We start from the raw sequence: 71,457 nt of genomic DNA, 5'->3' as shown, positions 1-71,457 counted from the left end.
AGACTGAATGTAGCAAGTGATGAAGGGAGGGGAGCCTTTTCCTGGCCTTTTTCTGGGGGTCTTGCAGCCTGTCCTGAAACAGAAGGGAACAGAAATCCAAGGGCTTTATCCGTCACAATAAATGCCGATGGAGTGCAAAGTGCTGTATTCCTCGGGGGATCTAAGATGACATGTTCCTTCCCTTGATTCCCAGCTAGGTCTCGCCCTCCAGGCCCCCTTTGAGGCGGGGCACGCCGAGGTCAGCGCAGGGTTCAGGCTCTGTTATGGGTGCTGGGGCTGCAGGCTGGCCTTGGGGAGGGGACAGGGGAGAGGACAGGTCAAAGTTTGGCAGCTTCGGCACCCTACAGCACCCTTTCCCTTTGGCCTCCCACACCTCCAAACTCCCCTCCAGCAAATACATTTGGATCTTCCCCTGGAAAAGAAAGAAATAACATGAATATAAAAAAGCCTGTGCCCGGCATTGCTGCGAGGCAGGTACAGGCATCGCTGGGGAGTATTATGCTCTCTCTCACAGTGTTACCCCTGCATCGGCCAGGGGTAACTGGATCTGTGATAGAGTCTGATCCTCCCAAGCCTTTAATTGGATGCGTGAAAGGTCCAAAACGCAGCTCACGCTTCCCCTAGCCATGAGATGCACCGTCTCCTTGTCACACAAGGGTGCTTCCCCATGAACCCAGCCTCCTTTCTAACCTCTGCTGCCAGCCAGCTCCCAGGCCGGCAAGCCAAAGCAGACCCTTTGTAAGGGAGCCCTCCCGGCCAAGCGGGGTGCTGGTGGTGGCAAAATATTCAGTAGTTTTTCCAGACACCCACCCTTTTTCTGTTCAGCAAAGAAAATGCTGTAGTTAGATGAGGGGCAAAAGGCCATGGCAGAACAATTAGGGAACAGTCGCTCCCTCCTGTAGGATCGGGCTGCGGGATGAGGCCGGGATGAGCGCTCCGCAAGGCTCGTGCAAACTGGAGCGCGAAGATCGGCGTGCGGGGAGCACCCGCCTGTGCCAGGCAGCAGCTGGGGCAGCGCTTCCAGCCTGGAAAGGCCGGTGTGGCTTTTCCAAGGCTCCTGCATCCCCCAGCTCTCCCTCCACACCGGTTTCTGCTGCAAACAGCAGCAGCCCTCCTCTGCAGCACCAGGGCTGGGACAATGCGCCCCGGATAAGTGGGCCTTCTGTCCCCAGCTGCACCAGGGCCAGGCTCTCCCCAATCTGCAAGCCTTTTGCTTTCCCTTTTTTTTTTTTTTTTTGCTCTTGCAAAATCAATTTGCGGACAGCTCACTCATTTTTTCCCCTTGCAAACTTATTAGCTATTCAGCCCAGGCGAGCACTGGTAAGCATCCTTTGTCCCAGGGAGGGCTGGAGACCCCTTCATTAGCAGTGATTACTCTGAGCAGTTTGACAGCCTCCCAGCCCGCTTACAAGACTTTCCCATTCAGCCCTGCCCGGGGCTGCCCCGCTTCTCAAAAGAAACGGAAATATTCAAACATTTCTCCCCCCCCCCCCCCCCAGCTGAATAGAGGAAAAGCTGTTTCTCTTCTCCGCCCTCCCCATTCACTTCACTTTTGATACAATATTTTCCTTCTTTGTCAAATCGGAGAGAGAGAGGTCAAGGCAGACTTTTTAGCGAGCCTTTTCTGAGCGTTTTGTTTAATGTAAATACAAGCTCCCTCCCCCGATTATTATTATTATTATTATTGTTATTGTTATTATTATTATTATTATTATTATTATTATTATTATTATTATTATTATTATTATTATTATTATTATTATTATTATTATTATTATTAAAACAGCCGAAGGCTCAGGAGGGCGACGGCTTGGGCTGATCTTTAGAAAAAAAAAATGCTGAAAATGCCAGGTGAAGGGCATTCCTTTTCAATGCGGGAAGGGAAAGGGTAGAAGGGGAAAAAAAGGGGGGGGAGGGGGGAGCGCGTTTCTTCTCCCGTGGCTCTTGCCGGTACAGCCAAAGGCGGCCCCGGCCCCGGCCCCTGCGGAGCTCCGGCCGTGAAGAAGCGGGGCTGGGAGACGCCGGGCTCTCCTCACCCTCCCACACCGAGCAAGCCCGGGGACCGGGGCTGCGCTCCTCGGGGTGGCTCCGTGCTCCGCTCCCGCCCCGGCCGCTGTTTCGGCAGGGGCTGATTTGTGCCCTCGCTGCTGCTGGGGGCACGGAGCACCCGCGGGAGGGTCGCTCCATAGCCCACTCGGGAGAGCCAGCATCCTTTATACCACTTCAACCTTTTGTCGAAATACATAATATTCACGCCGCTGCCTATTGGCCAAATTCAATTTTTTTTTTCAGTTAGAAAGAAATTCCTCGTTATCAGAGGCTGAGCCTATTGTGTTCACCTAATTCTCCACCTCTCTATATGTCTTTTCGAAAGGTTTAATGCCCACAGCCAGCGCTGGCTCCTCTGCCCGCAGAAGCCAACGGAGAAATCGCAACCCGCTTCACCGATTCCCGGGGAAGGAACGAAAAAAGACGGTGTGTTTGAGCCGATTCCGTTTTGAGGGCGAAAACGGCTTTTCCTCGCCCCAAAAAACCTCGTGGGTGGGAAGCGCCAGCGAACCCACGGGCCCCAAACCCGAGGCAAAAGCCCACCTCGCTGCCTTGCTTCGGGCGGCAGAGCCCGGCTCTCTCGGGGACGAAGCCGGCGGGGCTGAAGAGGCAACAAACCTGGCGCAGGGTTGGGGTGCAAGGGGGTCTCCGGCCCCTCCCGCAGGTGGGTGACCCCCAAAGGGCGCTGGAAACCCCCCACCCGCCCCTGCCATCCGCTGCTCCCGCGCTCCCGAACAGCCTCTGCCTCTCCCGACGCCCCGAATGACACGCGGCCGGGGACATAGCTGCTTGCAAAGGGACTTCAAAACCGGCCGATAAATACCTGCTCCCTGCCCCGTCCCGGTGACGGTGTAGGGAAAACCAAGGCACACGCACGGGGCGGGGAAGCGCAGATTTAGGCATCGGCGGTGCCGACGATTTTCCAAGCTTTAAAGGCAAAGTTAGGCAGAGTGAGGGGAAGCGGCTGCCGAGACGGGAATCGGCCTCCCGATAAAAGGCAGCACGATTGAATTAATATATCACGGAGCTGAAATGGCCCCTGTACCCCCCCGGCCCCCCCGGGCCTTTGCGGGGGTGCAGGAGCCGGGGCATTTCCCGCAGCCGCTGCGGGTTCGCGCTGCCCGGCTTCCCCCGGCGCGGGGCTTCGGCTGCTAAATAAAACGAGCCGAGCAATCAGCTTACCGGGGAGGCAGCCCTCTGAGGACAGGGAGGGAAACGCGATGAGACCGAGCAGACAAAAAAAGCACAGCTCAGGCGATTTAAAGATCAGTGTCAAATTGTATAATATAAAATCCTTCTGCTGGGGGAAAAAGCTTAGCGCGCTCCTTGGACCTGGCGTTTGGTCTCCGCCGGCAAAACGGCCGCAAAACAAAGCGAGGGAGGCGGATGGTGGGGACAGCCCCCGGCACATCGCGGGGGCCGGGATTTGGGGCTATTTCGGCCCCGATCCGGCCCTTCCCGGCCGTGGAGGGCTGTCAATTCCCCATTTTCTCCTTGCATTTGCCAGGTGAGGGAGGAAGCTTGGTTTCCCCGGCTGGGCTGTCCCCAGCCATTTCTCTCCCCCCCACCCCCCATTTCCCCGCCCCCCCCCCCGCTTCCTTTTTCCTCATCCCTGTCCGAAAATTCGCCGCCGATAATCCCAAAAGCCTCAACCCTTGGGAGAGGCGAAGCCGCGGCGATGCCTTCTCCTTCCCTTCCCCGGGCACCCGCGTCCTCCGCCAGCCCCGGCCCCGCTCCCCTCGCGTCCCCCGGCTCCCTCGGCTCCCCCGGCTCCCCCCGGCTCCCCCGGCTCCCCGCCTTGCAAAGCCATCACCCCCGGTCCCGGGGACCCGGCTATTTCGCTTCTTGGCGAGCTGATGCTGAAATACCCGTGGCCTCGGAGATCTGCTCTGCGTAAACTGGCGGGCTTGAGACCGACACCGTCATTTCAAAGCAGATGCGAGGGTCGTTCACCAAATATTTTATTATGGTTTTAGGCTGCTTCATACAGTTTCGTCCTGCACATGCTCTACAAGTCACCTGTGCACATAGAGAACAAGCCAGAAATAATAATAATTAATAATAATAATAGAAAAAATCTACCATAGCAATCCCTTAAATAAGTAAATAAACATATTTTATATATATATAAAAACCCTTTAAAGTAAAGCAAAACCCAACCAAAAGAACAGCGTCTTTTCAACATGAAACACCCCCGCGGGATAAGGGCAGGCGCTCAGACATTTTGCAACTTGGCATTCGGTTTTTTTGTTGTGTTTTTTTTTTTTTTAACGTTTTGTGGGCTTTTTTTTTTTTTTTTTAGGCATCAATGCTGCAAATCCTTCGAAAAAAAGGCGACAACGATTTTAATCACGTTTTTTAATGCAGTCTGCTGCGGGGCTGGGAGGGAGGCGCGGGGCGGGCGGCGTGTGGCGGGGGAGCGCCCGGTCGCCCGGGTTTGGCGACGGCGGCCGGGCGATTGCAAGCCCAGCTGCTCCGGCCGCGTCGGCAGGCAGGCGGGCACCGGTTAGCTGGACCTCCCGCTCCCCCCGGTTTGTCACGGCGGTGGCGTCAGATGTCACATTCACTGTCGCTGGATGTGATGGAGATGGCGGAGGTGGCCGCTTTGCTGGAGAGGCTGGCGGCGGGGCTGGAGGGGGCCCCCACCGCCTCCCCGCCGCTCTCCTCCTCCGCTTGCAGCGAGCGCACCGAGCCCTGCGTTAGGACCTGCTGCTGTAGCCTGCAAGGAACCGGCACACACAGCATCACCGCTCGGCCCTCCGCCCCCCGGGGACCCGCCGACGGCCCCCCCTTCCCCCCCAGGGGCTCCCCCGGCCGGCACCCCCGCGCTGCTGCCCCCACCTCCAGCTCACACCAGTTAGCCCAGTCTGGCGGCTCTGCCTGACCGACTGGCTGCCCGCCCCGGGGCCAGCCCTGCTCCTCGGCCGGCACAGCCGCGGGGGGCGGCTTCCCCCCCCCACCCCGCACCCCCCCGCAGCCTGTCCCCAAACCGGGGCTCATCCGAGGGGTCGGGCATTCCCTGCAGCATCGCCGGGCGGCCGTTCCCCTCCCGCAGGCCTTACACCTTCCCTCTCAGCCGACGGAAAAGGCGCTGCGGGTGGCAGCAGCCATTTCCCCGACGTGCGGCCGCCCGCTGCCCGCAGTGGCCGGCGGGGTGACGAGTGGGACACCCCCCCCCCCCCCGGGCTCCGGGACAGGAGGTAACGGGGGGACTCTGCTCCCTTCCCCGCTTCCCGGGGCGTCTGCTTGTGCCACTAGTGTCGGGGTAACACCGCGCATTTAGAGCCGCGATTTTGTTCTTTAAGATTTAAAAAAAAAAAAAAGGGGGGGGAGAAGAGAAATTAGAAAAATATCCCGAGAAACGTCCGTGGCTGGCGCCGGCGGAGCTGCAGGGCAAGGCGGCTCCCTGCAAACCAGCCGGGCCCGCGGAGGGGCATGGCCGGCTCTGCTCCAGACGGCCATACATGAAATCGGTTTTCTATACGTCCGGGCGAAACTTTGAAGGCGGGTTTCTCTCCGCTGAGCCGCCGAATTGGGCCCCTCCTGCCGCCAGGTCCTGCCGGGGTCACGGCAGCGTCGGCGGCCGCGCTGCCCGGGCGGTCTCTGCCTCCCCCCCCCCGCAGAGCGGCCAAGGGGCAGCCCGGGCGGGGACCCTCCCCTATCAAACCCAAATAAATACGTGCATAAAAAGCCCTAGGGTTTTCCCGCTGCTCCTACGTTATCTCGCTGCATTTCCCGGGGAGAAACTTCCCGGGCTCATTTCCCGTCCCCCGGGGCCGCGCTGGCCGGGCAGGCGGGGCCGGGGCGTCCCGGGGAGGGGGGGGGGGGCTGAGCCCCGACGGGACGGGCAGCACCTTACCTGTTCTTAGCGGCTGCTGCCCTGTCCCTTTGCCTGCGGTTTTTGAACCAGTTGCCCACTTGCGTGGGGGTAAGTCCCGTGGCCTGAGCCAGTTCCCGCTTTTTGCTGGGGTTGGGGTAAGGGTCCTGCAGGTACCACTCCCGCAGCAAATGCCTCGTCCGCTCCTTGAAGCAATGTGTCTTCTGCTCGCCGTCCCAGATGGTGCGGGGCAGCGGGAACTTCTTCCTCACCCGGTACTTGTCCACCGGTCCCAGGGGTCGGCCCCGCAGCTTCTCCGCCTCCTGGTAATGCGCTTCCAGCCAGAGGGCTTGCAGTTTGGCGTGGGACTCCTTGGTGAACTTGTGGTTCTCCAGGATGTGGTAGAGCTCCCGGTAGTTCCCCGTGTGGAAGGCCACGATGGCCCGGGCTCTCAGCACCGACTCGTTCTTGTTCAGGGCCTCGCAGGCGGCGGGGGCCACGGGCAGGGACCAGAGGAAGCGCCCCAGGCGCTCGACGTCCCCGCTCTCCTCCAGGGTCTCGCATACCCCGGCCACCTGCTGCGGGCTGAAATTGAGGATGGGCAGCTGGAACATGGAGGCGGCGCCGGGCTCCGCTCCGCGCTCCGCGCACCCCCGGCGATGCCTGCCGCCGCCGCGCACACCCCCGCGGCGGGGAAGCGGGCAGCGGCCCCGGCGCCCGCCCCTCGCCCCGCTTCTGCCTCCTCCGGCGCCGGCGGAGCTGCCGCGGGAGGGACGGAGGAGGGCGGAGAGGCGATGGGGAGCGCTCGGCGGCTCCGGCGACTGGGGGCGGCGGGCAGGGGCGAGGCGGAGGAGGATGGAGCGGGGAGGGGAGGGCGGGCGAGGGGGGAGGGAGGGAAGGGAAAAAACGGCAAAAAAAAAAAAAAAAAAAAAAAAGGAGGGGGTGAAAAAAAAAGGGAAGGGGAAAAAAAAAAAAAAAAAAGACAAGGCAGAAGGCCAGCTCCGCGCCGCCGCCGCGCCGCTGCGGGAGCGGCTGATTTGCTGGCGGGCTCGGCAGATTGGCTCCCGGGTTTCCATGGCGGGGCTGCCACTCACTGCCGGCCGCTGCCAATCACGGCGGAAGGCCCCGCGCCGCCACCTCCCCGCCCCGCTCCCCGCGGCGCCCCGGCCCCGCCCGGCCCCTCCCGGCCCCTCCCGCCGGCCCCTCCCGCTCCCCGGGGGGCCGCGACCCCCGCCGCCCTGCCCCTCGCTCCGGGCAGGGGCCGAGCAGCTCCCCCGCCCCGGGAGCGGCCGGCTGCGAGGCGGAGAAGCGGGGGGCACCCGCTGCGGGTTGCCGCCGGCAAGTTGGAGGGAGCGGCCCCCGCGGGGGGATGCCCGGGACCCCCCTACGCCCTCCGCGGTACGGCTGCGGGGTCCGGCCCGGTGCTGCACGCACAGAGCTCGGCGCACCCGCGGTGGGAGAGGGACCACGGCAGGGCTGAGAAATCGGATAAAAACCGGCTGCAAGCAGCGACGGTGATGCCGGGAGTGTCGGTGAAAATGGATGCAGCGGGAGGACGGCAAGGAGAGCCGAGATTTAGGGGAAAAAACTCTCCCCCTTCCCCCTATAGGTCGCTTCCCATCTCTGTTAAGACGAGGAATTCTCTGCAAAGAGCCCAGCGCCTTTCTCCCTTCAACCAAAGCTTTATAATTTTTTTTTTTAACATTTAAAACCTTATTGTTTTCGGCTGAATGGCCCTGAATAGACGCCGAGAATAGTCGCGGGGAGTGAGAAGTCATTTGCAGGTCAGGACAGCGACTTAAAGCAGATTTCAGGAATCTTTTTGAAATATTGATCACCTAGTAGTAATCATTCCCCGCGGGATTTTTGCCCCCCCCCCCCCCCCCCCCCCACGCCCCGAGCGAGCGACCGCGGGGCGGGGGGCGAGGTGGGCGCCCGGCCGCCCCTTCGGAGGAGCGGGGCCACCTCCAGCCGTCTTGGGGCGGGAATGAAATCCCTTTCGGAGCTGTGAGGGTACGATTTGTTTTCTGGAGAGAAGGGAAAAACAAACAAACAAACAAAAATGTCAAGAAACCGCTCTTTATTCTACACAGAGCTGCTCAGTGGCAATTTCTTCCCGGGAACATTAGGGATCATGCTCGGAAGGGCAGCATATATTTTGAATTAAGCTCAATATGTTCTCTCCTCTGCTCTTGCAATAATCTTTTTTTCTAGAACGCTTGTCAAAGAAATGCCTTCTTAATTTGATATCTTATTGTTTTCTCCTTCCCCCGTCTTTTCTCTTCGGGTAGGGTTTTTTTTTTTTTCTTATTGTTTTTTGTGTTCCCGTCTTCCCTGCTTTAAGAAAGCTCCTTTGCTAGTTGCCCGTAGACCGAAATTAAACAGATTTACATTTTTTCCAATCATTTCTCCGCAGAAATGGAGCTGGGCTGGGGCTCGCCGTCTTTTCTTTAGTATCAAGTACAATTTGTCTTTTGCTTGTGAAGATTTGGTAAATCAGAAGGCAGATAGATAGCGCAGATGGTCGGAGGTGTCGGGTCAGATTATGGTACGCCTCAGTACAGTGCTAAGCTCATTCTGACGGAAAACCCTGATATTATTTTCACAGATCTACACAGTTCACTTGAAAAAAACCCTTCGAGCCATTTACATCATTTATGTGAGGCTCACAGCTAGCGGGATGGAAAAGCTTTCAATACTGCTCATTTTCATAAAACCCGACAGAGCTGGGGAGACATAAAGGCACACACAAAACTCACGAGTTCAGAGACGCTCCACAGAAACTTAAAAAATAACAGGGGAGACTCTTCGGCTTTACTTTTCAGACCCATGTTTGATTTGCCGATCCGCCTAAGGGGCGGGGGGGGGGGGGGGTGGAAGGGAAGACAAAAAATCAGAGAAGAGGAAAATACCATATATAAATATTGCTGAGGGAGAGTCCCCTTCCACCCCATCCCTGTCCTCTCCTCCAGGGAAAAGCGGTCATTTGAGCAGTTCAATGAAAGATCCCAAATGACTTTTTGGGACAGGGATACAAAAAGCCCCAAACCTGCTGGGTGCGAGCACCGGGCTTGCCTGGCGAGCGGGAGAGGCGGCGGCGAGGGCCGGGCGCGTCCCCGCGGGCAGGGAGCTCTGCCCGGCCGCCCCCAGCCCGGCCCCCGGAGCCCCGCTCGGGGCCGGGACACCCCCCGAAAGCAGCCCGGGACAGGGGTGATGGAGCAAAACCTCTGCCTGGGGAGAGGTGGAAGGGCGGGTGGAAAGCCTGTGTGAATGGGGAGCTAATTTAGACCGGCCAGATGACGGTGATGATGATTGCTAATATTACTGTAGGTCTGTCTTTTTCTTTTTTTTTTTTTTTTTTTTTAAAGCATGCACATGATCTGGCGAGGGAGTTTACTGGGCTGCAGCCTAATGACCACGAACAGAGCGAGACAGGCTCCATAATGAAAGCCAGGACTGTAGGCGAAAGAAATGAATCCTCATTAAGAGGAGCGAGAGCAGCTCGCAGGGGCGAGGGGCTGTCCCCCAGGTCCCCAGCCTTTGTTCCCCAGAAACCGGCCCGGATGGGGAGATGCTGGCAGCTCTGCTGGGAGGGGAGAGGAAGAGAAAGAAAAGGCGACACCGAAATGGCCCCAGAAACCCTGTGTTAACCATTTAAAGGGTGACCCCAGGGGGAAAATGAGCCCAGCCCCAGCAGCTCTGCGCCCTCTCCAGCTGTGAAGGCTGGGCTCTGAGTTGGGGAAGTGGCACAGCCCGGGGGCAACCGGCTTGTCCCTGGCTGGGGAAGGACCTGGGAGCTCCTTGCTCTGTGCCACCAGCGCCGAGAGAGAGAGCTCAGCTCCGGGAGGGGGGCCCCTCCGTCCCTTTCGCACCCCCTCAGGGGTTTTACCCGCGGCCGGGACCCCGGCAGGTTTCCCCCCGCCCCGCCGGAGCTCTCCCGCCGGGCCGGGCCGGGCTTGGCCTCCGCGGCGCGCCCGGGGCGCCCGGCTCGGCCCCCGCCCCCGTGGGACCCGGTGCCGCGGCCCGGAGACCCCCCCCCCGGGAAAGCACAGGGTGCTGGGGTGCTCCTGGCCCAGCCCCGGGTCTCACCGGAGCTGCTGCGAGCCCGGGTGTGCGCTCGGGCGAGTCCGCTTCGTTTCTGTTTTTTTCCCCCTTTTTCACCCCCCTGCCCCGTATAAAAGGGGCACTACTCGTGGCGTTAACAGCCGGCAATGACAGCTACCTTAATTTAGGTCACGGCTCTCAGCCTTGCTACAGGTAGAGTGAGGAGTTCTCCCTGCAGAGATGAACCCACTGGAGAACGAGGAATAAAACAGCACATTCAAAAAAAGATTCATCAAAAACACTGCCAGCCAGCCATATCGGCCCGACGGCCTGCATCGACACGGTGTGCTCCCTGGCATCCCCCCCCCCCCCCAGGGCCTTAAAATAAAAATATGCTGAGCAACATGTCCGTACACCTTCATGTCAGCAGTTACCAGCTATCCTGGGTCCCAGAAACGCAGTCCCTGGGGATTATTTATCTAGACGGAGTTTCCAAACGCAGCAGAGGTGCGAATACTTTTTTTAAACCTTTGATTTGCGTTAAGTATTGCATTAAAAATATACCCCCGGGAAGGAGAAGCCCCATTTTAAAGGTCTCGGTAGGATTGCCGGAGATGCGGGAGTTCATTAAGTGATGCTAACCGAGTCTGCAGCGCCGGCTGAGAGAGCCGGAGTGCGGGCAGTCGCTCGGGCGGGTACCTGGGAAATCAGTCGGGATTTTTTGGCCTGGGATCGGTACCGGCAGGACCCGGCCTGGTGCCGGGGAGGCCTCCGGGTCGGGCAGGGTCGGTGCGGGCACCGGGGAGGCAGGAGGGGTGCTCAGCCGGGGGACGGTGCCCGCTGTCTCTTAGAAGAAGAGGTTACGGAAAATGTCAGCCCCTCCGGGGACCGGGTCCGGGGTTTTCGGGAGCGTTTCCCACTGAGCCACCCGGGAGCTTTGGTGGAGGGAGGACCGCAAGCTCAGGTTAATTGGAGGGGTGATGCTGCTAGGGAAAAGACCCGTGTTTCGATGAGTTTCGCGTGCTTGCCTTTTTATTTTTAAGCGTGCCATAATTGTTGAAAGAACAGCTATCGATAGCTCCATTTCTTCCTTAAAAGAGTTATGTTTAAAGCTGTAATCTGCTTAATATTAGGGAGAGCGTGCAGGTGGGGTCCCCACTTAAATCACTGATAACCATCGAAAGCACCGAAGGGTCCCTAAAATGCTGTCGGACCGATAGAGATGTTCACCCACTTTCCGCTCTCAGACCGCGTATTTATTAAATATTTGTCCTTCGCCGTATTATTTAGGTTACCTGTAATACGAAGTATCAGACCGCGGCTGGTATATTTGATGTTAGACTAAAGAAGCACGGAAAACTCCCAAAACTGAATTATTTTGAGACTGGTAAAGAAAGAAGTTCCTTGTACAGGGTCCTGGTCAAGGCCAGGGCTGCAGGCAGAAAGGATCTACCGCCCAAGATTTATCTTCAGTTTTCTTTAGGGTGTAGCTATGGGCCTGGTTTTAAAGTCCCCGATCCATGGGGATTTGTTTGGCTGCTGCCTTTACCTGCAGGTAAGCGCACACAGCACCAAATCTCCTTTCTAACCGAGGTGTGTCCACATAAAACCTTCACTCTGCTTAAAATCCCTGGTTTCCATCAGAGTTTTCACTGAAAATTCCAACAAAAGCAATCAAACAAAACCCCGAAGTATTCAAATAAATCTAGACAGTTTTGACCATTCAGGTGGGGTTTTTTCCCCCCAATGAGTCCTTCTTCTTTTTTTTTTTAATCTTTTTTTACCTCCCCTCCCCCCCCCCATAGGAAGTGGTCCTTTGGGAAAAGAAAGCGTTCTTGCAGCTCCCTTCCCGTGGGAGAGGGGGAACTGAGAGCGGGAGTCGTATGGAAAACCATTTCGTATCTATGGAAATGCAAAAAAAAAAAAAACGGTCCTTCAAATATTACATCTTCTCCCGGGATGGGGACGAGGGCTGTCACCAAACCACTTATTTAGCAGAAAGCAGGAATGGGGACAATTCTCGTGTTTGGGGGAGGATGAAGAACCAGGATTAGAATCCCTGAGACAGGGCAGTGTCTAATGCTTCTGGGGCTGGACTCTCTGAGTCCGGGAGAAATCCTGGGGCAGGGCTGGGCTGGGCGCTGCCCTGCAATGGGCTCCAGCCCTGCCCGGAGGCTGCTCGCAGCGGGTGAAGGCTGCTCGGAAATTGGGGTCCCTGGTTTCTGGCGAGGGAGCTCCTCCGCAGCTTTGGGTGCCCCGTGGGAGTCAGCAGCCTCACGCCCAGGCCAGCCCAGCTCCTGGTCCAGCTCCCTGACACCTCCCCGGCCTTGGAAACGGGATTGGGGCCACGCTGAGGGCGGGCATCTGCCCGGGCTCCGGCGTCCGCGGTGCTGCTGCAAGGAGCAAGCTCATCCCAGAGCAGCCGCGTGAAGACGGGAATCGTCCGAGAAATTGCCATACCTGGGGTTTTTTTTGTTGTCTTTTGGGTTTGGTTGGGTTTTTTGGTTTTTTTTTCGCCGAAGGATAACAGCTAGGAGGTCCCTGAACCTTGCCGAGTTTTAAGGGCCGGGACTTCAGCCTCTCCGCGTTACCTGCTCATCGCCTTTCTGAGCTAGTTATTCAGGTTTGGAGAGGCACTTCTTTGGGACACGTTTGTCCTGTCCCTGTCGCTCTCCAGCTGCGATCCCTCCCCCCCCAACCCCGTGTCTCCAAAACACTCAGGGACCCCGTTAGCCGCCGGTCGTTACCCCCCTGTGCGAGTTTAGGCACCGGCCACTCTCCCTCTGCGGGAGGCCGGCCTGGGGAGGCTCAAGGAGCACCAGGCGTGGACGCTTCCCTGCTTTCTCAGGGGGGATTCGGCGGGGGTGTCCCCGGAGATCTTCCCAAACTCGACCATAGGTGCTGCTGGGGGCCCCGGGGGGCACAGGGTGCCCGCTCCTCTCTGCGGGGAAGGTCCTGGGTTTCCTCGTCCTCTCCATCAGCTGGAGGCGGCGGCGAGCGAGCTGAGGGGGGCTCGCCAAAACCAGAGGAGAGGGGCATGGAGAGAGCGGAGCCCACCGAGAGGCAGGGTCGGGGCTCTCCGCTAACCGAGTGCCGGCCTGGGGGTCTGCCAGCACGGGGTGGGGGAGCGTGTTTTGGAGCCCTTTCTGAGCCCTGAATTGACCATATCTCTTTTCAGAGGAATGCAACTCATTCATCATTGATTAGAGATGATACTATGAAGGAGTCCTTCCTGCTTGCCGGCTGGTAATAAAAGTAGTTGTTCATGGCTTTGGGGTTGCTTTTTTGAGAGGAAAGCTATTGGGAAGCAAGGCAACCGAGGCGGGACCAGCGGGACACAAAGCCCTCCTTTCTGCAGCTGCAGAAACCGTTTTTTGGTGGGTGCCACAGCGACAACCTCGGGTCGGGAGCCCTTGTAATAAATAGATGGGCTAAAGGAGCTCCCGGGCCCTGAAAAGCCCCCGTGGGGACCAGCTCTTGACAGTCCTGAGAGGGATTTAACCGGGAAGTCCCCGCTGCTTTATCCAAAGCCTGTTGAAATGACCGACAACCTTCCGGGTGAGCTGGGGTGCCTGGTTCTGCGGGAACCCCAGCCTCCCTTGACATCGCTGCTTAAATTACGGGGACAGCGGGAGGTGTTAATGAGCATCATTGAACTTATCTGCTTCCTCTGCTGTTAAATTCCAATTTCTAGACGTTTGGGGGGGGGGGGCGAGTAGTGTCCTTTAACAGAATTGCTTAAGGTAGGACAAAGCTTTGAAGCGACTTCTCCTTGGGTTTTATTTAATGATTTGGGAAGAGGGGTTGCAAAGCTGCAATTGCGGAGGCTCTAGGGGCATCTAGGAACCAAAGCATCCCTGGGGAGCCGGGACAGGCAGGGAAAGAAGGGGGGTGCTGGGAGCAGCACGGGGCTGCTTTTGGAAAGGACGGAGCCTCCCTGCCAGCGGGGTGCACCGGGCAGGGGCCCGCAGGCATGTGGCTTCCAAAAGAACATGCCGTTTCCACTTGTCTCCCTCTCTTTTCTTTCCCCTCCTTTATCTCTGACCTGAAGCCAGGTAGGTCAGCTATTTCTCTTTGAAGCCGCGTTTCTTGTTGGCTGAATTGACTCTTCTGAAAGCAGCATCGCACCTCACCGACACCCGTGCTGCGGGGGGCAGAAACAGTTTTCTGTTCGTCTCTTCCGTCCTGTTTCTATTCTCCCTGTCCTTTCTTCTTTCATCAGCCGTGCTGATGTCCTTTTTTCCCCCTCCACCCTGTGCCCCCATCTCCACCCCCCCCCCCCCCCCCATTTATTTTCCTTTGCTTAAGGAAATCTGAAACCCATCCTCTGCCTCGATAATCTCAATAGGGAAGAAAAACCAACCCCGTTGCTACCGCAGTTTGGAGGGAAGCACCACGTTCTGGTTTCTTCCGTGCCCGGGCTGTGCATTTTTGCCTTGTAATGCTGCACATCCATAAATAAATAAACGCGCACAATGTTGTTAGCGCAACTTGTGCCGAGGCGAGCGGCGAGGCTGCCGTGCGCACCGGGGCTGCTGACACCCCCAGCGTCTCCCACGTAAAGCACTGCTCCAGGATGCGCACTGTGACACTTTAATGCGTTTTTAAACTGTCAGAGGGCTGGCCCGCACCTTCAGACGTGAGGTATGGAGGGAAGAAGGCTTTATGCAATCCGTACACCTGAGACACCCCCCCCCCCCCCAAGCTGGGTCAGCAACACGCGTGGGACCCGGAGGGTGGATAAAGCAAGTTACAGGCTGCAGCCTCGTCTTTTTGTGTTGCATCCCGGGAGGGGGGAGTGGGTGTGGGGTGGGTATGGGTGTGGGTTTTCTTTTTTTCCAGGAGACTCCCCGTTCCCGCGGCGCTGCCTCCGCTCCCGGCGGCCGCCCGGCTCCCGCCCGCTCTCCCCGGTAGATGGAGCATCCTCATCGCTTTTCACCCGCGGCTGGCTCGGCCCTCTGCCCTAAAGCCTTCGGAAAGGCTCATCTTTCCCTCGTAACTCTCACTGTTAAGGCACACGGGTGGGTTTTTGGGGAACACGCACCCCGCTGTGTGCTCCCGAGGGAGGGCTGCGGCCGCTGGCGATGGGCGGCGGGCCCCGCCGGGCGCTGCTTGTGGCTCTGCTCGCAAAATGGCCTCGGCCCCTTCTGCCCGGCAGGTGAAGCCGCTCCAGGTTTCCCAGCGGAAAGCCCGACCGCCGGCAGCTGCCACCCTCGCCCCCAGCCACCCCGGCGAGGCGGCGGCGGGGAGGTGACACCCGCCGCCCTCTCCGCGCCATCTGACGGGGCCGCGCTGCCCGTTCCGCCGCGCCCGAGGCCGCGGCTGCCGCCGGGCTCCGCCGGCTCCCGCCGCCTCTCCCCTCCGCCCGTCCAGGGGCGCGGGGGCTGCCCCGCCATTTTCCCGCCTCCCGGCGGCGAGGGCCGCGGGCAGCTCTGAGGCAGAGCGACGAGGCCGCCGCGGGGGCTGCAGCGGGGCCCTCGCCGGCCTGCGGGGCTCCTCCCGGGGTAGGGGGGCGGTGTCTCTGGGCCGCCCATGTTACCCTCCGGGAGGGCGGGGTCGAAGCTGAGGGAGCGGGTCGGTGGGCATGCTCCGGCCCTCTCCGGCTGGCGGCCCTCGGTGAGGCCCTGGACGGCTGTCATGGCTCTCCTCGCCCTTCTTCTGGCAGCGCTTCAGACGGCGCAGAGCCAGCACGTCCCGGTCACTTTCCAAGTGCTGATGGCCCCCCCAAAATGACGAGAGGCCGCCTGGCCGCCCCGGCCCCGTCACCCCTTTCCGCAGGGGAGGACCCGCTCCCCTTCTCTTGTGCCGCCATTTTGTGGCCCTCATCCGCAACCCCTGTGGTATCCCACAGAATGGGTTTTTTTCCTCTACCACTTTGACAAAAATCGGTTTAATTTTTAAATTCCAGGAGCTAAGGGAATAATCTGCATCAATATCGTTTTGTTTGGTGTGTGCCCGACTAAGTAAAATGTGGCAATCCAGGGGATGTTTGACTTTCTGAGGGCTTGACAGACACGTTGGTAAGCTAGTCATGAAAGCACGGTACATAATGCACGGTGGCAATGTGCTTTAAAATGTGTTAGAAACAGGGACTTCATAAATGAAGAGCCCTACAATTATGTTAACTCAGATGTAATAACTAGAATTGTCACCAGTCAGGAAAGGGCTTCAGTGTTGTCAGAAACAGTGAAAATAGCAGCAGGTTTTGAAAAAGATGGCACGTCTTCACCTTGAATGCAGGGATCAAGTCTCCTCACAGAGTTCCTAAAACGATGTTGCAGAAGACCGGCAGAGGAATGTAAACAGCACTATGGGAGGCACAGGTTTTTTTAACAGAGATGAAAAGTTAGTCTAGAAATGTGAACTCTACTAAATTTCAAGAAGAATCAAATAACCAGTCACTTAATAGAGTCTTAAACAGTAATGAATAGCACAGGAGAAATACCGCTTGGTCTCAAAAGAGCCCTGCTGGAATTAACAATATTTGTATAAAGCCAACAGAAATTAATGCTGTTGCACAGCTGACGATGGGTAGCATTGAACATTTGATTTTAAGGAGAAATTTACCTCATAGATTGTGGGTATTTTTCACTTTTTAATGAAGAACCTAGAAATGGCCATTGTCAGATGGGATATGAAGCTACGGCTGTTAACTCGGCTATGAGGAATGGCATTAATGTTAGTGTTATTGTATGGGCTAGAGACTCCATCAGGCAGTTTGGTTGTGGTTTCTGCACTCAATACAATCTTGCAATACATGAAACTTTATTGCCACAATTGAATTCCATATAATTATGTTCATGTGGTGCAAAAACACAAGGTGCATAATAATATTGTTCTTCTGACAGCGTTCTGAATAGCACCATTAGAAATAATCTATGCACTTTGAAGTTGTTTTACCCATTGCTGTGTATGACATACTTCTCTTTAACAAAAATAACAGCCCCATATGAGAACATCCGCTGAATTTGTTATCCAGAGTTGGCTAGTGTTTCGATGCTACTTTTCTCCAGTAGGACCAAAAATCAGTCTTTACCACGGTTGTATCCTGGCAGTCATCAACTGTCCAAAATTTAGATGTCTTTTGTTTCAGACTGATGTTAACTACTGTTTTTAAAATCTATAAACATCCTGTAGATTACCAGTGCAATTGAATCTCTCAGCCCTTTCTACTAGTGACACATATATCCACACATTCACAACACAGAATAGCATTTGGCATTTGCAGTTATGTTACTTCATTTTAACAATATCCAGAATAGCAGGTATTTTACGTATGCATGCTTTCAGAAGCACCATCACTTTCTGCCACTTTACATAAATTGTATTGTAAAATTACAGGAAAAAAAATTAACAGTCACTTTAGTTCTGTTTCTCTCTTCTACAAAAACATTCAAAAGATAAAATTAATTGTACCTGTCTTAGTGACTAGATGATAGAACAGTATTTATCTTAATGTAATAAGTCTGCACAGTCTGCTCTATTGGTGAACTTTGTGTTGTGATTTATAAACCAATCAACAGAAATTCTTTGCTGTTTAAAGTAGTGTTTGTGCTCTTTAATTTGCATTCATCTGTGTACCTTTTGTGTACACCCCAACGTTTTGCAGTTTTTATGGGAACTGTCAGGGAAACAACTAACAAACATCGTTAAACTGTTTCTAGAGAACAGATTTTTAATATATGCTCCAAACTAATCTTTGCATCCAAAGGAATTAGGATTTTCTTTCACATCGTGTAAAAGCAAAAATATTCTGTATTGACCTGTGGCTTGAAGTAGTATTTCCTAGTATTTTTCTTAGTATTTTCAGAATATGTTTTGTTTGCTATCTTAAGTGTTCTCAGGCACTAGGAACTGGGCTTCCAAGCTTTTAAATGCATTTGGTAAAACTATTATCTCTTTCTCAAAGTTTTTGTCACAGCCTATACTAATCCAGTCACTTGGATTAGGTGTTCTGATCCTCACTTAACTATTAGGCAAATTCATTTCTGTCAAACATCCAGCATTTTAAATCCTGCCACCACCCCCTCCTGTTTCCACAGTCTCAGTGCTACAGTACGTAGCCTTAATGCCACTTTAGTTAAATTCTGCAGTTGTTTTCTATTGTACTTTATCCTGGATTAGGATCTCATCACCAATTTGTTGTGGCTTTACTTTTTACACAGTACTAAGGGTATGGGGAAGCCATTGTGGGACAGTTAAGTATCAGATAACGTTGCTTAATGCTAAGGATATCTGAGCTAAGTAGCTGTATTCGGTATGTTCTGATAAAATGGTGATTGCATCCTTTTTAGAAGACTACATGACTCCCAAACTGTTTAAAAACCCATAACTGAACTTCTGCACATAGCATCACTAAAGAAAGAGAAGAATGGATTTGTAATAATCTGCTTTCCATTGTATGTGAGTTCTGCCTTTAATCACAGTTATGCATATACTTTATGATCTAAATGTACTTTGCAATTACTATGGGATGAGTATGCAGGATGGGTAAGCAGCTTTTCCATTACCAGCGTTGCAGTCAATAGGCTTAGAAAACCAGCTGCAGTAGAGGCTGCACGTTTTGTACACAAGCATATTTTCTTGTATTCTTCATGCCTTCTGAGAACATTTAGCCTCTCAAAAATAGAACTGCTCCAGGAACAAAGCTTTACCTAAATGATACACCTACTTTTTTCCTAACTGTGATTTAGACTTTCAAGGAGTCCATTACCACTGTCAGTGAGAAATTTGGTTCCACTCAAGTTGTTTAGATATTAATTCAAATGCAGTTAACATTTTTTTTCCTCCCTTTTATCTTAAAATGCATGGTATTGTCTTGCAATTTTGACTTTTTATTGTATCAAAAAAGCTTTTGACTTTGTAAATCCTTGAATTGCATTTTTCTTTTCTAGTTTACACAATGAGTGACAGGCTGTTGAACGACTTGGACAAACTTCTGCTCGAGTTTGGTAGGTCATTATATCATATATTTTTTAATTCATAATTACTAATGCAGTACATATAGTGATGTTTTCTGCTTTAAGCAGTTATATTAACTTCAAATAAATTAATAATATTAAGGTTTTGTTGCTTGCCTACGTAATGTTTTGTTAGCTGTGAGGTTATAGAGAGGGGTACTAACAGCTATTTAGCAGTAAACTTGCTATTTAGATACTTTGTTAAAATCTTTGTTAATCAGCGTTTGTGCAATTAATGCTGCACAAACATTTGTTTCACAGCTCAACTCATGTATATGTGTGTGTGTATATATATATGAAAGAGTGTTTATTTTCTTCTTAGTTTTCCAGCTAGAACAAATTTCTTCTGCTAAGGAACATGTGAATCAACAGATACATTGTGAGTAGTGATAAATTATCATTTTATTAGACATTGAACACACTGCTTTTGTTTTATTAGTCCTGGTACATGTTCTGTGTTTCAGGGGCGGAAGCAAGCCTAATTATGAAAGCTGTCCCGTGTCCTGCTCTCACCCTACCTCATCTTTTGCCATCAATACTTGCTCATTCTCCCTAGCAGACTTTGCTTTTGCTTGCCACTTTCAGCTAATGCTGTTCAGCTGTCTCATGGACAGCCAGTTTCATGCTGCGCCATTTCCTGCTCTTACTCTGTAGCTCCTTACAGTCACTGGCAGTTCTTTGATTCAGCTGTGCTTGCTCAATACATCTGCCACTTGCCTCCCTTTCTTTCTTCATGTTTTTTGTTCTTTCCAGATTTGGACCTCTGCCTCACTGCTTCTTCTCTCTTTCTGTTTTCTTATAATAATGAAAGTTCTCTCAGTTGCTACTACCTACTCAAGCCTGGTTCTTCTTTTCTGCAATCAAGCAGCTGGTAATTTTATTTGAAATTCAAAACAGTAGACCCAATGAGAAAGTCTTGCTCCACATCAAATTCTTTTTCCCCAGGACTAACAGACAGCATAATATTGCGGACTTAGGTCTGGACTGATTTTTTTTTTTTTTTAACCATGCTACTATGTGGTATCACTCACTCATGAGAATGGTTGTGGTAGAGAAACTATTCTTTAGACAATCTGATGACATCTGTGCTCATCACTGGTACTTCACAGGTAGGCATTGAAGCTCATAACCTTAGGAAAAAGAACAAGAGAGGGTTCTGGTCTGACTGGTCATCTTCTTGATGGCAACATTTCTAATAATCTTGATTGATATGTCAAAGCAAGTACTTATTCAGAAGGTTATCAATATTAAATTGAAGCATCTTAAACACTAAAACATCTGTAACACTATATCTGGTACAGCTAGAATTCTGTTTTAACTCTTCAGTCACACAACTGAACCTTAGAGTTGAGGTTTTTCTTAACATTTGTGCAAGCTTATGGTAAATGAGCATGCTTTTAGGGAAAATCCAAAGGCTCTGTAGTAACATGGCATAGCTATTTGATGTTCGGTTCACAGATATCTAAATATGTGTGAACTCACAACCAACACTCAGACTTTTAAAAGTTTGGGTTAAATCCTTCAAAAACTTACCCAGAAATAGTTCTGCTGATTTAATTTTGTCTCTGTGTGAGTATTACTTGGCAGAGAAACAGTTGTAGCATTCAGCCTGTGACTTTTAGTGTGAGATTCATCAGGCTTTTTGGCTAGAGTCCCTTTATAACCAGTGGAGGGAAGTAGGCACTTTTAGGGTACGATTTGTCTCATCCTGAAGAAAGAGTTTAAAGTAGGCTAGATAAAGTAAGCTTTAAAAAATGCCCGTTGTCTCTGCTGAGTGGCTGGAGCCATGGGTGTCTAGTTCTGAGGCAGATGCTTGCATTGTAAAGTTGGGTGAGATGGATCTCATCCACAAAGTCCTTGCAAAACAAAGGGTGAGTAGAACAACTCACACTTGTCACAGAAGTGCTCATCTGTAGAAAATACTAAATGAAATGTTAAGTGTATAGCTTTGCTTATGTAATAGATATATGGTTAATACAGTTATGTTATATCTTGGTAAATCTCAAAACGTCAGCTGCAGGATATTTCCAAATACACCTGTTTTTTTTACAGAAATGAAGCATGTCAGTTGTCCAGTAGTTATGCTTCATGCTAAGTGAAGGCAAGTTACTGACTTAAGATATTGGAAATATTAAGATACTGAAGATATTCAGGATAACTCAGGATATTAAAATACATTGAGAAACTTTTGGTTTTCACTGTCTGATGTTTCTCTCTGAGAAGTGTTTTTTTCTGGTATAAATGCAGCTGGTGTTGAAAGTGAGTATATAGCAAGTACTGCAAAGCCAGACCCAAAATTCAGGATGATCTGAAGTTCTACAGCAGTAGTTCAAACAACTCAAGACACATCTTGGATAACTAATATGCCCTTCCTCGTTAAGTAGAAGGGCGGGATGTCTGTGATTGAATTCTGTTTAGGGCCACCAGCTTTGGCATACAGCACAGCAGGGCAGCAGTGATGGCAAGGGATGATTTGGCACTAATAAATCTGAAACCTTGTATGAAAAAATAAGAAGTAAACAGCACAGAGAAAAAAAATGTGCACCTAGTTGTGCTCATTGCATTGCAACATGAGCATGCATGATAGCTCTCACAGCTTTTACTTGTGAAAGAGAACACTAATCATGTTCAACGATATGGATTCCCTTCTAACCACTCATTCAGAAAATGTTGTCGGCTGTCTGCTGTTCGAAAAGGCAGAATTAAGAATCTACCTTGAGAATCTCTGCAAATATCATAGTGTTTGAGGATTTGTCGTTATAATACATGTTTTTCATAATTAACCTCTGTCTCCTATATTAATTTGTCATACATTACCCATCCCCACCTTGAGTAAATTCCCTTTTTATTTTAATTTCTCTGTTTCTGTTTCTAGTAATAATTTGCTTATATGCTGTTAGTGATGTTTTTATTTTTTCCCTTCTTGTAGTCAGCTTTCCCTTTAAAAACATTTGTGTTTCTGGACTTCTGTAAAAGAAAACCAATGCTTGAAAGAGCCCTTTTATCTCAAGCAACTTTTGTACTCCAGTCTCCCCAGTTGCAAGCATTACGGAGGGCAAAGTGGCTTACACTCTGGTTTGCCTGTATACTACTTCTAGTATCTGCAGACACTGTGGACCGCAAAAAAAAGAAGGGCCAGCTGTAATTGTTGAGAGTGCTTTGATTTCTACTGCTAATACAGTTCTATATAGACTGGGATGAGCAAACAGCACAAATAATTCTTTTCTTCCAAAGTCAGTCTCACAATATTAGATGATAATTAAGGTACTGGCCACACAGCTGAAACTCCCTAAGTTTTTGACTCACTTTGTTGTTGCTTTGCTTAATTGCAGGCTGTCCACTTGTCTGGCACTATCAAGATTAAGTATTTTGGAAGAAATTTTATATAATTCTGAATGTAGAATTTTTATTTCATGGTTATGTTAAAAAATATGCTTACTTTTTTATTTTTATTTTTAATTTCAGTGTATACTGTAAAAATCACAGAAAAAAAGAATGAAATTGCTAGGTTGGAGGAAAATATAGAACAGAGCAATGATACAATTGCTGATTTGCACAAGCAAAATGAGAGTAGTAAGGAGAGCTGTAATGCGTAAGTATACTATAGCCTGAACTTTGAGTTATAGATGGCATTAAGAAAATCAGTGAGGAAGTAGTGTAAAAATATGTATGTGTGTGTTCAGACAGGAGTGATGTTAAAGAAAACTTTAGTATTCTCCTATTTTTTCAAGCTGCAAATCATCAGGTACAAAAATTGCAGTACTATCCATCCCTTGAAAAAGTAAGGTATTGAAAACCAGACTACATTTATGTTTGTTTTAGATTTGTATTTGAATCAACAGTTTTCAGAGATCACAGGTACTGTCTTTGCAGCATGCTAAAGTATTCAAGTAGTAAGGTAATAGAAACATATTTTTTCAGTATTTTGATGCATCTGAGTTCTGTCAAATTTGAACATTATGAAGAACACTGTTCAAAAAAACTTTTTTCTAAATAAAAAGAGTTAATAACTATCAGGGACAATAAGGTTCCATTATAATGTTCTTTCTTAAATCCCAAATCCTTTGTTAAAGCCCAATTCATTGGGCTTCCTGAAATTGAAGTATCTTTCTATTCTTTGTTCACAACATGTTTCACATTACTTTTTGTTCTATAGATATTCTCTCCTAACATGTCTCAATTGTCTCTACATACAGATATGTGTGTACTTCTACTAGCAGATTTTGGTATAATTTTTATTGCGGGCTGCAGAGTTGTTCTTTAGGCACACCACTGTTTTGATGAATGCAATGGGCTGCAGTTCAGTTTTCTTCATAGAAATTTTTCTGTTGTGTTATTAGTGCAAGTTTTAAACGCAGATCACTTTTGTGTCTCAGTAATTAGAAGTTTCTCAAGCAAGAATTGGGCTACAAGGAGTTTTTTCTTACTGACATGGAATCTCTAATTTTTAAAAATGAAAATCTCAGGTGTTTGCAAGGGTAGCTAGAAAGGCAAATCTGTATTTGATAATACAGCGAGTTTGGCTCAGATGATATAATCCTGTCTTTTCGTTGCAGCGCTCATCTCTCCACAATCTGTCTAGTTCCTTGGCAGTTGATGTGGTGATTTGTTAGCAAATTGTATCCATTTTGTTTTCTTGCAGTTCTATACCTAAACATAAGTACTTGAATAAAAATGTCTGTGACATGTATTTGAATTTTTTTTTTTAGGATGTGAATGGAGACTGTAGGTGTTTCTAAGAATAAAAAGAGAAGTAAAGATAGCATCAGGGTCCTTTCTAGGTTTGTTTTTAACTATCTGAAAACAGAAGAAAGAACGAAATCATTAATGAATGAAGTGGGTATAGTGGCTAGCTGTTTGAATCAATTGCCATACCATACTGATTTGCAGCTTTATCATAAAAAGAGTTAGGAAAAGATTTGACTTTTACAAGAAAATTCCAGTTTTCCTTTACATTAAATTCTTGCCTCCAATGCAGTATAAAATAAACACTTTTGTAAGTTTCTGAAACCATTCACACTACTTCCTTAGATATCTTTTGAAGTTGCAAATCTGTTTGCAAATCACAAACTGTTAAGTGATGCAAATAAAGAAATAAAAAATTGAGGGTAGAACCTAGGATCTGATCTAAATTTTAATCATTGAATTCAATGGGGTTTGGCTCAGGTCCTACAAAGAATAATTAATGGCATTAGTGTAAAGAGGCTGAAAATGAGAAGTGACTCATTAATGAATACATGTATTCATAGAAGGACAATGCTTGCAGAAGAGTAGAGACTTTGTGTCTTAAATTATTGAAAATGTCATTTAACGACATACTGAAAACTGCAATAAACAAGCCCTAGCTATAAGATCAGACAATTAGGGCACTTATGTAGTAGAATCATCTTAAACTTCTAAAATTTATTCTAGTTGATACTCCATATATACTGGACATGACTCTAATGTTGATTTTGTAAATTCAAATATTGTTTTGGAGTTGCAATCGCCCTCATAGCTGACTAATTGCCAGGAATTCTCAATAGAGCTCTCAAAGAAACAACTTTTTGTCTGGATTACTAGACATTGTAAGTATATTGAAGCATGTTTGAAGACTTTGAACAAAATACAGGAATCTTATATTCAACAAGTCTACAGAAAATATGATATATGTGACAGGTGTATTGGGATGCTATTGTGTTTTCTAAAGAAATCTGTATTGGTCTATATAACAAAGAACTGAAGGCACAAAATGACCAAAATGAAATACATACTTTTAGACAAGTGATGACATTTTTCTAATATTTAGTTTCTTGAATGCTTCAAACTAGAAATGTTGATCCCAGAACAATAAGAAGTGGTGAAATACTGCTGATGGAACCTATTCCAATTGTATTGTTTCTCTTCTGTTTTCTAAATTTGGGTTCAAGGATGGTGAGATTTCATGGAAATAAAAAAAAAAGCTAGATGAACTCAGAATGTTGCTAATTTGGAAAATAAATTGCTGTCTTGTCCCACTAGCTAAACTGCAGGATATTTTTATTGCTTTCTGATCAGTGTGGATAAAGATTTTTTGGTACCCTAGCTGATGAAAGGAAGGACAAATAAATGTGATAGCTACCAAGAACCTCTGTGAAACAGTGATGTGTTTAACAAACTAGTAGATGAGCTACTTGAATCCTGTATATCTTCTTCTGTTACAAACGACATTCTTGCACTATGTGTTTTTTGCTCATATGCAGTATAGAGGTGAACACAAAAATGTAACACCCAACATGGTTTGTACTTTAATTAATAAAAGTTCTATGACTTTTTCATTGCTTTTTTTGTTTCCCTCCAATGAAAGGCTTGGAGTTTTCTGAGTAGAAGATCACAGTGCTTGTGTGCCGGTACATTTTTATATAAGTACTGTTGGTTTCTACTTTTTAAAAAATCTGATCCTTTAAAAATTCAGCTTTCTGCTGAATTTGCAGTAGATACGGTGAAGTAGCATTTTGTAATTATATTTTTAATCACCAGTGGTGTCAAACAATTTGTGCCAATAGTGCTAAATTTCCTGAATGGATGCTGCAATTTCTTATTCAGCTTTTTTGTTGACAAACTTTAGTGCTGTTACAAATGCTGATTATACATTGTGTTGTTTCACCACCTGGAGTACATTATTTTTTGTTCAAGGTTGTTGGACTTCAGCAAATTAATTGTCAGGTCTTTGTTCTTTATTTATTTCCTTGATGGAAATCACATTAAGTTGGCTATTACTGAAGCCTCTGCTTTATTCCACCTTTGGAGCGATTGTCCAAATGCACATTCATGCCTTGTGCATGCTACATACCCTTCGTTCTGAACCACAGGGCATACTCACATCAGAAAAATGCCCTTTACTTACCCTACTCACGAATATGCAAAGTGAACCATATGTCCTCAGTTGCTCTCACCTGTCCAGTAAAGAATTATTTTATTTGTCCATTTGCAGCCTTGTTCTGTATTGCCATTTCTCCCTTCCTCTTTATTGATGTAACACTTTAAATGTAACTGTATTTCTGCTGTTCCAGGTTCACTTAGTCTCTTCAGTCCTTACGGACTTTTCCTTCTTCTATTTCTTCAATGTTTAGCTTTGATAGAATCTATGTGTTCCTAAAGTTGGTTTTTGTGTGTACATCTCCTAGGACAGATGGTTCCACTCAGACAAACTTCGTTGTAGGTGTTTGTGTTGCCTTAGGGTAGCTTGTATTCTGGACAAAAGCTGAATTTATAGATCACTTTAAGCCCTGAGTGGAGAGAGGGTGTACTGATTTTTTCTACAGAAGGTTCCCTGGGAGGGAGAGTGGGATGTTTTTTCATCAGAAATAGGATCTCTGTCCTACTCTAGCCTAGTCTGTTCCAATGATTCAGCCATCATCTAAATCTCAGCTCCCAGCATCTCAGAAGTTGCCTATTGACAACCTGTCATTACAGAGATTATTCTCTCTGAGTGAGCAGAGTGTTTGTCAGTAGCGCATATACCTATTTAGCTCAGTACACTTAAGTAATTTCTCTCTTCTTTCCCTCAGCGCACAACACTTTGGTATGTGTTAAGTCTTATTAAGGTGTTACTCGCTGTTTGGAGGCTACATGCACCAGAGGTTTCTGAATTTGTTTCTTGCCATCTCTAACTGAGCAAGATCCTGGCCATTTGTTCAGTTACAGCTTTCTCTGAAAATGTCTTTTCCAATACCTGTTACCTTGGCTGGGAGGGTAGGAGACATCCAGGCCTGGGTGGCTCATGCTCCTCACACCATCTTTTTTCAGGCAGGATGCTTTCATTTAAAAAGCCATTATATGTCTTTCTTAAAGATCACATCTGAATTTCACTTGAATTGGAAAGTTTATCTGCGTGTTTTTCCAGAGTTCCCACATCCAAGGAAGGGGCATCTCTAATATCTGGATATTGAGAAAGTGCTGTTAGTTTACCAGTCGTAAGTCCTTCATGTATTCCCTGAAGTTGCTGTGCTTTCAGTAAAATCTACAGCATCCTGCTGTAAGAAAATCACTTTGGTGGGCTGTATCATAGCTCTTACATTACAGGAGGCTCCTGAAATAAGAACAACAAAAAATGGATTAATTGTGTTTCAGGGCTGTAGGGGAGCCGCATGAGAGGAGATCCAGGCTAAGCATTACAGAATGTGGACCCATCAGTTTGCTCTAGAGGAATCTAGTTACGAGCTGGGTACGAGCCACTCAGCACCTCTTGTCTGGAGACAGGTTTTTGGAATGTGTGCATTTAACAATGCAGACATACTATATAGCCAGATACCAACTGCATGAAATATGAAAAGATATGTGGATGATGACTTAGAGGTGGAAAAGGATGTTACTTGACAGCAACTGAAGTTCAGTTCTCATCTGCCATTAATTTATTATTAACTATTAGCTGGCATGTTTTCCTGTAGGGGCAGAATTTGAGTTCTCATCTAGTCAGTAAGAGGTGGTATGTGGACCTGAGAATCCAAACTGCCAGGTCAGTGCTTTCAGTGTCTGGGCTACTGCACTGAAAGACAGCATCTCTTTCTGGCTGTTTTCTGAGCAGGACTTGCTTAGCAAATGGAGGAAATTCTGAGTTTGTGATTGCTGCTTGCGTTTAGGTATGACATAGGTGCTGGTGATATCCATGAAGACAAAGCTGCGTGCATCTCCGACAAGAAGATCATACATATCTAAAGGCTTTACTGATGGCGCTGTTCTGAGTACCTCGTATGTGGATTTAGATGCCTAATTGCTTAGCGTTAGGCTCCAAAAATTTGTGAAGCTCACTTATTTATTCCTTTAAAAATGCTTTATAATCTTTGTTATGCCTATATATATATATATATATTCTTGAATTCGCAGCTTTAAAATCTTAAGACAATAAATGTATGCAGGTAAAAGCTTTCTGTGCTAAACCCCTTTACTCTTTGCTGGGTAAAAAACTGGCTGGGTGGTCGAGCCCAGAGAGTTGTGGTGAACAGAGTTAAGTCCAGTTGGGGGCCGGTCATGAGAGGTGTTCCCCAGGGCTCTGTTTTGGGGCCAGTCTTGTTTAATATCTTTATTAATGATCTGGATGAGGGGATTGAGTGCGCCCTCAGTAAGTTTGCAGATGACACCAAACTGGGTGGGAGTGTCAATTTGCTTGAGGGTGGGATGGCCCTGCAGAGGGACCTGGACAGGCTGGACCAATGGGCCGAGGCCAAGTGTATGAGGTTCAACAAGGCCGAGTGCCAGGTCCTGCACTTGGGTCACAACAACCCCATGCAACGCCACAGGCTTGGGGAAGAGTGGCTGGAAAGCTGCCTGGAGGAAAAGGACCTGGGGGTGCTGGTTGACAGCTGGGTGAACATGAGCCAGCAGTGTGCCCAGGTGGCCAAGAAGGCCAACAGCATCCTGGCTTGTATCAGGAATAGTGTGGCCAGCAGGAGCAGGGAGGTGATTGTCCCCCTGTACTCGGTGAGGTCACACCTGGAATCCTGTGTCCAGTTTTGGGCCCCTCAGTACAAGAAGGACATTGAGGTGCTGGAGCATGTCCAGAGAAGGGCAACAAGGCTGGTGAAGGGTCTGGAGCACAGGCCTTCTGAGGAGTGGCTGAGGGAACTGGGATTGTTTAGCCTACAGAAGAGGAGGCTGAGGGGAGACCTTATTGCTCTCTACAACTACCTGAAAGGAGGTTGTAGTGAGGTGGGTGTTGTCTCTTCTCCCAAGTAGATAACGATAGGACGAGAGGAAATGGGCTCAAGCTGTGCGAGGGGAGGTTTAGATTGGCTATTAGGAAAAACTTCTCCACAGAAAGGGTGGTCAAGCATTGGAACAGGCTGCCCAGAGAGGTGGTGGAGTCACCATCTGTGGAAGAGTTCAAAAAATGGGTAGACGTGGCACTTTGGGACATGGTTTAGTGGGCATGGGGGTTTTGGGTTGATGATTGGAATGATGATCTTAGAGGTCCTTTCCAATCATAATGATTTGTAGTTCTTACTTTCATTGTGAATGATCCAGCCACCAAGCCAGGAGGCATGGGGTTGCCACTCTACCCTTAATTGGTTTAGTGGTGGAGTTGGTAATGTTAAGTTAATGGTTGGACTGGATGATCTTAAAGGTCTTTTCCAACCTAAATGATTCTATGATTCTATGTTTGACTTACAAAACATTAAGCAGATTATTTGTTCTAGTAAGCTAGCTAAAGTAACTTGATGTCTTCTTTTCTGAGTGGCTTTTTATTAGGAAAGACCACTTATATGCTTTTTGTTTTTTTACTTTCTCCACAGTTGGAAGCCCACCTATGCAATTCTTAGCAAGCATGGAGAATATTTGAAAAATGAACTTGAAGCTTTAGAAGAAGCTACAGAAAATGAGAGGTACCTATGATCACGATTTGAGTCCCCATCCCTGGAGGTATTGAAAAGACGTGTAGATGTGGTGCTTAGGGACGTGGTTTAGTGGTGGACTTGGCAGTGCTAGGTTAACGGTTGGGCTTGATGATCTTAAAGGTCTTTTCCAACCTAAACGGTTCTATGATTCTATGATCATGTGAGATGAGGTTTCTAGCAGTAGTGCTTATTAACCTGTCTAAACTGATCAGCAAAGATAGTTCAGTCTGCATCAAAAAGTTGCTGTAAACTTTTCAGGATAATATAAGTGACTGAGTAATTAAAAGAATTTTCGGTTTACATTATTATGAGGTCATGTGTTATTTTGTAGTTACCAGTGGAATAGGATAAAATATGGCTTATTCAAATTCAATTGCTTCCCAAATGCCTATTGTAATTTTTCAGAACATTATTCAATTGCCTACAATTTAAAGAAAAATCCAAGAAATAAAGGCAGTGAATGTTTCAGCTTTGGCAGAAATATGAAATGTCAGAGCGTATTTACAAGAGCATATGTAGGTTTTATCTATGAATGATTTTTTTTGCCATTATTATGACATTTCTTCATGTAGCGTGTGATTTCAGTATTTTCAGATATTCAGGTTTGGGAAGACTTGTTTGAAAATACAGAGGTTTTATGTTTTTTGTCAGAAGCATCATTTAATTGAACCTAAGCCTTTAAATTCATATATGGACTAAGTAAGATAACAATTAGAAGCATTCAGATAATGTTATGCATTTCTTTATTTGTGAATATGAATTGGATATGACTATTAGAATATACAAATCAAGTTTTTGTATATTGCTGTATATTCTTCAAAATAACCACAAAGCATGCAAATTTAATATTAGATCCTGAAAAATAGGGTGAGTAGCTCAGGAAAGCCTGGTCTAAAAACATTTTAAGACCAGTTGTGGGTAAGATTGTAGTCAGTATTAATTGCAGATTCAGTTCTGTTCAGTAAGTGGCATTTCAGTTGTTTCAGCTTCATTAATTAGATTCTGCATTTTAAAGAAATGATTAGTTGTGGAATGTAGCTGCCTACAGTCAATGGAAGAAATAACAGTTGCTGAAGATTGTCACTGAAATGTTCAAAATGCAGTGTTAACTTGGCAGTTAACCCTCTGAAGTTCTATTTAACACTCAGATAAAACTGATCTTCATTTTAAAGAGGTTGCTCTCCTTTACTGATCTGCCTGTGAAGGGGAAGAGGTTGGTTACCCCTATGGTGAAAAAATCATGGCAGATTCATCTAGATATCTAAACAGCAATTTAGAGGTGTAACTAGGTAATGGAAAATGTTGGCTTTGGTTCTTTTGTAAGTGTTCTTTTTGCCAGTTGTCCAAGACAGCAGAAGGAGCATGCCTGATAGCCTTTAATTAACTCAGTTAGTAGCTTATCTGTCCTCTTCCTGTTCAGAGCTCTACATTTAGTGAAAAATAGGGCTAAATTGGCTTTCTATGAGTATATGATTAAGCCATTTTGGCTTTCACTAATTTAAGCTGACAAGCCAAAGAAGCATTACTTTTAAATTGCTTCTTTAGATAACTAGTTTCAATTCCAACATGAAAGTGTTTGATCTGTTTTCCTGAGATTAATTATAAGACATCATGACTATAAATCATAAAATAAATTTAATTCATGTTTTTTACAAAAGTTATTTTCTCAAATATAGTCCCTCTGTACCGAAGCATTTGATGTTATATTCAAGTCAGCAAGATGTGCATTCAGCAAATTCTAAGTATTTAAATTAGGAAGAAAAATAAGTGTATTTAGAACTTCATGTGCTGAATGTGCTTTTTAGCCTGGCATTTGGGGGCACTGAGGACATACTGCTTTAGATGGGAAGATGTTTTAAAAAGATGGGCAGATCAGTTTACATTTAATTAGGCACTTATTATGGAGGTTTTAAAAACGTACCACATTTTTTCATTATTTTTGGTTTCAAGAATATGTAAGAACGCTTATGTGAACTGGAAGTTCATCCTGAAAATAAGTGCCATGAAGAAGAAAAGAGGAATAACTAGCTATCCACATAACATTCAGGGGTTTTGTGGGTGCTGTCCTTTCCCCATTGTCATTAGATTAAAACTTTTTGTAATGACTTTAATGTGAACAGTGCTGAATTCTAAATAGCCTGAGTTTAACTGCCTGAACTGGAGGATGTGAATTACTTAGGAAACATATTAAAAGTAGTGACAATTTCTCAAGACTCCTATACTATACTATATCTGGCCATAAATATTAATCCGTGGAAAAATTTTGGGAAAAGAATATAAAGTTTGAGGATTATTTTCAGAAGCTTGAAATGTACCTGCTACAACAAATTATTTTACTTATTTATATTTTTAAAATTTATTTGTAATTGTATATCAGCAAATTTCTTTGTTGCTCAGTTATTGTTTATAGCATATATTAAATTAAACAGAACTGAATATTTTCCAGCTTTCATATCTGGGAAATTTTGTACAGTATACACAAATACTCAGTAATTCAAGAAACTGAGATTCCCGAGACCACGCATGTAGAAAACCAAATAGATTAATTTTCTACATGAAGTTTGGGAAGTGTTAATTCCTTGGTTTCACAGTGTTGATCTACAACTTCTTTCCCCTAAACAGGTGTATTGAACTTTGGTCAATTTAAGAGGAAATAGTGCCTGGAGTGTAGTTTTATTTGAAAATTAAGATCTTACTTTTTTTTTTTCCCTGTGACTTTTGTTTTCCTTTTGTAAGAGCAGAAGCTTCTACTACTGAATTTGGACACAAATTTTTCTTTCTTCCATTTCCTGGGCTAGCCAGCAGGCAGCCAGGTGTGTCTGCCTTGCAGTCATGCTGCATTTAAATGATTAATAGCAGTTTGAGATAAAATGTGTTCTTCAACGAGGTATACTGTATGCTTCATAAGCAGTGAGAGCTGTTCCTTAATGTAGGCTTTATTCATGGTGCAGGTAAACAGGTGGGTCTCTGGCTTTAGTTGCTATTATGCACCATAATTTGTTTCATAAAGGAATTTCTGGCTAATCTACAGGTGTACTAATAACTTAGTATTTTTAAATTTGACTCTCTCTATTGCTCACATAACCTTTTCCTGGAGGATGACATTTCCTTCACCTTCTGTGATTTTATATTGGCATATTCTAATATCAAGCAACTTTGTGCAATATTTCTTTCTCAGTTAAATGACTAGTCTGTGTTAATGATACATGCTGGATGTCTGTAGCTGTGATATCTCTTTATAAACATGTGCCATCTGCATAAATGCTCACCAGTGAACTCTTATGTATTTTGCATATGCCTAAATTCATCTTCTTTTCAGGAATAAGGGACATAGAATATCAACATTCAGAAAAATGATGTGTTGTAATTTAATTTTAAGTAGTTATTAAGCTTTTGCTTTCAAATGCAGGGAGAAATACAGTTACTGGGCACTGGTTGTTATTCTTCATCATTTTAAAAACTATCAATGGTTACCTCTTGTCTATGTGGGAAATACAGACTTCCTGGAGGTCTATACTTAGGTTACCTGTGTGTGACATTAAGAACCAGAACTAGTTCCTTGATTGCATTGTTAATTATTCAGTTTTCCCAAAAGATACTACCTTTGTACTGGAAATTACCTGTAATAGGAGTTATGCCTAGCAGCATTATTGGTGTAATAAAAGACTTCTCCCAATGAGGTAGTTGAATATTTGATCTGCCGTTAGCAATATTTGATCTGCCGTTAGCAATCTATCCTGTAGATTCCTTGCCTGAATGAGAAAACCTGAAAAAAAAAAGTCTTTTCCAATGTAGTCACTGTCATTGATTTAACAGAGAAGGATGGCTGTTCTGTGCAACAGCACTTTTCTTTCTTTTCTTTCCAAACGTACTATTGATCTATTTTCAGCTTTATGTGATGAGTTACATCCTATTACTTGTTATGGTATTTGTTTGTTTTTATAGTACATTTTTTTCAAAAGCCAATTTAAACTTTTAAAATGTCATGAACATGAATTGATGCAACCTACTTTAATAATTTGTAGCTATATACTCACATGATGTCAGTGAAATTATATTAGTGTAACATTAATTTAGAGGGCAGTCCTACAAGAAGCTGAGCATTCTGGCTCTTTGCCAATTAAACATTTAAGTGTTTGCTTAACCTTACGCATGAATGGTCCTATTGTTTTAGTGTGACTAATGTGCGTGTTAAAGCTTCCCTGAGTCAGACACAGATTACTCAGCATCTCCTTGGAGGCAGGACTTAGTCCAGTGGTGCATCAGGCAGCTCTAAATATGGGATGCTAGGCCAAATTCTCTTTTACTGTAAGTTTGGTACAGCTGCACTGAAACCGGTGGAGTTGTGCCAATATACATGAATAGAGAATTTGGCCTGCTGTGAGTTTCATGAAATTGCACAGGGGAAGAAACATTTGTCATCTACCAGGTTGCCTTTGAATATGGTATGGTCTGCATTCCTTTCAGAACAATGAGGTTTGACTGTTTTCTGCATCATGAGTGTATTCTTTGTTACATACAGCATAATATTCCTTGAAAATAGCTGGAAGATAAAAAATAGAGCCAAATAGTGGTATATTAAATATAATCTGACTTTTTTCCAGGACAGCAGCAAGTCTAATTGAGCTGATGCCATAAATTAATAGGTTTTTTTCCTTATAAACAATGGCTTAATGTGAAAAAAATTAAATTACATGTATTTTTATAGGAAAATGTATCAGGATTACATAACCCAGTATAAAGAGATTTTGAAGGAACACCGTGAAAAATATGCAGAAACTGCTCTTGCACAGGAGTATTACAAAAAAAAGAAAGAGCTTGAAGAAATCCAAAACAGAGTTTTGAAACAAACTGAAAAATATAAATTGAAAGAAGATACTTGCATGGATATTCTGGGTACCACTATTATCAATGTTTTTACAGTAGAGCCTATTGGTAGGACACTGCACATTGAAAGTGCTGTACATAAATACTCTAATTAATTTTCCACAGTTTCTCTTAAGCTAATAAAAAGTTGTCTTTTTGTTACACCATTTTTAGGAAAAAATCTGTAGCAAACCAAGACTTTGAACAAGAATTTAGAGTATACATAAGAATTTAGAGTGTACGTACGAACATTCCTCCAGCCCATGAATGTAACGAGGAGAGGTTTGCCATTGGGCTTCTTGGGTTAAAAAAGTCCTAAAATTACTTTAGAACTAGCCTCTCAAAATTTTAAACTTATTCTTCATATATTTTTAGTGCTGTTTTTAATGGCATTGCTCTCTGTTACACTGCTATTCTTGTTACGTATACAAAGTAAATATAAGTGCTCCTGTTCTATTAATTTATCTTGTATTTGTAAATTAGTAAAACTAGATTTGTGAATTAATGATCTGAAATTAAATTTTATTTCTGCAGAGCCTGTTTCTTTTAAATCCCTGAATGACTGGGCTTTGTGGATGTATCCTTGATTTGTAGTGTTTATGCAGTTTACAGGGGAGAAAGTTTATATTTACCTTTCACAACTTTCTATTAAAAAGTATAGTAATTATTTATATATTTATGTTTAAAGTGGCAGCATTAGCATTTCTCTCTGAGAAAACTGAAGGTCAGATAATACTCTTCAGTTTAAACTTATGGGAACATTCTGAGGAAAGAAAGTAAAATTCCACTTAATGACATACCTGTCAAAATGCTTCATTAAGGAGGAGAAGCCTAAATGAAGTTAAATTTGAAGACTTGTCTAGTAAATGTAGATTTGTCAGAGCTTTCTGCACCTCCAGCATTTGTGCTTATGGCATAGAGGGGTCAGGGATCTGATAGTATCCCTTGCTTGAAAAAAGTAACATTGCAATCTATATTCCATAACATGAAAGTGCTTCTTCGAGGCAAAAAACACAGGAAATGTTAAAGCTTGCTGCAGTTGCTACACAAGAAGCCATTGAACTAGAAAAAGAAGCAGATGAATTAGAAATGAAAATTAATTATTTTAAAAAGGTAACAATTTTAATTTTATTTTATATAACCACATTTTTATATGTACTTATATATACCACCATATATTTTCTGAAACATAAAGAACTAGTGTATTTTCAAGCACACAGACCAACAGGATGATTCCAGTATTAGTAATTATGTTTATATAGCATCACATATGTTTTCTTAGAGAAGAGTAGTCCGTGAATGTAAAGGCTTTTAAAACTTGCTTTCTCTTGACCTCAGTTTACACCATAATTTCCGTCAAGGCACTGTGTCATGGTGACTTTCGTGCTAGCTCAAGAGGGCCAGAGAACACACTTAAAAATATAGCAGAGCCATTCCTTAGTAAGCGCCAGGGCTTGAGTATACAGCCTTCACAGGTCCTACTGGTGTTTAAGGTTTTGTTAATGTGAATGTGTTTAAATATGCCTTGCAATTAGAACCATGTAAATGAGTGGGTAAATAATACTCAGAGGTAAAACTGGCTGATTTTAGACAGGAGATCAGTACAGTTGCACTGACTAGAAGAAGCACTGATTCCAAAGGGATAGTCTTCCAAAAAAAGGACTTTGTCGGGACAGCATTTTGACCTACTCCTCTGCTGGGAGGTAAAAGATCTCTCCTAAGCCTGAATAGCCCAGTAGGCCAATCTGGTAAAGAGTTTGGTGAGTTTTTATAGTATTGCGTCTGGACACTTTTACCTCTCTGGACCAGATGATCAAGGACTCCGTTTACTGCTGTGCCAGCCGTGTCCACTTCAGCCAGCCTTATGCTGATAGAAGCATACTGTGCACAGGTGGTGTTTTCTATTTATGTTTTGTGATGCTGTTTGACACTCCTAGTTACAGACTAAAGTTCCTAATGTGGTATGTGCTGTATAAACATACAGTAAGAAGGGATGTGGAGCATTTATTTGTAACTTTGAAGGAGACCGTGTAAGGAGCTACTTCTTCTGAATAGATATGTAGAGTCTGTACTCAAAAACTTCTGTGTTTATTCCAGTTGTTACAGTTGGTCCAACAAAAAATACTGCATCTCTTTAATCTTCTTCTGCTTATTTTTTCAGACTGTCTTGGCTACAAAAACTCTACTACTGTGCACTGATTCATCAGGTTTAGAAAACGTTTGCAGCATGTGGCTATAATTTTTCAATTTTTAAAAATTTTTGTTATTTGTTCTTTGTCTTTTAAGACTTTTGAAGAGACTACAGAAGATCAAAATAATTCTGAAATGATTGAAGGAAAAGATCAGAAAAGTCTAGAGAAGCCAAAGGAGTTTAAAGAAAGGTACGTTTAAATTGCTTTAATCCAGAGTACTATCTCATTTACACAAAGACTGCCACAAAACACAAATTGTTGCTGAATAATGAATAGCAAGCTTCTCTAACCCTGGTAATGTGATTTAATTATGTAATTTTAAAAGTTTTATATTTCTTAGGCTTAAGATGGTGGGAAATTTTGATTCTTGGAAGCTAAATGTATCTGGAAACAGACTATTAAAAAGTATTTTGCAGGAACCTTTGCTCCTCACAGCTACTGCTGATAGATCTATATGAATAGTTTTTCGAGTTTTGAATACAACTATAGTGACTGTGCAGTCAGAGATAAAATACATTAACTCTACTAAATACATATTTTGGGAAAAAGAATCAGGGTTCCAATGTCATTTGTCTTCAGCTCTGAACTACTTAAGAAATTTAACTCTTAATTTAGTTCTTAAAAACAAGCATGAGTGAAAGTTTCGTAGACAGGATTAATGGTTTAGTCAGTGGTCATTTGCAGCTGGGACTCACTTTAATTTGAGCTCAATTACAATGACTGAAAATCACCATCAGAGGACTATCTTGCACTTATCTGGAGTCCTTGTGAATGTTGAAACATCATCCTTAGAGCTGATGCTTTTAGATCAAAATCCATTTTAAAGTGAAAATATGTTCAAAAGACTTTGTCCAAGAGATTTTACATTATGGTGTGCTTGAAAAAGAAGCTTTTTAGGGCTTTAAATAAGGATTTAGTGGACTGTATCTATAGAAATGTGTCATTTTAATCATCCGTAAGATCCTTTCCACAGGGATATTTTAGGTCTTTAATATCTTCTTACAGACCTATGAATTATTCAGATGATTTTTTTTTTTGTGGTTTAAGCCCTTACACCCCTTCTACCTTCTTATATAAGCTGTTTGTAATTGGCAAGACCTCAGAAACATAGGGAAGCAAGAAATTAACTTCGTTTTAAGACTAGGTAAAAAAAAAGATGGGAAGCATTCCCTTTGAATTTTCAGAGAAACCCATATATGTTCAGTCTGCAGAAAGCAAAATGCCAATTAAAGACCTACTGTAAAAGGCAGAGATCTATGCTCTGTGCATGGAGGCATAAGAAGCACTCAGTCAGGCTCCTTGTGGAAAGGAATTCATAGGGTGCATTGCTAGACCTGCCAGTTGTATGTTTACCTCTGTGTCATGGAGTCTTCAGGTGCTTGTACCTTCACGTGAAATTGTGTCTTGATTGCATGTGAGTAGATCTTTTTGGTGCTCTTACTGAAGCAATAATTCCATGGCTTGCATCATGGTTATAAGATGTTGTAAATGTTTTATATTATCCTAACTCACATTGCCTTTTAACCTCCATGTATGTATTTACATGATATAGCGTATGATAATAACCTGATTATTAATTAATATGTTTTTCCTAGAGTAAATTTTAAAGCTTATTTGTGTCAAAGCTATCTATAACATAAAGGCTTGTAGAAAATGGCATAAAAATTGTTTTTAAAAATCCTTGTGTGGCATTAGAGTATTAAAAAAAAAAGTCTTCACTAGAAAGCTTAGAAGTATCCGATTAAGTAACTACTGATGTTAAAAATAGGTGTATTATGAGTCTGTGTGTGAAAAACACAAATGGAAAATGTGCTAAGATAGTGAGTCATATGAGTTAAAAACGTTGCAGACTCAAGGTGATGTACCAAAATATAACAACAGAATGTGGGTACCAAAGGCAGCGGTCTCTTGTGAGCTGTTCTGCAGTGACTACAAGGTTAGTACCAAGCAAAGAGAGCTTTGTGAAGAAAAAGGGGATATCTTAATCTTCTGCTACAAAAGAAGAAGAAGAAGAAAAAAGAGTGGTACTGTGACTCTCCATGAACTGATGCAGATCAGCATGAAGAGAAACCAGCAGCATCAAGGGAAAGAACTGAACAGAGCAATGAAAGCACTGAGCAGAACAATGTACAAATTAATACCCATGAAATGCTTTGGAGGGCTACAGGACAAGAAACCAACTTGCAAGTTAATGAATAGGCGCTGATATATATGTTCTCTCTTGGGCAGAAGGATGGCAGTGGTAACTGCTCTTTTAAAAGGCTTGGAACATTTTAGTTTGAATCACTTATTGCTGGCCAGCTAGTCATTGATTAGGCTGACTGCAAAACACAGATTCCTCTTTTCATACCAGCTGTTTTCTCTGATTAGCGGGCTTTCATAGTTCACCAGTTACACAGACAAGTATCATAGTTAAAATTTCCAAATCAAGAGTTCTCATCAATCACCAACTAGGACTCAGCTCTTTTGAAGCCCTGGTCTTGATTTCTCAATTAGAGATTATATTTATTACATAGAAAGGAGAAAGGCTGACATCTTGAACTGTGCTTTGGCATATATCATGTTCATTCTCTCTGCTTTTGTAAAATGTTTGGGAAAGCTTTAATTCCATTATTCTTTAGTTCTGTCGTTGGGTTTTTTTAAATGTGAATGAGAAAAAACCTTTGTAATATATGTATTGGAAAAATACTTATAAAGCTGTTTCTGGACTTCTAAATGTAAACATGTATGAAGAGTCAACCCTGTGCTGACCATAACCTCATAGGCAATTATTAGTTACTAGTTATTATGGCAGCTAGTTATTAACAGTCCTGATTCCAAAAGAACTTGCTGGCATGTGTCTGATTAGAATACTGAACATGGCTTCAGTAGAGAGTCCTGGTAAATACCACAGTAGCAAGTGTGATTCTTCATATGTATAACCAAATACACTTGATTCCTGTAGTGAAGATAAAGTCATATTAATCTTTGGGCTTCATTATGCTGCAAAGAAGAAACTACTGCTAAGGAAATGGGATTTTGACTTAAGAATATCTATTTTTTTCTTTGTACTTTAGTAAAAAAAAAGTTACCTATTTTGCAGTGTGGATCAAGGTAAAGATTTCTTATCTACTCAGTTGTCTACTAACAATGAAGCAGAGAAAGAAGACATGATCTTTCTTGTTGTTACTGCAATTTCTACTATTTTGAGATTCAGTGTGCAGTTTGATTTTTCTTTCAATGGTTATTAATTATGTCAGAGAAGATGCATGTGGGGTTTTTTTCAATAGTGTTTTTGGGGAGGGAAGGGAGCAAGTGTATTGCATATACATCAAGTTTAACTTCAGGCTCTTTTGGAAGGTTTTGTTACTTAAGAAATAAATATCTTAAGAGCTTCCGAGTCCTGTTTGTAACTCTGCTATCAGTACATTCTTCTGAATCGATATTCATTGTGAAAGAATTCTTTATTTCATGGAGAGTGAATTTTTAGAAATAGAGTTGTCTGCTAGGCTCTACAAAAGCACATGGAACCTGACTCCAGGAACTTTTAAAAACACAATTTGGCATCCTAAATTCTGTTAAAAAAATGGCTTATGGCAACCTAACTCATGACCTCAGCAGCAGCAGCCTTGTTCAATTCATTTTTGAATTATGACTATGGCAAAGTGGCCACATAAGCCGTGTTGAACAAAGTGATGCAGTTTTAGCCAGGATTCTGTGCTCAGCTATCCTTTTATTTCTCCTTGTCTTTGCGTTGCCTGCATCTGAATTTAAAGGTACACCAGCCTTATTTCCTGTAGTACTCATTCTTGACACAGGTAATATCTATAATTACTGTAACTGAAAGAAGTACAAATTTTTTTTTTTTTAAGCCTTTATTATTCCTGGCTTTTTTTGGATTGATCTATTAGGTGAGATATGGTTTATATAGTTTGTTAGGTCTCAGTCCAGCACAGCACTAGGTGTATATGTAACTTTACAGGTGAAGATAGTCCTTTTCATCAGAGTTATTTGACTGAGGTGCATTCATGGTTTTATGTGATCACAGTTGTGCATGTATATTAGTTTAATGTGTTGTTAGGTCCATGTATCTTAACCAATGCTTCTAGTTTGATTTTTTTTTTTAGTAGTGTTGCTAATTTTACTCCATAGTACCTTATAAAGTACATCCTACATTGTACCTTATTTTTATTTGTGGAAAATTTCAAGAACAACAAAAAGACTGACTCAGTTCTTCATTTGTTCTGAATAGCATTGTTTAGTCAGCTATAAACCAGATGTTGTAGCTAGAAGCACAGAGGCCTAAGCAAGAATGCCAGAGAGAAAATAAAATAGAACTCATTATTTTAAAAAATGGTAAATGTTTCTGTGCCAAATGGCCACTTTACCCTGCATTGTTCTGCTAACCTTTGTCTTTCTACACTGCAAAAGGCTATTTAGCCTACACAGATAATTACCCCACAAGTGAAAACACTTGCTAGAGTTTTCTCTTTTGTGTGTGTATAGTGTGAGTATTCCAGACAATCTCAGAGAGAGAAAAAGTGTGTTTAAATGTGAAAGTGTGATTTCAGAACTACAATAATGAAGTACTTTGATAAAAATGTAGAACCCCAAACTAGTAATACTTTGCTTTGATACTGACAAAATTTAAGTGAGCAATGTTCTTATGATTGCCTTATTACTACTTGGTCTTCTGCTTTCAGCAGTATTCTCTGTCTGATATTATTTGAAGAAAACTTTAATTTTTATCAGCTGCTGGAGCTGAAAGAGGTAGAACCTCCCTGGCAGTGTGTATCTCCCTTGAAAACTCCACTTAGATGAAGCAGTTGTATTTTATGATTTCTTTTCATTTGCAATTGTTGACTTAATTTTTTTAAAAATTTTTAGGATATTTGAAGAGAGCGAACATCCATCTTTGCTAAATGAGAAACGTCAGCTGTATAAACCATTACATGTCCCATGCATTCCTCAGAATTTAGTCCGGCCTGTACAAAGTATTAAATTCTCAATGCAACAAACAGAGACAGGTGCAGTGTGTTTAGTGATCTTTCTGTGAGGGTTTTGGATTATTTTTGTGTAAATGAATGGAAACCATGATAACAAATCTAGTGAACTGCTCCTACTGTGATAGATGAAGTCAGGCTTTCAATGGAAGCTGGGTACTTACCTGTCTTTATGTTCTGAAAACCTTCTATGTCCAATTCCTTTCTTTTCTGTGCAATGAGTAAAGTAACGTGACAGGTATACCTGAGCATAGTGTCAGAAAAATCTGAAACATACTTTTAACACTGTTTGCATAAATACAGTAAATATTAACTGACTATTATTTGCAGTAAATTGATCTATACTTTCGTATTTTGTGATAATTTCCTTTTAGCTCTCTACTAACAGGAAAATTTATAAGCTTTGTTCCCAAGTTCAGTTGAACAATGCCATGCTTTGGATACTTAATCCTATTGACAATATTAAGTAATATTTGTTAATTCAGGGAGAGAAGAAAAAGAAAAACCTATGGAACTTTCAGTGGCCACTAGCAGTTCCTCCAGCCTTGCAGAAGATTTGTCACAGGTATGCAGCTCTCCCACTTGTGAAAACATAAGATTATATAATTGGTTTTTTAAGTGGTTGTTTAAATTTAAAACACTTAAAATATACCTAGTGCTATTATATCTTACATAAAATTTGTTAACACTGGAACCAGGACGCTAATCTTGGTGATCTGCTATTACTTGGTAATCATAATAAAAATCTTTCTTTGGTGCCATTTCTAATTCAACTGAAAATATGTATGTTCTTGCAAAGCACAACTGGTAGTCATAGTAGGCATTCTAATGCCAAACCTGAGGTGGACTGTCTATCCAATTAATTTTGTGTAATAGTTTTTAAAATTTAGAATAACCTTTGTAGATTCACTTGGTTGAATGTAGCAAATTTTTTGAATTCTAAAGGAGGAACATAGTCTTCTATTACTGATTATTCATCAGTCATCTACTGCATAATGAAGGATTTCATAAAAGACTAAATGTGCAGGATGCTATACAGGACTGCCTACAGTTAACAGCTCAGTTCTGAAGTTTAACCAGAGACAAAAATCTGGGCTGAGAGGAGTAAAAGCACAAGCAGCGTTGCTTTGTACGCTTGAGAAGTGGCAGAAGAAGAAGCCTTCATAAGATAAGACAACATGAAGGGCAATGGCTACACTGAGTGGAACAAGACCAGGAGAATTTCAAGCAGTTCTGATTTGTGACTGTCTGAGGGAGTTGAACATGATGGGGATGATGGAAAGGCTGTTGCCAGGGTAATCCAGAGATGAGGATGGGATTCTGGGATCTAGAATTGCACTTAGAGAATAGTGGGAAGCAGTAAGTCAAGGTTAAGGGAACTTTAAGAAAGGGTGATGGCAACAAGGGAAAGAAGATGGAGTCTGAGGAAAAATAAAAATATTGGAAGAAAGGAGGTTGCTATGCTTCAGAAAAGGAGTGCTGTAAACTATAGGAGTTGGGTGGCAGACAGATTCTATATAGCCAGTCCTTTTGTCCCCCACCCAGAATTGAATTCAGTTTGATACATTTTGCAAATTAAAACCAAACTAGAACTAGCAGCAACCTGTGAAGTAATGTGTTATCTGGTGCTGAGGCATAGATTCCTAGTGCCACTCTGCCCTTAAGGCACAAATACATGCTACATACGCATAACAGTTAAGGCTTCTGATCTGATGAAAATCTGTGAGGTGGGAGTATTTCCATGTTTACTGCAGTTTTTCAGTCCACACAGGAGACTTATTCACTGATGACATATTCACTCACTGTGGCCTTTGGAGGTGGAGACAGGCTTGGTTCCAGCCTTTTCTGTGTTGTCAAGCCGGAGCAACCTGGCTGCAGTAGTAGAAAACCTGGATAAAGTTTGTAAATTATGTAATGTTATTTGTACAACAGAAAAGTTAATTATTCACCTCTAGTCATCAATGCTGTGAAGGAGACTTTATAAAATATTTTAGAAGTTGTTTTGGGTATCATGCTGTTAAAATGTAGGTAAAGCAAAGGTAGGCAAAAAAGTTTTCATGTTGCCTGATCCCTGAAGAGAGGTTAAAAGAACAGATTGCCACAGTCTAAGGAGAAATCAGAGTGATATCGTTGAGGCGACAATTTCATAGGCTGCCTCATTTGAATTTTTTGCTATCTTTTAGATGGTTATTGACACTACAGGGACCAATAACCCGCAAATTGCCCAAGTTCCATCAATAGCAAGCTTACCAAACCAAATGCAACTCAGGTAACTTTTCTTGAATAAAGTAGTTGCCATTCTTGAGATGAAGGTTTATGTAAACAATCCATATTCAGACAAACAGTAATTTTTGTCTTTTAGACTGGTAATTCCTCCAAAGCAGACAACTTCTAATCAACAGTCTGAGAGTGAAAATGCAGTAATAGGTAAAGTACCACTGTCATTTTTTTGATAGAATGTGCAGTTACTGTATGCTGGATCACATAATTATAAAAGAGAAAATTCTAGGGGTCAGATTTTAATTCTGGTATCAAGTGGGCCACCATTTGTATTCCTTTTCCACCTTGATTATTTAGTTAAAACTTTCAGTATAGCAGACAGGCAGAGTCCTAATTTAAATAGAGACTGAACTGCTTAGTAACGTGGGATTCAGTCTGCACTGACCATTGCTAATGAAAGGAACCTTCCAGCATCTCTTGTAAATTCATGCTCTAGTCTCAAATTACTTGGGTAAAACAAAATCCAGTCTAAAAACCTGCCCAGGAGGCATGAGAAAATGCAAAGAAAAGGGATATAATAAACTCAGTAATTTAGGAATCTTGAGGCATCAGATCAAGATTATTAAAAAAGAAAATTAACTTGAGAAATACATACAGAATGCTTACAGAAACGAGTGGGTAGTTACAAATACACGTATAGTTTTTCAAATCACAAGGTGCTGAGCTTCCATTGAAATATATTTTTTCTAATTGTACTGCCAATTTAGATGCATGTCAAAAATTATAGTCTATTTTTTTTCTATAAATAGGATCCTAATTATGTGTCCTGAAACACAGGATCTGAACCCACAGTGCCCGAAATGTTGCATGGTTTGAAGCTTAGAGGAGAAAGTCTGATAACATTCTTCTCATTTCTCATCCTGGCTTTTGCTCAGTTCTTGAAGATGCACTTCATCATTGTCATATGGATGTGCTTTTTATATTGTTTCCACCTGGATTCTCTTGACTGGTATTAGCGGGCTCAGAGGGTAATAGCTGGATTAGACAAACATAGCACTCTCAGGGAACAGTACCTAGGTTTGAAGAATGCACCAAACCATATGAAGCAGCCTAAGCGTTGCTTTAACAGTCGCGTGTAAGTGGCAGAATGAGAGGGTTATGGACATAGCCACAAAGTGGGTTATTATGAAAACTACAGGAAGAACACTTCCTTACCCATAGGAATGCCAAGCTAGTAAACCTTTTTCAAGGATTCTTTCCCATAACATAATTTTATCCGTTTAAAATGCTGTTATAATACAAGCAGTGCTGTCTTTTTTGTATAGCAAACCAAGAGGCCAAATGTGTTGATAAAGAAGCAGAAGATGAGCCGAAGGATTCTTCAAATTTACAAGTAAGCAAAGCATTTCTTATGTCATAAGTAATTATTTTATTTAGAATAGTCAAAGTATCTTGACATATTTGAATCTATTGGCAAGAGGTAAGTCTCAGAAATTGGCAAAGTGACTCATTATAAGGCACCCAACAAGTGAGAAGCCAATCAGAGAAGCCTTCTGATTACTAATCTAGTGATCATTGCTCTTGATCATGTCAGTGTTCTGTGGGTTTTTATGCTACCTTAACCACAGGCTAATTAGGGTGACTATCCTATGCACATCATAGTTTTTGTATAAATTGGTGCATATCATTTTCATCAGTGTGAGCTGATGAAACATTTCAAAAAAATGTTTGCATTTAAAACTCATTTCTCCCACAAAACTATAGTAAATAGGCTCTGTGCTGGCCACAGAGTCTGTATGGCTCCATTGGCACTGCTTTTACTAGCTGTGCCAGAATGTGAGATCATGCTGTAATATTCAAGCCAGTTGTGTGTACAGCTTGCACATATAGGTGATACCAAGACATGGTTTAACACCGGCCAGCAGCTAAGCACCACACCGCCACTTGCTCACTCCCCCCACAGTGGGATGGGGAAGCGAATCAGAAGGGTAAAAGTGCAAAAACTTGTGGGTTGAGATAGACACAGTTTAATAGGTATAGCAAAAGCTGTGCATGGTAGCAAAACAAAATAAGGAATTCATTCACTACGTCCCATCTACAGGCAGTTGTTTAGCCATTTCCAGGAATGTAGGGCTCCATCATATGCAACAGTTACTTGGGAAGACACATGCCAGAACTCCAGACATCCCTCCCTTCTTCCTTGTTTCCCACAGCTTTTATTGCTGAGCACGACATCATATGATATGGAATACCATTTTGGTCAGTTGGGGTCAGCTGTCCCAGCTGTGTCCCCTCCCAAATTCTGGTGCACCCCCAACCCGCTAACTGGTGGGGCAGCACGAGAAGCAGAAAAGGCCTTGACGCTGAGTGAGCACTGCTCAGCAATAACTAAAAGATCCTGTGTTATCAACGCTGTTTTCATCACAAATCCAAAACATAGCCTTGTACACGCTATGAACTCTCAGCCAAAACCAGTACACAAGGTCAAGTTTGAGACTCTCCTCATCTTCTGGTTGGCTCCCTACAGGCTGACGCCTGCAGGCAGCTGGTGGAGAAGAATGTCTTTAAAAGAATATTGAGTCTGGTGGAAATTGCTCCACAGAATCCAAGTGTACATTCTCATTTAACATTTTCTGAGGAAGAGGAAATATCTCAGTCAACTGAAATGTATTCTGATGGTGATGTTCCTTTATTTCACTAGGTAGTATCAAGAGGATTCCAGTGTGACTTTCAGCATTACGCTAAGACATACTTTAGAGTGAGATAGTTCTTTTATTCAAAATCAGTGTTTTCAGTCAGTTCACGAGTTTATTTTTTGAATGAAAATTTTCATACATAGTTTCATTCACAGTAAGTCCATTTTAAATTAGATAAATTAAAGTTACAGTTTTAAGCATGGTGAATATGTCACTGTGAGCATTTTATTAAAATCCTTTTATTTTTCATGAGAATAAAAATAACTAACTAACCCTAAAACATATAATGAATATATTTATAGGTAAATGGACTAATGATATTTTTTGAAATTTTTATGTCATAAACATTATTGTATATTTCTTTTTAATAGGACATGCAAACATGTTTTAAGTCAAATGAAGATAATTCTGACACAGCAGAAGAAAGTGCAGAACATTTTCTAAGAGCACCTGAAACACCTGAGTTTGTAGGAACGCCTGACTCAAAGGGGAAGAAAACCCAGTTCTCTAAAACACCTCCATTTGACTTGTATGATTTCAGCTTTTATTTTGATTTTGAGCAAAGTTGTATTGATGTTTATTGTGTAAGCATTTCCACTGTTTTTGAAAGATACTATAGAAGGACTTCTCTAGAAAGCTATTCTGACAATACTAAATTTTTTTTCTGAGTTATGCTAGGTAATTTATTAGATTTTCTTCTTAGAGTGCCATTTCCACTTGAAGCCATTTTGAAGAAGGGAGACTCTGCTGAGAAATATATGAGACACAGGTTCTTTGTAGCTCCTTTGCTAAAATGGTTGTCTTTTCCTGCAGCAATATTTGTTACACCAATTTCTATCTTTAAACATTTTTTTGGTAAAAGGGTAGGGAATTGGTAAGAACACCACCTCACTTTGCTTTAAAGAGTTGTGTTACCCATTCTGTGTTGCAAGAAGCAATTATTAATGGAAGCTGTGGGAATCTAAAAAAGTGACAAAACAGAAAAAGAAAAAAGAGAACAAAAAAGCCATCTACGCTACTTTTAAAAAAACTATTAATGTAGTTTCTTCCTTTCTGTCTTTACAGCATTCGCAATTTAGGTTGTGAAGAAGGAACGTCAAAATCTCCAGCTTTCTTTTCTCTCATGAACTTCTCTCAGAAGTCACCTGGCTTTAATTTATTTGATTCTTCTGTGTTTGGGACAGAAAATTCATCTGACGAGGTAAAAATGAGTACTTGAGAATATTAAATTTTCACAAAGCAAAATATGCTAAGAAAGCAGCATTGACAGTGAGTAGGTTTTTTCAGACTGGTTATGTTTGTAGCAAATAATTTTTTACTAGCTTGCTTAGTTTTACACCTGATCTCCTTTGAAAACACTTATCTCCTTTCCTGGTCATCCCTCTATGGTGACCAAGTGTGAATCTTTCCCATATGGGCAAGATTGGATCTTGTGCAAATAAACAGGTGGCTAGATGCACAAAAAGGCTTCTGGTTCAGCATTGCAATGCAAAACCGTAGGTACCCTAGCAGAATTCACAACTCACATGTCTATCCTGTGTGGTTTCGTCTTGCTGAAGTGGGGAATCAGGTATTTAAAATTTTATTTTTTCCCCTCCATTTTTCACAAAATGCAGAACACTGAGAAAAGAAAGGAAGGACTATCTATCAGGAATACTGAAGAGCAAATATTGATTAGCTGTACTTAAATGGAGGAGATACGCAGGCAACTAATTGGAACAGGGAGTGGAATCTGGGTCTTCCTTTTCCTTTGCAGGTTCCCTAACTACAGTGCTCTAGAGTAATTTTTACTTGCCTGGGATAATAGATAGATAAACAGGTATTCAGGATGAATGTGTGTCAGTTCACAGTGCAGTGGTTAGGTATCACTCCCTGGCAATGTAGATTCAAACCCTGTTATGCAAAGGAGGGATTTGAACCCAGATATCTCCTATTTCAGTGGGTGTGCTCAGTCTTGAGGTTACTAGATAAAAGCTGAAGGAGGGAAGAGGGAAAACACCATTTTATTTTGTATTTGGCAAGATATGTGTTGTTGATACCTCCTAGCATCAGCTGTGTGTAGGAGAGAATAGATTGGTGAGCAGTTTGTGAATTGTTTAGGAATGAGGTAGGTATTAAGGCACCTAGTGCTGTTAGAACCCATGTTATTTTGTGCCTGCTGAGTGGCAGAAACCAAGAATTTACCAGCCTCTAGTAGTCATGTGGGATTCTCTGAAGTTAGAGGGGAGTTTTGAAGGTCTTCATTTGGCCTTAGGCTAGATTTATAATAGATAGCTAAGAACTCTTCTCAAGAGTGATGAGTAGTTATTCTGCTACTCTTTCTGGCAATATCAGGTCCTACTCAGTAGGCAGTAATTATGTTGTTGTTTAGAGGTTTTCTAAACTGTCACAGGATTAAATAATTTTGAATCTTTTCAGTTTAAAAAACAGCAGGAAGCCAGATCAGGTTTTGGTCTGTTCTCAATCTGATGTTTTCTCCCTGAAGAGAGGAGGGAGTGTATTTGCAGATGTAAGCCAATATTATGAAACCTATCTCATCAAAGAGTTTACCTTGCGACTTTAGGGACCAATATATACATTTAAATGCAGATTTTGTGAAGGCTGCCAGCATTCACTGGGATAATGTCTTTCTCACCAAAAGCAAATGAACTAATTACATATCAGCATTAGAGCTTATCTTTTGTCTTTCTCATTCATTAAATAAAATGACTGTTTATATTTCAGACAGATGAAAGTTTTTCTGTGGGAAACTTGAACCCTCTGTCCCCAAACAAAGATATTGGTAAGTCTGAATCCCAGATGTACTTGTCTGGGTACTTGTATACCATCTGTCTTCTACTTGTGCTTATGTGCCCTCAGTAAGTTTGCAGATGACACCAAGTTGGGCGGGAGTGTCGATCTGCTCGAGGGTAGGAAGGCTCTACAGAGGGACCTGGACACACTGGACCGATGGGCCGAGGCCAAGTGTATGAGGTTCAACAAGGCCAAGTGCTGGGTCCTGCACTTGAGTCACAACAACCCCATGCAACGCCACAGGCTTGGGGAAGAGTGGCTGGAAAGCTGCCTGGCTGAAAAGGACCTGGGGGTGTTGGTAGACAGCTGGGTGAACATGAGCCAGCAGTGTGCCCAGGTGGCCAAGAAGGCCAACAGCATCCTGGCTTGTATCAGGAATAGTGTGGCCAGCAGGAGCAGGGAGGTGATTGTCCCCCTGTACTCAGCACTGGTGAGGCCACACCTGGAATACTGTGTCCAGTTTTGGGTGCCTCACTACAGGAAAGTCATTGAGGTGCTGGAGCGTGTTCAGAGAAGGGCAGCGAAGCTGGTGAAGGGTCTGGAGCACAGGCCTTCTGAGGAGCGGCTGAGGGAACTGGGATTGTTTAGCCTACAGAAGAGGAGGCTGAGGGGAGACCTTATTGCTCTCTACAACTACCTGAAAGGAGGTTGTAGTGAGGTGGGTGTTGGTCTCTTCTCCCAAGTAGATAATGATAGGACAAGAGGAAATGGGCTCAAGCTGTGCGAGGGGAGGTTTAGATTGGCTATTAGGAAAAACTTCTCCACAGAAAGGGTGGTCAAGCATTGGAACAGGCTGCCCAGAGAGGTGGTGGAGTCACCATCCGTGGAAGAGTTCAGAAAATGTGTAGACGTGGCACTTTGGGACATGGTTTAGTGGGCATGGTGGTGTTGGGTTGATGGTTGGACTGATGATCTTAGAGATTCTTTCCAACCTTAATGATTCCTAGTTTTTACTTTCATTAAAAAATAATCCAGCCACCAAGCCAGGAAACATGAATTTGCTACTCTACCCTTAATTGGTTTAGTGGTGGACTTGGTAGTGTTAGGTTAATGGTTGGACTGGGTGATCTTAAAGGTCTTTTCCAACCTAAACGATTCTATGATTCTATGACTATATGACTGACAAGCTCATGATCCTGCTTAACAGGGCACCTTTGGTTGTCTAAAAGGATGTAACATTGTGGATGTAACAGTGGTTTATTGTGTTCATTTGTGTTTGGACTAGCTTAAATCTTTCTCTGAATGTTTGACTTCAAATGTATGAGATATCATGAAAAAAAAGGTATGAGAAAGAAAGAAATATGGCTAGTGTTAGGTGGGTTTGTAGCAAACTTGAGAGGAGCTGCAAGGGAGAAGAAAAATTTAAGTGCCAAAGCTTTTTCGCGGATAAAAAGAACAGTTCTTGTAATGTAAAAATCTATAGTACTTGGTAAATACTTCTTTTTCACTTAAGGCTACCAGCTTAGTTTTGAAAAGAGTACATCTGTTGGGTTTTTTCCTCCCTCACATAAATGAAGATGAAGTTTCCATTTGCTTAAAGAAATCTCGATAGTAAACTGACTTCCATCAGTTTAAACCATTGGAGGTACACAATGTAAAAATAGCACAAGTTAGAGGGAGGAGAATCAGACTTAATAAACAATATTTTCCATTCATACTAAGCGAGCCTCACACATGTACACATTCTGTGTGAAAACCTGGCTTTACTGAAATGAAAGGTGAATTTTTTGTGATATCAATAGGATCAAAACTTACTCTTGATCGCACACTGTTCTGAAGGGAACTGTAATTTTTTTTTTGAGGTGCTGCAAGTGCAAGGATACTTTTTTGGTGGATGAATGTAAGGTTGTATGCATACGTAACTGTTGTAAAGAAAAGCGTATGAATTTTTTGTAACTAAATATAAATCTCAGGTCTTTTTCTGTCGTCGCTTTGTTTCTCCAATATTTCAGTGGTTGATCACATTGTTCTTTAGAGAAGAAAGCATCTGCAAAAATATATCAGTTTACAAAAACCTCTGCTGCTTAGTATTCAAAATATTTCACCCAGTATATCATACAGAAGTGTTTTGTTGTTCTAAGTCATTGAAGTACTTCACACTTCATTCTGTGTAGATTCTAATAATGCCCTCCTTGAAGTACCATTTCTAGTGCAGAAATAAACACACAACTGTAGGCTGATACTCAGCGGGATATTGGGAGTACAATATTGTTAAAGAAACATGTTATGCTGAATGCAGTATTCTTTCAGTAAGATTTAATCTAATAATAAATATAATTTGTATTCCATATAGGAAGCTTGTTTGGGAAATCAGAAAGTAAGGATGTATTTGCCTTTCCCTTCGCCTCGGAATCGACTTCTCATGCATTTGGAGATGGAAAAGATGACTTTAGTTTTCCATTTGCATTTGGACAGGATCAGAGATCATCACAGTCTCCTTCTGTGAAAGGTTTTCATTCTTCCTTACAAAACACAAAGCCATTTACATTCTTTTGAATACCTTTGACTTCCTTTTAAATTCTTTTCCTACTTAGCCTTGATAAATGTTTTCAGTTTTTTAAGTTAAAGTACAAAGCATTTAATCTTCTCCTTTCATTTCATGTAAGAATACGTTATTGCAATTGCTGCAAGAGCATGTGTATGTTTCTCAAGCACACATGCTTTGAGATGCAGCTTTTATTTTTATTTATTTTCTAAATATGTTGTTTTCATAAAATGTTATGATACGCTTTTGCTAAATTGGAACTTAGAAGCAGCAGAAGTATCATTTTACAGTAGTGTTGAATTAATTCAATATCTGTGAGAGAGCATCTAAATTTCTATATGAGTGTTTTCAGCCTCTGATATCAACTAAGTAACTTGTATAGAAAGTGTTAGTAAGAATAACTGTTTATTGTACTAATAAAAGCTGAATTTGAGTTAAAGACAATGTTCTTAAATTAGCTGTTATACACAGAATATTTATAAATTTTTGAAATAAACATTTTTGTTAATTTTATGTATAGTTTTGTAGGTATTTCTTAATATCTAATGTGAAATAATGTTGCAATTATAATACCATTTCAACTTCTTTCTAACATGAAACACTGGAAGCAAGTTCCTTCTTCTTTATCTAGTATCTTTCAAAAAAAGGTGCAAAAGCAGACAGTTCCCAAAGTCTAACTGTGGTCAGTACTAGTAGAGCCACCAGTTCTCCAAAAATGGCTTTCCTTATGGAATGGCTGGCTGTGAAGACAGTATCAGGGTTACTCAGCAAGGAATGATGACTGTTCTGAGCCACCACAGCACTGTGCCCTGTGAATCCCTCAGAACCAGCTTCTCTAGAACCAGCAGTCTCACATTTATGGCCTTTGGAGGAAATACCAGCTCACTTTTGAGGTTGTTTTTTTTCTGTTACATGTGAAACATAGGTTACTAATTTTTGAAACCTCTTAGGAATTTAGGGGAAATTGGGTTTCTCAGGCACTTACCAGGAAGTAAACACTGCCTGACAGCAGGCAAGCAAAATGCCAAAATGGAAGCAGAGCAAATAAAGAGGAGACCATATCATTCAGCAGACTTCACAGAAGATGCTACGAATGCACAAACTAGTCAGAAGGGCACATAGACTAAGTGGAACGGGTTGGCAAAAAGCATCCTGCCAGTATTGTCTGCACAGTCTGCCAATGAAATGTCAACAAAGTCCGAAGAGGAATAGAGTCCCCTTCCCTCTGCTGACCTGCAAAGCCCTAAATGACCAAAAGCTGTATTATCTATGCCACTACTTCTTTTATGCCAAACTCTAAATGCCTTAGGACTACTTTTGTGCAGCCTAGCTTCTCCTTAAGTATTTGTGCCTAGAGATTTGTGAAAGTTGGATTTTTTTCTTTTTTTTTTTCTTTTTTTTTTACCAGAGAGGCATTCAGGAAGTTTTAGTGAAGTGCTGCTGAGATGCAGCTAATAAGTGAGACACATGGATTTGGTGGACTTTATGCTCTCCGAATGTGGGTTTCCATGTTAATCTATTTTAAACAGCTTTTCTAAACTACTGCATACCTCTCAATCTGAAAAACATAAGCTAGAGGCAAGTTTGAGAGCCTAGCTACGTTACTTGGGGTAGCGTTTTAGGGTACGCTACTAGCAGATATTCTGAGATCATTTAGAAAGCTGGAAAGTACAAATTTGGTTGCTCAGTTATTCTAGAACTGAAGCTTGCTTTCCTGTCTTCAGATGCATTCTGTCATCCATGACTCTGACGTTACAGTCCCATAGTCAAGGCTGCTGGCTAAAGGGAGAAACCATAGTTCTAGGTCTTGCTGGATGTTTACTTACACAAATTGGATAGGTTGATTAATAACATAAAAGAGAAAGCTACTTCAGAAAAGGCAAGCACTCAGTATTTGGGATACTTTCCTGAGATCTAGAGCATGAACTGCTTATAAACATGCGCTGCGATTTTTCATTAGTATCTGTCAAATTCTGCCTAAAATTCTGCCCTTGTTACTATGCCTATAAAAATCAATAGCAGTCATGTTGCTGGGTTGCTGAGACTAGCATGTGTAACACTGACCAATGTGATTTTGTTTTGTCCTTTACATACCCACCTAATTATGTCCATCTCTGGTCTGGAAGTGTAGACAGAGATCCTCTTGTCAATATAGCAGGGCTGCTTGAGAGCAAACTGCTATTTGCTCATTATCACTTGTTATTTGCAGTTATTGCCCTGTGGTGCAGATACAGTAAATGGACTGTGTGCTAGTTCCTCATTCCTCAATGCAGAGTCAGTAAATTTAATTTGTATCACTGTTGAAAATGTGGAAAGCTAACTTAGCTGACTCTGGACTCCAGTAGATGAGGAACAGGTATCACACACACAACTACAACTTAACTATAGACCAGTAACCTCCAGCAGTGGGATAGCAATGGCAGGTGGGAGCTGTAATCTCCTAAGAGCAGTGCAGCTGGCTGCAAAGTGGTAATATGGTTATACTGGGTACTTCTACTGTGACTCCTTGGAGGTGGGGGTTGCCTTTTTGTTCTGTCCTTGTATTGCGCATAGTAATATAGAATTCAGGTTCACAACTGAGCCCAAAGGTAATAACAATAAAAAACCCTCTCTTAAATAAACAGAGCAGGGATTTGACTTTGAATCTTAGATGAGTATCCTAACCAGAAGGCAAATGTTTATTTAGGGCCCTGATATCTTTGCTGTTCCATTTAAGTTTTTAATGATGTTTTTGACATAATACTATTTAACTTGAAAATTCCTTGTAAAAGGTAGTGTACCACTCAGCATTAGGTCAGTGCTGGTTGAATACCTTATGTCACCAAAACGTTAGGAAATATGACATTTGAATAAATCAATTTTTGAATTTGTTGAGTACAGTTTTTGAACAGTGAAGAATAAAATTTACACTCTTACCTGCTGCTGCTGGGAGGAAGACACTGATGCCTCAGTTTTCTTTCTTCCAGAGAAATAATATCTATATGGAGATATCATTTTTCTGATCAGAAATAACACAAAGAGCATTTCTCCACATTTGCCTTGTTATGCAAAGTGATCTTCCAGTAAAAAAAAATCATTATAATTTGTAAGGTGATATAACACTTTGACTGGAGCCCTATCTACTGTTAATTTTACTGATGCATAAATGTAAAACATGCTCATAAACAGTCCAGGATATTTGGCTAACAAATAAGCAGCAGCTGAACAGGTTTGATGCTAAAAAGATGATTTAGAAACTAGGAGGTAAAGACTAATGGAATGACTTCCAGCAGTTGTGGGATATAGCATTTATTTTAACGTAATGCTGTTTTATGGCTTCAAGCACCACCTTTGGTAGAAAATTAGACATTCATCAAACTGTTGCCGCTCAAAAATCAGGTTTCCAGTTAAGAGCAATTTATTCATTTTCCATAGCTTCAGCCTAAGTCTATCAATATAAAGCATATATGCACAGCATAATATTCTTTAGGACAAATTTCATTGTGCTGTTATATATAATGCTTAAAGTGATAAAAACAGAAGAGTTCCTTAATTTTCTGTCAGAAAAACTGTTCAGTGTTGAAGTATGAATGGGGCATGTGATAGTGGTAAAACTGGTTCTTTACCATGTTAAATTTTCAATTATAACATTGTGTGAATACTTTGAGGAAAAAAAATATGTATATAGCATTACACTGTAGACTCATCTCATATAATTGATCACTTATTTTATGTGTAACATAGCAAGAGCAACCAGAATTCTGGGTTGGAAAAATTGCAGTGATATAAGTGGTACAAACCTGAGTTACAACCCCCAGTGTTCATTAGAGAACATTAAGTGCGAGTAGTGGCTCTATTTCTAGCTCCCTGTTAAGATTAATAGTAGGATGCAAAAAAGATCACCTGGATCTTTAAACATCAAACAATTAATTAAAACCCTGGTTTCAGTTGCAACTGTTTACAGTCTGAGTTGCAGTCTTTCCACACAATTCAAGAAAATTACTGCACTGAACCCCATTGAAATTTTGTATAGGGTCCAAACAAGGCAGGCAACCATGTACAAAGGAAGAATTTCTATTTCATTTTTCATTTCAAGACTATGAACATAAGTAAAACTTAATGTTGGAAGTAAAGGGTCATCACTGCATATGTGTGGGTAAATGCAAACTTTGGGGGCAGGGGTAGAAGAATCATTGCATTGTAAGAAAACAATTTTATGCTATAGCATTAATACACTTAAGCATTTCAAGGAAATAAGCTTTAAGTGCTACTTAGTGTAACAGATTGGAATGTGTAGACTTACAGTATTAGATGGCAGTAATCTCCCCAGCGCAAGGCTGATTGCCTGGGTAGCAAAAGTTGGCTAATCCTTTTCAGCCAATGGCATAAAACAAGGATTAGTTTTTCATTTACTGCAACTGAGTGGGTCATTAGGATCCAAAGACACTAATGAGCCTGAACAGGCAATTGGATTCTGGTTTCAAAGTTATGGGCTAGTTTAAAAGGAGATGGTCGTGTCTTTTCATGATTTAAAACATGATGTTTCAGTGACCTTTTTCCTGAAAAAAAACGAATGAAGGATATAAGCATGGAACACAAACCTGGAATGTTGACTTTTTCTCTTGGAACTTGAGTTGTTGCCAGATTCGTTGCCTTAGAGGCTGAATGGCTCATTTAGAAATATCTCTGTTGCCTTGCTTTTATGTTCTGCTCTTGATGTCTCCAGAGTTGACACAAGTCACATGCAATCAAGTCTGTACTCCTGGTGGACAGGCACTGTCCTAATATTCTCTGACTCACACCCAGGTTGTTTGCAGCTCAGCAGTTCTGCTTCCAGACACATCACTTTGTGTTCTGATGCTGACATCTTGCTGAGAAATTGCCTCTTGGCACGTTGTTGCTTGAATCCTGTACCTTGCTTGATTTGATGTGAAGATGATGCTCTTTTTAGCACTTGCAACACGTTACCTTTGGAAAGGTAAATTCCCTCCCACTCCCAGCTACATTCCCGATTTTCTTCTTTTCAGTAATCACTTGAATTCAGCAATAATAGGGAGCTTGTATGTGGTTTCATTCAAATCAAAAGATGCTGCCAAAAGGGTATAAAAGAAAATATCGAAAGATGGACATTTCCATGTTAATAGAAAGTTTAAACATATAGAAAAGGCAAATATTTTGACTGTTACGATTCCCCAGGAGAAATAATGTCAAATGTTTTAATAACGTGACCTTATTTTCTGTATTGTACCACAGTCCACAAAGCAGCCACAAAATTATTTCACACAGCACAGGACTTGCTCCATAATCCTTTGAGGCTTGAGCTGGGGAAAATCAGGGAAAGAAGTACAGGCCTAAGTAAAAAAAAAAAAAAAAAAAAAAAAGTTCTTGCTAGTGGGGAACCAGCTGTTATGACTGGTGGGAAGCTTGGTAGCTGACAGTCCATGAAGCTTGGTCGTTGACAGTCCATACTGAAACTCTCTTTGGAGCTTGCAGTTCTTATCTGCTCCCTTCTGCTGGAGCAGGACTGCCTTGAGCTAAGCGTGGTCTCTTGCTGCTTTTTTCCTTTTCTTGAGGCACGTGTTTGGCTAGTTTTACCATTTCCACCAAATGCGTGATGCTGTGATCAGTGATGTTTCTCACTGCCACCGCGGCAAAGGGCTCATGCCCAGAAGCTATGGGTATCAGAAGTTGTTAAAAATGTTTCTTAACAATTATCCACAAAATCCTTTGTAAGCAATGTTTCCTTTACATTTCAGGGAGGTGCCAAGCCTTTGAAGCACTCTAGCCATTACCCAAGCAGGACTGGTGGACACTGGTGAGTTTGGGTCAGTTGAGGGACGCTGGATTGTTGTAGACTTCCCACAGGTCTCAAGCAACATCACAAGCAAGAATATTAGCTCGGATCTCTGAAACTGTTGCTACTGCCTGAACTACTGGACTATCTATGGGTATGTAAAGGACATTGATCTCCATGGCTGTCAATAGTACTGTTTCCAACAAGCCACAGGTTCACATAAAATAATTAAAAATATTAATGGTAGGCAAGAGATTTTTGTGCTAGCATCAAGGGACCATAAGCGTTTCTTTTCTGAAGAATCAGAAATATTGCGTCAGAACGATGAGATACAGATCAACTCCCTTTGTATGTAAAACATCTGTGGGTTTGGCCTTAAGTCTGTGCACTGCCTGTGTCATTATGATAACCAGGGTTTGTTGGGGTACAGAAGATCAACACGTATCGTCTGCTCATGACCCTGTGCTGATTTTGGAGAGGGAGGAAGGCACAGATGATCTAAACCAGAAGAATTCCTGTACATCACCTTGGGCATCTCTGTGATACACAGCAAAGGGTTGAGGCATGTCTTTTTCATATGTAAACTACACGTTCACAGCAGCGTAAGGCTGGCAGCAGCATACGCCCCTTTGCATGCTTATCACAGCTAGCTCACATAGTGCAGTGTCAATATTTTAACACAGAACATTTTACATCACAAAAAGAAAAAAAAAAAAAGATGCTCCAGTGGATACTGTATGTATTTCAGTTCCCTTTGTTGAGTTTTATCTGAGCTGACACTACTGGAATAAAGTAGATTGTCAAAGGCTGGGCAGAGTGCTTTTATCATTTGCAAGTATAGGCAGAAAGTAAAATAATGATTCGAATTTCTGTTTTCTGTCTTTTGTGGCTTACGTTGTCAGTTATGGTGATGTTTTTGACAAGGGAGTGCTGCTGGGTTAGTGATTTCTTCCAGAGCTTCAGAAATAGTTAAGTTATCTGTTATTATCATCGTATCAGGACTGACAGTTGATGGTCAGTGCTTATATATTGTCTTTGTAAATTACAAAATGAAGTTATGAGCAGCAAATCCATCTCTCTGCTTTTATAAGGTTAATTCCATGGGACTATTTGTCATGTATATTCACACTTGGTAAAATTCTTGGTACTTGTTAAGTTGTGCAGAAGAACTTAAGAGAATAGTTTCCCCCCCCCCCCCCCGTAATAAAGCAGGGAAGATAAAAGTACTATGCTGAGCATGTCTCTTGAAAACTTGTAGTGTTTTGGAAGTATTTAGATCTCTGCAAGTTCCTGAGTGGAAGTTGTTATTAGAGCAAATGTGTGCTTCTATTAGCTGGTTTTGTCATGTATTACAGTACAGTGACTCTAGTGCTATTACAGTTTTATAACCTAAATGATCTGTACAGGTAACGTTTAACTCTGCGTTAAATTTCCCTAGCTGAAGCACTAGTCCTTATATGTAGAAAGTTCTGTCATTGAGGGTTGTAATATAAGTACAGTTTAATTAATGCACCAGAATATTAAAAAAACCAAAAAAAAGAGAGAACAGCAAAGTTTAAATATTGAAGTCATAAGTAACTCTTCACTCATATGACTAAATGATAATTAAATATGAAGACATATAGCTGCATTATGCTGTAATTGCAATGTAGATATGTGGAGTTATAAAGTATAACCAGTGTGACTAGGGTATTGGCAAAAGAAAACAATAATCACTGCTAAATCATTTTGATAAATATGGCTGAGATTTCAGGAACTGTGTAATAAATAAACTAATAAAACTTAGTTTTATACAATCAGCTACTCCTGAATAAAAAATAGGCTGACTTTCTTACTCACCATATGTGAGAACTGGATAAACTTTATGTAAATATTCCTAGCTGGGCAAACATCGCTGCTGTTACAACTTGAAAAATCGATTTGGGAGCAATCCCTCCTACTCTGCCTTCATCAGTGAAAGCAAGCATGTGTCTGAATTACTTTGCGGTTATACCTGGGAGACCTATGTAGCAATTATCATTTATATTACAGGAGTGCCCACAGGGTACAGCTTCATTTAGGGCAGCATTGTGTTATGCACAGTGCGAGAGAGTCCAAACCTTAAACATTTTACAATTTAAAAAGGCTGAACAGACAATGACGGGCTGGATCAGGACAGGTGAGTGCTTCCCACAAGTGCTGAGCACGTTTGGTTTCCAGCAAAGCCAATGGGAGTTAAGGTCGCTTAGCACCTCTCGGTACTAGTCAGCCTGCTTCATCAAGCCTGTAGGGCTCATTAAAAAGAAAATATAAACAAAAATAATAAAGAATGAATGATTCCCACTAGTTTCATAGCATTTGCAGAGGGGAAAAAGCCTTAAAACAAACACTAGGCATTTGGAAAATGTGATAGTCGGAAATCAAACAGAATTCCTTGCATTGGCCAGGTTTTGTTAGGATGTCTCAGGAAAGCATCATGCACCAAATTCAAACCGGGCCATTTCCACTAGATCAATGTTACTGACAAGCCATGCTCTGAGCAGAGTTGTCATCAAGAACTTAAGCTGGGAGAAATTTATAAAAGCTGAAAAACAGCAGCTTTCAAAGTGTTATATGTCTTTTCAAGTGCATGTCAGTCTAGAAAGATGATGAAAGAGCAAATCTGATGAGGGGAAAGAGAGGCAAATAGCAAGAAGGAAAAAGTCATGGGAAACAAAGACAGAGTGGCAATTAGTGCCAGAGATATAACACATTTATTCCTTCTTACTGCCAGACTGTAGTAAGACTGTAGGTAAGATTAATCAATGTCTGTGTGCTCCAGTGCTTTCAGAGCTGGATCCAAGCAGAGTAAGGTGGAGCTGCGGCACAGGTGCACCCAGCCCAGCGTTTGGCATGTTTCACGATACCGCAGCAGAGCAGCAGCAGCCCGTGTGCACGGGCCACGGTCCGTCAGCGTAAAGATACTGCAGTCAACTGCAATGTGCCGGGTAAGCAGCCTGGGAAGCTGGCCTTATTTTTCCTATAATAAACACCGTCTCTGTTGGGGTTATTTTTATTGTCATTACTACAGTCAGCATTACAGCTTCTGGTGGCTGTTGTGGGAGGCAAGAAGGCAGCCATTCATATGGCGCTGTGTATCCCATCAAAGGCACCTTGCATTTGGGAAGGTTCTTACAAATGTCAATGGTGGGTCATTTAAGGCCTGATTTTTATTTCAGCAAAGTCCGTGGGGATTTTGGCATTTATTAGTAGGAGCAGAAACAAAACCTTACTCCCTGGCGATACTGTTTGTACTACATTATACACAGAGTGTCACAGATGTGCACGGGATACTGTGAAAAATACAGGGTCACAGGCTGCTGTCACCTGTTCTGCCGCAACAGTCAGATGGAAGCCAGAGCGGACCTGCAGGCGGGCAGGCTTGGGCCATGGTTTCAGGCCTCCAATTTAATTTTTTCCATCCCCTGTGAGAGAAAATAAATTCTGGGGAAGTAGATGTGATTCACCAAACTTGCTTATGCCACCTCCAGTCTCACTGCTGGTGAACTCTCAAGATGCTGAGAGTATCGCTTGGTCAGATGCGATGTTGGTTACTGCATGTGTCATAAGCTCTGGAGTGGAATGATAGACACTTACAAACAAAGTGAAAGGGAGGGCATTTTAACAGAGGCTGAAGCAGGGGAGGACAAGTGGAAAAACAGAAAATAAGCAAGAAGCAGGATATCAGAAAAACAGGACCACAAAGCATGAAGAAGGAACACTGGGTGGGAAAATAGATCCCAAAATGGGTCCTGTTAATTCCAGCTGAGTCACTTTTCTTTGACCCAAATGCTTCACCTCCTCAGCATCTCCTCCCTGCTGCGCGTTGGCTCCAGCAAGCGCTGGGCACTACTCTGAGGACGTGGCCAACTTCTGCTAGGCAGGGACCTGAGCTTTCTTACTGCTTTTGTAGCTTATTGTTAGGACCTCAATGGCCGATTACATCAACTTAGATGGGCAGTGATCTGAGGAGATGCTGAAGTAAAGACACAGCTAGTAAAACCATTGCTGGGATGGACAGTAGCGAAGTTGGAAGTCCTGATGCAGAAATGTCTATGCCTCTGCGTGCTTCCGTTCACGTCACTCCCCTGTTGCACAAAGTGCCAGCCCTGGCACGCGATGCTGCCACACTGGCCTGCTTTGGCCATGGCATAAAGTATCTTTTCATTTGCTGTTTGCTTACAACAAATTACCTCATTGTTCTGCAGTGTTGACCTGAACATGCCAAAGCAGTTACTCTTCATTTGTGAAGTGGCCTGCACTTAATCTAGGGGCTGCTCCAGCCTGACAGGCTCTGCTAAAATTGATTTCTGCATCTGAGCAACTTGCACGCTGCTAGAACAGGATGCATGTCTGGCCAGCTTCTTGGACATACTGTCAGGAATGCAAGGACACTCAGAGTATCACGGATGGGGGATGCCTGCATCACTGAGGTGGGATTTTTGCGATGGATGGAGCCAGTCCCCTGAACTCAGAGCTCACTTCCTTCTCTGTCTCCTTGTGACAGCTAGAGGTACTGGCTGATTTCAACAAATGATTTTGTTGACAAAGTTATCCAGAAGTGGCAATATTTGTCATATGATAAATTTGTTTCATATGATGAGTTTGTTTAATAGGAGGCCAAGTGTTACCTGAGTCTGGTTACATTCCTGGTACTTTTCTCAGAGCCTTGGAAAGTAGAGCAAGGACAGAGTGCATGTTGCTTTTCAGCTTTGTTCCTCTTCCCAATACTTATAGCATGATATAGGTACCACTCACAAACTCTATGGCTGGCAGACCTGGCTGTTCACGCATTCATGATCAGCAAGAACATTATCTCCATAAACTGAATGTGTGCAAGCACAGGTGCATGCACACCAACGAACAGCGGCACGGTCCCTGTTCTGCTCACACCTCAGATGTCAGCCTCTTCCTTCCCAAAGCACACGTGGGTATAGGAAGGTGTGGTACTAGTGCAGAGTCTAAATAAATGCTGAATGAATGTAAAGCCACTAACATCTTTGCATATTAGTGCCATTAAATAAATTTCTAATTAGAACAACTGTAAATGCAGTGTCACAATTTCTGGAGCCAGTCCTATTTTATTAAGGTCAATGGCCAAGCTCCAAATTTTCATTAAGCCTCCGGAGAGCTGGGTCTGTCACTGGGCGAGTCACTGATCTTCCTGTATCTCTGTTCCTAGTGGGTAAAAATTAACACGTTAATAATGGCTTTGTCATCATCATGATTATTTTTATGTGCTACAAGGTCTGTAAGAAGAGATACTGTCTTTAATTAGACTGAATGAGTGGGGAAAAAAGTTAACTGTTCGTTAATTTGACTTAGCTTCAGTTGTGATGGTGCATTTTTTAGTTGTTCAGCCTGCAAATTGAACAGGGCATGATTAATCTCTCCCTGGGAGTGAGCTGAGTGCCTCTTACACAAAGTCTCTGAATGTGAATCAGTCATGATTCTGATAAAGCTGAATTATGATCTTAGTAATACATAAGCACGACTCATCCCAGGATTCCCAGTGAAAAGAGACCCACGTGCTACTGCCCCGCTTCTCCACTGATGCGTCCAGCCTGTCTCGTTGACTTTGCCTCTTTTCATCCCTCTTCCCTCTTTTCATACGTTGGCAGCCTCTCCCACTCCTTCATAAAGGCTGAACTTGTAATTTGCAAAATGGATTCCTGTGCCTAGCATTGGGGGGAGGGGGTATTTTGTAAATGCCTCCGCACATTTCTTTTCAAGGTCTCATCTGAAAACATCATCTCTACCCATGATTAATATCTGTTGTGCTGCCTGCAAGGATTGTTCAAACTGACTCTAAGGTGAAAAAATCTGGGGATGTAGCACTGGAGGGGAGCACCCATGGCACTGACTCCACTGCTGCCACCTCAGTCTGTGATTAAAGCTGTGCAGGAGTTGGAAGGTTTTATGACAGGTTTTGACATGGTGAAATACTACCTTTCTTCTGTGTTGGAGGAGAGGAGTAGTTTTCCACGACAAAAATGGTTTATGGATGTCTGGGGTCAGCTGAAACATTTCAAGTACTTAAAAACTAGATTTCTTTACAGCGTTTTGCTGGTTTTGGCTGGGATAGAGTTCATTTTCTTCACAGGAGCTAGCGTGAGGCTATGTTTTGGATTTGTGCTGAAAACAGTGTTGATAACACAGGGATGTTTTATTCACTGCTGAGCAGTGCTCACACAGGGTCAAGGCCTTTTCTGCCTCTCACCCCACCCCACCAGCAAGCAGTCTGGGGGTGCACAAGGAGTTGGGAGGGGACCCAGCTGGGACAGCTGACCCCCCCTGACCCAAGGGGTGTCCCACACCGTATGGCGTCATGCTCAGCACATAGAGCTGGGGGAAGAAGAAGGAAGGGGGGGACATTCGGAGTGATGGCGTTTGTCTTCCCAGGTCACCATTGTGCGTGCTGGAGCCCTGCTTTCCTGGAGATGGCTGAGCACCTGCCTGCCCATGGGAAGCAGTGAATGAATTCCTTGTTTTGCTTTGCTTGTGCATGTGGCTTTTGCTTTACCTGTTAAACTGTCTTTATCTCAACCCACGAGTTTTCTCACTTTTACCCTTCCGATTCTCTCCCCCATCCCACTGGGGGGGAGTGAGCGAGCGGCTGTGTGGGGCTTAGTTGCCAGCTGGGGTTAAACTATGACAATATAGAATACATTAAGGATGATAATGTGCTGTTAGATCGTACCTCTGTGTCTTTATTTTCTGCTTTATTTGACCAGAGAAGGTATTCCCGTAACCCTGGGCATATATGTGACCGACCCATCTTTCTGTATGTCAGTGGGGGGGCTGATCACTGAGCATTCAAATCTCAACTGGGGGAAGCAGAAAAAAAACCTGCAGTTTCCAGCATTTCCACCAATTAAGATACAAGATTTATTGACCATTTATTCCTATATCGCCACAATCTTCCCTTCTGCCAGAACATCTCTGAGCCTGATCATTTCTTAGACTGTGTACATTAACCTGTTGACATTGTTTCCAAGATCAGCTCACCTCATACACGTGCAAAACAAAGCAGATTTTGATCTACTTTCATTATGGTTTGTGAGTGTGCACATGACATAATTTAAATAAGCTTATCCTACTCAGAAAGAAAAAAACATTCCTATCACAGTTTAGGTAAACCAAGCAATTATTCTGTTACTAAGTGTAATTAATGCCTAATGATTTGCTTTGATTAATAGGACAATCAGCATCTGCTCCTAGAAATAGGGATTAGTAACCCAAGCCGTCTCCAATATTAGAAGGTAGGGGGTTCTTTTATACTAAAATCTGGTTTTCCATGTTCATCTCAAAGCAGAGAAGAAAGCCCTGTGCTATATTCTAAAAGCAGCATAAAGGGAAAGTAGTATGTTTTTGAAAGAATCTAGAGAAAACTTTATAAATTCTTCACAAATTTGTGTTTTTGAGTGAAATCTATGCATCTCCATCCTTTAAGAAATAAATGACCTTGATCTAATTCTCTGACAATTTTTACAGGCAAAGATACAGCCAAAGCATTTAAGATTTTTGCATCTTCTAGGCAGTAGAGGCATCTCCTGGAACAGAAAGTTGAACTAAATAAGAATCTACATTTGATATTTCTGTGTTGCTGATTACTGCTAAATATTCCCTTGCTTTAGGAAACAATGGAATGGCATTTTTGAGAGATAATAGTCATCTTTCTAAATCTCCTGATTAGTTTCTCAGGTTTTTTTGCTGTATGGCTGAAGAATTACAACATACAATGAAGCTGCAAGGCTAATCATTCTTTATCATCTTCGATTGATCCTAAAGATAGAGATGGAGTGCAGTTAGATGCAAATACTAATCCAATCGTATAACAGACATCCCCATATGGTTAGTCACCAGCTTTGCCTTAATCCAATCAATAATCACTTTGATGAAGAAAAATAAATTAGGATTTTTTTTTTTTTTTGGTTGAAAGTTTGGTTGTCAGTCACTGGGCTCTGACTGCTGCACTGACTGAGTGATACCCTGGGTGTTTTGGACTCCTCGGTCACTTCAGCATCCACTCAAAAACAGTGCTTGCAATGGCTAGTAGATACTTAGGAAACGGTTCTCATTACTGGGATTACTATGGAGCCAAGGACAGAATTAACTTGAGCCACACACCTTGCTTCTAAAAGCCTTTAAAAGAGACTAAACACCTTGTAAATGTGTTGGGCTTTCATTGTAATACAAACAAAAAATGTCCCTGAAGAAACAATGTCAGTACGAGCCATTGAACAGAAGAGGTGTGTGATGTAGGCTCACCTGGAGGCTTTTATTCTCCAGTCAGTGGTTGAACATTGCAGGAATGAAGAGTGAGTCCGTAGTAGGCACCTGGTGAGCTCTTGGTTTATGCTGTTCATGGAGGCTTTCACAGAAACGTTGATCTGCTGTGATACGTGCAGTGCTGAATACAGTGAAGAGACACCAGGAATGCTGACACTTCAAGTGCCTCTACTTCAGCTTCTCTTGGAGTTTGGTTGGTTGAGGGCTGACTCCTGTGTTTGGTCTCAGGCTGTGCATGTGTCCTCTGTACCAGTTCCTCTGTGTCCAGAAACTGTATTTCAAATTCTCGTAGAGGACTTCATGCTGCAATTGCAGAGGGACTCCAGGAGGTCATGGTGAAGGGCGAGGACTGATGATTAAATGTTCACTGTATGTTCAGTGTAATCCAGTGAATAATTCTCTAATACCAAATACGCTGTGAGATGCCATGCTTACCATTTATCAATTAAATACATTTTATACTGAAAACTATCTCTTCCCTTGGCTTTATTTCTTCTTGGCTTTATTCAGATGAACTATTTCATAGACCTGCATCAGTTACAAGCTTAACGATCTTCCAATTACCTTCACACCCTTTTCTTTTTTTTCTCCTATCTAATGGCTTTACCATGCCTTTCAGATGTGCATTTCTGCCTGTTGCTTATCGTGGTGCTGAGATTCAGGGTTTTATTTTGCCTTCTGGAATCAAAGCTCCCTTGCTATCTTCTTTTGTCCTTATGGAGGCCCAGAGACACGATGACCGAAGCAGGACATTTACTCTCATATCCTCCATTAGGACCAAGTTCTGTCTTCATGGTCTGTCTGTAATATTGTAAAACTAATGGGTGAGTAACCAGATCCTCTTTGCTGTTTTGCAAATCCCAGCTTGAAGCATTGCTCGTTATAATGGACATTGTGGACGCATCTAGGAACCTCCAGCAGGATGAAAGCGGAGCTGTGCAAGCACAGTCCCTGCACTAAGGAGTGTGGCCAGGTCTTCTCAGTATTAGCCTACTCCACGTGAGTTGCATTACAATATACAATCAGCTCTGATTGGTGTGGAGATACTTGAGCAGACTCAGAAAGAGTAGGGTGGCATTTTTGTGACTCTGCACTAGACCCTCTCCATCTATATTGCTTGCACAGTGCCCATATGCAGAAGTGATTTATCTGCAAGCTGGGTAACCTGCCAGGGGATAATGGCAAGGAAATAAAGAACACTCAGAGTATGTAACGACACATCGACATTTATAGGTACTTTCCCCCAGCAGGTCTTTAAAATAGAGAATCTAAACACTCAAGTTGCCAGAATTTATTGGTGAAAGTTATTTGGAAGCCATTATACGTACTGCACGCAAAGTAGGAACCCAGCAAAAATAACCTGCCTAAAAGATGCTGAAAATCCAACTCGTGAGCAAAGCCTTTCTCAATATGTATTCTCTAGCTGGAGGATGAGGGCAGTTTTGATATACGTTCTCCAACAGGCTCCTGCATGCCTCATTACACCGTGGTGCATCTTTTTACCTTTGCTTGCCATTAAAGCTGATTTTTGATTGGTCTTGACAGCAGTTTGAAGTGTGTTTTTTGTTCAGAAATGTCACCAGGAAGTATATTAATGGAGAGACGCCAAAGGTATTAAAAGCTACAGAGTCCCACGTTACAATGGAGATATATTCTTGTGCATATTCCAGTGCAATCTTTGCAATATAAAAGCAGAGACAAAACATCTCCTGTGTTTCTTTCCTCCCTTGAATTCCATCTTTCACCACCCTATTCCCTTTGCAGATTGGTGAGCGGCAGTTGCTAAATATATGCATAATAGTGAAAACCACTACATAATACACTGCATTGAAAAAGAGTCCTGCCAGGCTTCTAGGTCAAGGGAAGGAATATCTCTTTCTTTCCTAGTTGGCTTATCTTCCCATTTGTCTCCTTTCTCTTTATGAAAGAGCTGATGGGGAAGGTCTCCAGTTGAAGGAGCTATTCAGAAAAAGACCTGACATTCTGAATCAAAATTCAGGCTGCCTCCAAACATCATGTCCCCAGTGCTATTAAACAATAATCAGAGCATAATGAAATTCATATTTACGCTGAAAACAAAATGCATACAGGTATTTGATTTAAGAAAACCCAGATAATTTCCTTAGAAAAGAAATCTATGACAAATGGGTGCGAAATGGATAATTTAGGTAGAGTGTGAAAAAAAGTAATGCTTGAATCTATGGGAGGAAGAGATGAGCCAACAGTAGGCAGAAGCGCAGATGTTTGTGTTCTTATTCTATAGAGGAATGCATAGCTACGTGGGGACAAAGGCTTGGAAAGGGCCCCCCCATTTCACCCAAGTCCACCGCTGGCATCACCAACAGTTTGGTGATAGACGTCTCAGACACACACAGCACAGCACACACGCCAGTCCCCACGTGCCATCGTTTCTGGCCTCCGTGTCACACAGCACTCTGACATCAATAGTGAATTTAACACCTCCGGTGTGTTAAATTAACACCTTCAGTGTGCTTAACACCTTCATTGTCTGTCAGTGAGAACTTGGGTGACACTGGGACACCGTGCTATGGGGAAAAGCAAAAAATTGTAGCCCTAAACCAGTGGCATGTGTCTGTCTGACCTATGGCACAAACTCCTTCTTGACCCCAAGCCTGTCACCATTTAACCCCGAATTTGTGATAAATCACCCGCTACTTGAGAGGTTTCTCGGCATCAGCAGAAGCACCAACTTAACTCACATGAAAATCCACCCACGTGTGGGTGTTTCAGAAGAGGCTGGAGAAAAGCAACCCAAATGTAGCATTAAGGGTGAAAAAAAAAAAAAATCCTTCCAGCCTCTTGCAAACGGTCAGAATTAGCTGCAAAGAGCTAACAGAGAGGTGCTTTGGTATTTGGATGAGGGTACTAAAACCCAAATGTTAAAACATGCATGAGAATTGTGCCCCTGCCCATTGTGGGTGCACCCTTGCCTGTCTCGAGCTCCTGGGAGGCGTACGAGGCAGATCAAGAAGAGCGAGGACTTGGGTGCTCAGGTTAAAAGTCTTCGCTTGTGGCTTTTGGGCTTGCAGGTGAAGTGATTTTGCCCGACTTGCTGATTTCATCGCCTCCTTCAGATGTCCCACAGTCCTGGTGTGGACTCTGCTGCCATGGAAATTGTCACAGACCAGGCTCTGTCCCATTCCCCAACACCGTGGGTAGAGCATCTGAGTACCACCTCCTTCTGGGTGACTGCTCTGTCACTGTTTCTTAAAGCTCTTCTTTGTCAGATGATTCCTGAGCTGTAAACTGATCTTGTCGCGGCGGCCAGGTAGGAATTACTGGCGTGTGCTCAGGATTCCCAGGCAGCTGTGTCAGGATGTGGTGTTCCTTATCCTGTCAGTCACAGGTATGTAACCACAGAGGATAATGAAAGAGCATAAAACCAAGCAGGTGAAAAACGTCTTTGTACTGTTTGTTGCCCTTTAATCTGTCAGTAAAAAGACAGCCACGCTGCAGTTATTAGGGGCTCTAATGCAATGAGCTGGAACACCAACGAGGACGGGGGAGAAGCGTTTAGGTGTTTGCTAACCTCACTGGTGATCCGCAGTTTGCAAAGGCCCATCCGTGTCCCACACAAGTTCACACGATTTGCCACAACTAGTGGCCTCGTGTCTTACTGGTGCAATACATCTCCAAGCAGAGTAATTCAGCAAGGGCGACAGCAAACAAGGGTAGTGCAGCTGTGAGGTGCTTCCCGGCCCACCGCCTGCCAGCCTCCCTGACACTTCTGAGCACTGCGGCAGGGTGAGCAGGGTTACTCAAAGGGGAGCTACTGCCACGTAGATGACATCTCCAGACTGATGCTGAGACAGGTTGTCGTGGTTTAGCCCCAGCCAGCAACTAAGCACCACGCAGCCGCTTGCTCACTCCCACTACGCCGATGGGATGGGGGAGAGAATCGGAGGAGTAAGAGTGAGAAACACTCCTGGGTTGAGATTAGAACAGTTTAATAATTGAAATAAAGTAAAATAATAATAATAACAATATAATAATAATAGTAATAATAATATACAAAGCAAGTGATGCACAATGCAATTGCTCACCACCCGCCGACTGATACCCAGACAGTTCCCGAGCAGCGATCGCTGCTCCCTGGCCAACCCCCCCCAGTTTCTATACTGAGCATGACGTCATGTGGTATGGAATAGCCCTTTGGGCAGTTTGGATCAACTATTCTGGCTGTGCCCCCTCCCAGCTTCTTGTGCACCTGGCAGAGCATGGGAAGCTGAAAAGTCCTTGACTAGCACAAGCAGTACTCAGCAACAACTAAAACATCAGTGTGTTATCAACATTCTTCTACTAAATCCAAAACACAGCACTATGCCTGCTACTAGGAAGAAAATTAACTCTATCCCAGCCGAAACCAGGACACAGGTGAGTCCCAGCTCGGTGGTAGCTTGTCTGTGACCAGAGTGGATTCTGCAGACTGCTGCCCCAAAGCGATGATCTACTGGATTTCTCCTGTTAAAATCCTTGTGTAAGAGTTTTGCTAAGTGGTCCAACCCAAAGGCTGTGTTCTGCTCTCACCGATGTATGCGCAGCTCCCATCAATACCCATTCGTGCTGAACACACCTGCCTGTTGCCTGGCACCAGGGCATCCCGGGGTGGTAGAGCACCACAGGAAGGTCCACGTTCTTCAGAAGCTGGGTAGGAAATGTTATTGAGCTAAAGAAAAAATCAGCATCGTTAGAACTACCCGCTGCGCATTAAGACAGAGCAGACTCCATCAGTTCTTGCCCCTGCCCTGCCCTCCCCGCCTCCCTGCTACAGGTTTGAACCCCCCCAGCAATACACACATCTTCAAAGCCTCCAGGGGCAAAACTTTCCTCTGCGGCCTTCATTGCATCTCTCAGTCTCATATTCACAAGCACAGAATTCATTGTATAATCCACACCCACTCAGCACAAAGATCATTCTTGACACCAGAGGAAAAGTTAATGTATGAAGAAATAAAAGAATATGTAATTGAGATTTCCCCAGAGCAGAAAGGAGTGGAGAAATCTGTCACCGCATATCATGCATCTCACTAACAGATACATATTCATTCTGCTTAAATGTATTCTAGTAGTTCTTACGTATTCCTTGTAGTTCCTAACAATTATATCTGATCTCTTTGTTAGGGACAGAAAATGTAGACTTAATAAGATGTCAACAGACAGGGAGTATAAAGTAATTGCCCATTAAGCTATAAATGTGTTATAATCATTTGCCAGAGGGAAAAAAGTCTAATTGAATGAAAACTCTTGATGGTTTCATTATGCTTCTATTAAGAGGCAGTCAGTCCTCCTGATCCAAATACAAGGCTTGATGCTTTTTGCATTTACATCCACAGAAAATTTGAGGCAACTGCAACATTACAGAGGGATTTGCAGTGATGGAGAGCTGGAGTAGGAGAGATCAGAGTGGGTCCTGAGCATTTCTGAGCCAGGATGAAATGAAAACATTTATCATGCGTGTGGCTGAGGAAGAAAAATTCAATACAAACGAAAGCAAAGCTGAATAAAATGCCAGCACTCTTTCCAGCAATGGCACGAATCAAACAAAGTCTGTGTGCGGGGAAAAAGCAAAGCAAAGGGCTAAATTCTGCCTTTAAAATTATACTGCTAAAAATCCAGGCTAATTATTTGCTTATTAGTTATAAAATAAAACTTCTTTTTCTGCGTCCTCCCTGCCACCCAGGCAGAACACAGCTGTTGAAATCCCCTTTCTGTCTTTGCCAAGATCAGCCCAGCCTTTTTCAACCACTCACTCACTCCCCCTTTCTCCACCGCATCTCGTTCAAGCTCCTTGTCCTTGCCTTTGTGCCCTGCATAATTCCAGCTCTTCCCCACTTTGCCTGCTACCCACCGCGCATCCTCCGTGCCCTACGTACCAACTTCAGCATCCTGTGCATCTG

General features: G+C 43.0%; 2 protein-coding genes across 2 annotated transcripts; one reads left to right on the top strand and one right to left on the bottom strand.

The window, feature by feature from the left end:
- Positions 1-4,599: 4,599 nt before the first annotated feature.
- On the bottom strand, positions 4,600-6,480 carry SIX6 (SIX homeobox 6). Its single transcript, XM_075712624.1, has 2 exons — positions 5,909-6,480; positions 4,600-4,768 (listed from the first exon to the last, which is right to left on the bottom strand). The coding sequence occupies exons 1-2, from the start codon at positions 6,478-6,480 to the stop codon at positions 4,600-4,602; spliced, it is 741 nt and encodes a 246-aa protein (XP_075568739.1).
- Positions 6,481-18,812: 12,332 nt separating this feature from the next.
- C6H14orf39 (chromosome 6 C14orf39 homolog) lies at positions 18,813-51,467 on the top strand. Its single transcript, XM_075713300.1, has 17 exons — positions 18,813-18,861; positions 19,193-19,249; positions 22,336-22,462; positions 29,121-29,210; positions 33,931-34,118; positions 34,623-34,665; positions 35,081-35,201; positions 36,375-36,469; positions 41,147-41,286; positions 41,748-41,827; positions 43,446-43,531; positions 43,625-43,689; positions 44,808-44,875; positions 46,550-46,707; positions 47,244-47,379; positions 48,903-48,960; positions 51,265-51,467. The coding sequence occupies exons 1-17, from the start codon at positions 18,813-18,815 to the stop codon at positions 51,465-51,467; spliced, it is 1,764 nt and encodes a 587-aa protein (XP_075569415.1).
- The last annotated feature ends 19,990 nt before the right edge of the window (positions 51,468-71,457 follow it).

This window comes from Pelecanus crispus, chromosome 6, assembly GCF_030463565.1.
Source record: "Pelecanus crispus isolate bPelCri1 chromosome 6, bPelCri1.pri, whole genome shotgun sequence".
NCBI classification, from domain to species: Eukaryota; Metazoa; Chordata; class Aves; order Pelecaniformes; family Pelecanidae; genus Pelecanus; species Pelecanus crispus.
The sequence above is the reverse complement of the archived record's forward strand: the minus strand, read 5'-3'. Positions and strand labels throughout refer to the sequence as shown.

Coding starts and splice junctions, on each gene's coding strand:
- SIX6 (XM_075712624.1), bottom strand. CDS start 6,480: ATGTTCCAGCTGCCCATCCTCAATTTCAGCCCGCAGCAGGTGGCCGGG. Junction 4,769..5,908: donor GCAGCAGCCGCTAAGAACAG/GTAAGGTGCTGC, acceptor GGTTCCTTGCAG/GCTACAGCAGCAGGTCCTAA.
- C6H14orf39 (XM_075713300.1), top strand. CDS start 18,813: ATGAGTGACAGGCTGTTGAACGACTTGGACAAACTTCTGCTCGAGTTT. Junction 29,211..33,930: donor GAAGCTACAGAAAATGAGAG/GTACCTATGATC, acceptor GTATTTTTATAG/GAAAATGTATCAGGATTACA. Junction 41,828..43,445: donor TTGCAGAAGATTTGTCACAG/GTATGCAGCTCT, acceptor GCTATCTTTTAG/ATGGTTATTGACACTACAGG.